This window comes from Lepidochelys olivacea (assembly GCF_965140295.1).
Source record: "Lepidochelys olivacea isolate rLepOli2 genome assembly, chromosome: 19".
Classification (NCBI taxonomy): Eukaryota; Metazoa; Chordata; order Testudines; family Cheloniidae; genus Lepidochelys; species Lepidochelys olivacea.
The window spans coordinates 18,648,286-18,709,233 of record NC_140429.1 but is presented as its reverse complement, the minus strand read 5'-3'; the positions used below and the strand labels follow the sequence as shown (position 1 = coordinate 18,709,233).

General features: G+C 49.9%; 1 protein-coding gene and 1 long non-coding RNA gene across 4 annotated transcripts; one reads left to right on the top strand and one right to left on the bottom strand.

Annotated features, from left to right (window-relative positions):
- Positions 1 to 11,449: 11,449 nt before the first annotated feature.
- CITED4 (Cbp/p300 interacting transactivator with Glu/Asp rich carboxy-terminal domain 4) lies at positions 11,450 to 13,815 on the bottom strand. Its single transcript, XM_084652322.1, has 2 exons — positions 13,685 to 13,815; positions 11,450 to 13,383 (listed from the first exon to the last, which is right to left on the bottom strand). The coding sequence occupies exon 2, from the start codon at positions 13,370 to 13,372 to the stop codon at positions 12,770 to 12,772; it is 603 nt and encodes a 200-aa protein (XP_084508448.1). The 5' UTR covers positions 13,373 to 13,383; positions 13,685 to 13,815; the 3' UTR covers positions 11,450 to 12,769.
- Positions 13,816 to 14,073: 258 nt separating this feature from the next.
- On the top strand, positions 14,074 to 29,977 carry LOC311533139. 3 transcript variants are annotated; one of them, XR_014714511.1, is made up of 4 exons: positions 14,074 to 14,779; positions 22,163 to 22,236; positions 28,503 to 28,654; positions 29,345 to 29,977. It is a non-coding gene; the product is annotated as an uncharacterized lncRNA (long non-coding RNA). The 3 variants fall into 3 exon arrangements; XR_014714510.1 differs by having other exon boundaries at positions 22,163 to 22,229; positions 28,503 to 29,977; XR_014714512.1 differs by having other exon boundaries at positions 28,503 to 29,977.
- The last annotated feature ends 30,971 nt before the right edge of the window (positions 29,978 to 60,948 follow it).

Here is a 60,948-nt window from a genome sequence, read left to right as displayed (position 1 = left end):
AGATCATATCTTTTACTGGACCAACTGCTGTCGGTGAGAGAGACATGCTTTCAAGCCACACAGAGATTCAGTCTTAAATAGAGAGTTGGAGTTAAACCCCTTTCTTCCCTTTCATTGCTTGGGCTGTGACATCTTTTGTATTGCTCTTGCATCTGTGTCAGACAGACAGAGTTTATACATTTCCCCTTCTACTCTGGGCAAGTTATCTGGATCCTATGGCAGGTGACTCATGAGTCAGCCTATCTGAACTCAGGCAGATATCTCTGCCATCCCATCTCCTGTGAAGTGACGGGGCTCCAGGAGTGAAAAGTGAAGGAAGCATAGAACCCATTCCAGCAAAGAGGAGAGACCCAGTCGGCTAAGTGGGGTTGCTGTGATATGGCTGAGAAGCGCAGGTTGGGGAGAGCAGGACAGAAGCTTGTTGGTGAGAGCAGGATAGAAGCTTGTTACTGGGTCTGACAAAAAGAAGACTGAATAAAGTGGAGCAGATGGCTGTTGAGTTTGGGTAACTTTCACCACATCCCTGCACTTCTGCATGTTCCTGTTTTCAGCTGGTAGGGAAGATATCAGTCTGTGGGTGAAACTCTGCTGTTATAGCACGCTCAACCTGCCCAAACCTGGGGTCTCATTCTGTTCCCACTGAAGTGAATGGGAGTCTTGCCTTTGACTTCATCTGGCCTCTAGGAAATAATGGGAATGTCACACGAGTGCCTGATCTATGAGATTTCCAGCCCAAGTTCTGCAGGTGGTCAGAGATGTGATTGGACTCAGGCTATGCAGATCATTCACTGCTGAATTGTTGGAGGTTCCGTGTCTCTTGGTTTTACGCTCCTGGGGCTGTTTCCTACTTGACTATGTAGAAATTTTCTGCCACATTTATAAACATGATCTCTGGGAATTCATTACACCACACAGCTGGGCCAAATGCTTTTTGAGGCTATTATCTAAGCAAAAGGAGTTTCTGGAAACTCAAAAAAGGACTCATCATTGCACTTGGCCCCCTGAAGCTGCTGGTGATGGGCCGAGGACACGGCCTTCAGAGCAGTAGCCAGCTCTGTTCTCCAGTGCACTGGGGAAATCCCAGCTGAATTCTCTGGGCTGTGGTAACCTAGCACAGGATTTGGCCCAAGATGTTGAAACATTTCTCAACTTGATTTAACAACCTGCAACTAACTGTCCTTTGAATTTACCGTTGAAACAGGAAGAGCTGAACTTGGTCCATCCCTTGATATAGCCACTGTGAGGCAACCCAGCAGTGGGCTACAACCAACCAATGAATTTCACAAACCACATCTTCCTCTCTATTGTAACGCATCATAAACAAACACCAGCACTGAACTTGTGAGACCCTGAAGAAGGATCTGTCAGTGCAAGACGCATCCCAGAAACACTGCTGGAAGGGAAGCCCTGCAGTAATGAATATGGGGTTCTAATTACCAGTGTCTCATTGTGTAGTCTGTATGTGGAATCCTCCCAAAAGAGAGGTCTTGGCAAGAACACAAATTAATAATTAGCAATGAAACATGAGCTTCCATCTTAACACCTTGGGGATGCAGAGTAGGGCTTCGACAACACAACTGGGGCTTAGATGCATGTAACAGCAGGTCCTAGAAGGTAACATCTATTCATGGTTCATGCACTGTGCTCCAGGATTTCATTTGAGTCAGCCAGATTGCTTAAAAATAGAATTTACCTTTACAAGTACTTGGCCTCTCTCCTTCAGTCAAATAGCAGCCACATTCCCTGAGTCCCACTCAATTGAAGTTGGGGTAGGGCACATGGAAGCCGGTGGGAACAGTGATCAGTGGGACTGGGTATCATCAGAGTGGGCTTCTCCTGGGAATTACCCGCCCAGTGGCAGCTCCCACTGAGAGAGACCCCACCCCACTTCCCAGCTGTGGGGGTGTGAAGTGGGGGTGGGGACTGTGAACATTCATTGTAGGTTTCTCTTCCTGATTCTCGCTGCCCTTTCCTGCGTTCCCACCTCCTGCTGAGTCTTTGGCGCCATTATCCAAGGAAAGGATGGAGAGAAATAAAACATTGAAACAGAATGCAAGTGACCGGAGCGTTCAGAGTCTGGCCTGTGTGTGATCAGCACTGAGCCCAAAGGGACGAACCCACAACACATGCATGCAGGGCTGGAGTGTGACTTTCACCCCATCAGCCACAGTCACCCTCCGCATTAGCACTAACTAGAGGCCATTTTAGGAATAGAGCTCTCTGCTCCACCCATGTCATCCTGGGCAGGTAGGGGGCTGCATTCCTCTGGAAATTACATGGCTATGTTAGAGTCACATTTCCTGGGATTAGAGAAATGCTGTTCTCGAGGGCCAGCACAAACGTTCATCAGCCCCGACTGTCCTGACCAGGTGCATCCTTTTGCTCAGACCCAGCTCCTGTATCTGTGGGTGCTGCATTCTGCTCCCCTGGCATAGCCGCATTGATTCCTGGTTTACACCAGCATGAGAGGAGTCTCGGCCTTTGTGTCATAAATCAAGAGGAAATATGAACCAGGTAAACTCCTTCTCTGTGTGTGTTTCCAGCAGGGAGCTGCTGACTCATGCTGGGCACTGCTGGTGGGAGATGGAGCGTTATCTTCCAGCCTTCACTTCAGATCATTTAAGCAGGCAGCACATCATTACTAGGGAAGGAAATGGAACAGGTTACTTCTTTACACCCTGTGTATAAAAACTATTTGGGTTTGATCAAATACAGTGAATCTGCCTGCCATGTGGGGCCCAAGGATGCTGCCCCTGCCTGCCGGGCTGAGACCGCTGACCCAGGTAGAACTACTGAGCCCTTACCACATCTCCCCGGCCCTGTAACTTTGGGTCATGAATCAGACTCAGCTGTCGAGTGGCTGCCCAAGTCCAGACCAATTTTCCATTATCCTTGTTCTCTGCATAGCCCGTCCAAGCGCTATTGCGGTTGAAATCACCAGTGAAGATGCATGATACACTTTGTCATTGTATGGGCTGGTCAACAAAATTGAAAAGTATTTCTGGCAGTTGTAGATAGGCATTATGGAGATCTTGTTGAGCTCAACAATGAGAAGCTCAATATTATTCTCTTCCATTTTATAGGTGGATGCAGTCCTGATGCCTGGCTTAACAAATACAGCGCTGCCATATTGGCTTTGTGGTCTCTCAACTGCCACCAGAATTCCTGGGATCCTAGATTGTTTGTCCTGTAATTCTCAGTCAGTGTACTGTAGGCTGAGAACATGGCACTGGTGTTTTGCACAAACATTTCCTGTTTTGGAACTGATAGTCCTTCAGCATTTATGGAGAGAATACTTAGCGCTGGTCCCAAGCAGGACCCTTAGTGTCCAGACTTGGACACAAGTTCTTGTCTTTATTGTCTTCCTTTGTTTTGTAGGTTCACAGTAATAGGAAGAGGGAAAGCAGCAGTACAAAGTGTTTAGCAGGATTCACAATCTTTAAGGCTGACAGGGACAGCCAAGTGAAAGCTCCTGCTATGGCCCCTTGCCAAGGTACTAATGGTAACAAAAAACCACCACTTCATGAAGCTAATACAGACCGTATTGGAGAATAAAAGATTCTTTGTGAACTTTTGTGGCAAATGGAGCTGACAGCGATGACAGAAAAATGATCTCCCACAAGGTACTGTCTTAGCACCTACTTTATTTAACAGCTACACAAACAAACAGCCAAGCTGCTCTGGCACAAGATGTTTTATCTACGCAGATGATCTGTGTGTCACCACACAGCACAAGAAGTTTGGCACATTAGAAAGTACTCTGGTGAATGAACGTAACGCCCCAAAGAAGTACTATGCTGCCAACGAACTGCATGAACACCCAGCGAAGATGCAAGTCAGTGCATTCTACGTCAAAACTGAGACGCCAAACACGAACTCGACATCAGCTGGCTTGGGATGAAATTTACTCATTCTATAAATCCTGTATACCTTGGTGTTACTCTTGACTCCTTTAGATCCTGCCATAAACATACAGCTAAGGGTAGCATAAAACCCCTCCTTTACCTGTAAAGGGTTAAGAAGCTCAAATAACCTGGTTGGCACCTGACCAAAAGGACCAATAAGGGAAGAAGATCCTTTCAAATCTGTGGGGGGACATTTTTGTTTGTGCTCTCTTTATTGTTCTCTCCGGGACAGAGAGAGACTAGGGCAGGAAAAAAACATCTCCTAAAACTATACCTGAAATAAGCATCTAAGATTACAAATTGTAAGTAATAGCAAGGAAATGCATTAGATTATCTTTTGTTTTAGCTTGTGAATTTTCCCTTTGCTAAGAGGGAGGTTTATTCCTGTTTTTTGTAACTTTAAAGTTTTTGCCTAGAGGGGAATCCTCTGTGTTTTAAATCTTATTACTCTGTAAAATTACCTTCCATCCTGATTTTATAGAGGTGCTTCTTTTACTTTTTTCTTTATAATAAAGTTCTGTTTTTTAAGACCTTGATTGGTTTTTAGTATCCTAAAAACCCACGGGTCTGGTCTGTGCTCACCTTGTTTACCTATTTGGTTGGTATATTATTCTCAAGCCTCCCCAGGAAAGGGGGTGAAGGAGCTTGAGGGGATATTTTGGGGAAACAGGAATGCCAAGTGGTCCTTTTCCTGAATCTTTGTCTAACTCACTTGGTGGTGGCAGCAATACCATCCAAGGACAAGGAAGAATTTGTGCCTTGGGGAAGTTTTGAACCTAAGCTGGTAGAAATAAGCTTAGGGGGTCTTTCATGCAGGTCCCCACATGTGTACCCTAGAGCTCAGAGTGGGGAGGGAACCCTGACAGATCCACATTGAGAAAACTAAAGCCAAGGTTAGCATATGAAACAACATTCTCAGCAAGCTGGTTACATCAAAATGCTGTGCAGACCCATCCACTCTCCGATCAACAGCATTGGCACTTTGCTACTCCTCTGCTGAATACTCCTATGTAGTGTGGGCATGATCCCCTCATTCAAAGAAGTTAGACCCTGTTCTTAACACCGCCTGCTACTATATTAAAGGGTGCTTTAAGCCTACCCACGTCAACCGCCTCTACATCCTTGCAGGCATTGCTCCTTTTGATATACGCTGGGAAGTTGCAATAGAGTCGAGCACACAAGGCGATGCACAGATCCAAGGCATCAACTATATGTTATAACGCTGAAGCTGAGCTGACTGAAGTCACAGCAAAGGTTTCTTGCCACCATTAAGCCCCTAACATTGACACCCAAACAGAACAGGGTTCAGTGATGGCATATAAGAGTGCAGAACAACCCTGTAGCCTGCGTGCTCTAGCTCTGACTAGTTGAGCACCTACCACTTGGTGCACATCAGCCCTGGACTATATGGCATAGCCTTAATTGACTCCACACTGGAGTTGGCCAGTCTAGGGCCAAGATGACCAAATGGGGTTACCTCACTGGCCCCAATACCTGTGACTGCACCAGAGAGCCTCACAATATGAAGCAGCTCCTGTGATGCCAGCTGCTTGAGCGTGAATGTTCTTCCAGTGATCTGGCAGAGTGCAATGCTCAGGCAGTTGCACGTGCACCAATGTGGTGGGTAGCAGTATGAGGACACACAACAAGAAGAAGCAATGAGAGAGCAGAGATAGGAAAAGAGCTCAGGAGTCCCTACTCCTCATGCCTTGCTCTAACATTAGACAATGGATGCTTTCTGTGTAAGCACAATGGTGGCATTGCCAAAGCTTGGAGTCTGTGAGGTAGAGAACATCGATCCTTTTGGATCTGGAACCAGGAGAAGGCGCTTACAGAATTTCACGGCATCTTCATAAAGTATCTCAAGAATATGGATGTATATGGAAACAAACTTTTATTACCATCCAACCTAGCTCTTTGCATCAAGCAGTCTCTTACATCGCTGCTTGCATCCATGTGATGGCTAGAGCGGGAGATTTGAAATCAGGACTCCTGGATTCTGTAACTGACTTAGTGACTACCTCAGGCTATGACCTTGGGAAAGTCACTGAACATAAGGTGCTTTGAGATCCTGAGATAAAAGGTGCAAGAGAAGAGGAAGGGATATAAACTTCTCCAATCTTTGCACATGGCTTTTCACTGCTTTGGAGCTAAGGAGTTGGCAGTTCTGGGGACATAAATACAGTGATGCTTCCCTGCTAGTGCAGAGAGAGCTGGGAATTTTACACTACATGAAATACAGACCAATGCAGCAGGTTGCTGGCCTGCAACTTAGCTGAGGCACAGTTTGCCTTTATCTGCTTTCTGACTACTTAGTCTTTTCCCTTGATAAAGTGAGGAGAAAATGCTGCCAACAGGGACTCCTGTTCTATTTGCTTTCATGTGTAACAGGAAATATTAAAGCTCCTTTCACTGGCACGGGGAGCTTGGCAACTGATGCAGTCACAGGCCTGTCTCTTCTGACTTTGTTTGAATAATCTTCAAACATAGTAAGTAAATAAATAGGAGGCTGCAGGGCCTGCCCCATTGGTGAAAGGTGGTAGGAGGACACTGGGCTCACCTCCTCAGTCCAAGGTGGGAGGAGGTGTGACGTTCTGGACCTTGGGGAAACACCCAGCACCCCCATGTTCATCCTTATAATATGATTGTGTGGTATCCAATGCAAAGTTGTCATGTGGGGTGTCTTTGGAAGGCTCATGATGCACTGAGCATTGTTGTTACAGTAATGTTATAGGTTGTAATTTCATGTATTTAGTTATGAGGCTGAGAATGTGTCCTCATGGCTTAAAGCAAAGCCAGGCAAAAACTCTCCAGGAGCAGAGGCAGTTCATACCTCATCAGGGCATGTATGGGAAAAACCCAGCCCAGCCTCACAGGAACAAAGGACACTGATCTAGGCAACAACAAAGGATCTGTTGGACTCTCGAGTGAGTCACTCCCCTTCCTTTGGTCAGTTTGGGACTACGATGAGGTAACGCTCACCTGACTCTGAAGGGTGGAGGGTGCAAAGCCAACAGGGAAGAAAGAACATAATAAAAGGGAGAGATATTTGCCATGCTCTTCCTCTCTCTTCTATCTCCACCAACGGACATCACCACCAAGTGACTGAAGCACTGATCAAAGGGGAGAGCCTGGCTGAAGGGCAACCAACCGGACTGTGGTGAGAAGCATCTAAGTTTGTAGGGCACTGAAAGTGTTAAGATCAGCATAGAATGCGTTTTGCTTTTATTTCATTTGACCAAAGCCGACTTATTGTGCTTTGACTTATAATCACTTAAAATCTCTTTGTAGTTAATAAATGTTTGATTTTTCTACCTGAAGCAGTGTGTTTGGTTTGAAGCATGTCAGAGACTCCGCTTGGGATAACAAGCCTGGTATATATCAATTTCTTTGTTAAATTGGCGAACTCATATAAGCTTGCCATGTCCAGCTGGCATAACTGGACACTGCAAGACAGAGGTTCCTAGGGTTGTGTCTGGGACTGGAGATATTGTCTAGTGTCATTCGGTTGCACAATCCAAGGAGCAGCTTACATACCAGAGGCTATGCATGAGCAGCCCAGGAGTGGGGGTTCTCACAGCAGAGCAGGGTAAGGCTGGCTCCCAGAGTCAAGGATTAGAGTGACCTTCCCTGATGGCCATGGCAAGGGAAAGCAGCAACCACCATGCGTTTTCCCTTTAAAACCTAGTTTTTGGGACTTCGTTTTCACAGGCATTGGGAGATAGGGCTGCAGGTGGGTTGAGAGCCTGGGTGAGTGCGGTAGAGGAGAGCACCACGGTGGGTAGTAGCCTGCAGTTGTGATTTCTATCTTCCTCCCTACATAGGGCTGTGCTTTGAAAAGTGAGCGGTGAGGTAGGGAAAGCCTTATCTGCAAAGCAAGTCCACAGCAACTACAGCTCAAGAGACATCTGTGCTAGATGCATGACATGGCTCTGTGCTAGGCATGCCTCCCAAGCACCTGGACCAGAAGTTAGAGTCTGAAGTTCTCCCCTGGGGGAGGATAGCTTTGTGACAGTGTAAAGGGCCATAAAGAGGGCTCCTGTAAGAAGCTGTAGTCACTTCCTGGCCCTCTGGGTCTAAACCCTGTGATGGTGGCACAGCGAAAGAGAGATGGGTCTGTGTACGTCGCTTTTGGGACAAGGGGTAACATTCTCAAAACTGATTTAGGAGTCTGAATCAAATTTTCAAAAGTGACTGACATCTAGAAGCCTAAATCCCACTGACTTTCCATGAGACATGGGCTCTTACGGCACCTAGGCGCTTTTGGGAATATTATGCTGTGCCCATCTCCAGCTTCCAGGTGTGGGCTAGCAAGCGCCAGTGAGCACATAGGGAAGGGGAGCTATTGTGCACCTCCAAACTATAGGCAATGAAACCTAGGGAGCCATTGTGTCTCCAGCCTTCCTGGCACATTCACACTGTCTGTTTGCCAAGGCAGATCCTGAGGACTAGTTTTTAGGAGGAAAACGTCTAAAGATACTTAGCGAGTGGCCAAGTAGGGTCTAGTGCAGCTGGGGAGACCCATGTTGTTACTGCTACTCTATCATGGCCCAGCAGACATACACCCAGACACCGCTTCTCCTAGCGACCGTGGTGACTAGAGCGTACGTTCCCCTGGCAGCAGTGCTTTGAAATTGTTCCAGCGCTCCCTAGATATGGAAATCAAGGACCAGAGATACCTCACAGGGGAGACGCTTTGCATTAGAACCTGTCCAGAGGAGATTTTTCAAGCAAACAAAACTAACATATTCTTAGAATTTGCTCTTGTCCCAAATCAGGTCTGAGTCTCCATTGCTGAAGCCAAAGCAAGAACTCCACTTCACTGAGATATGCCTTTGTCATCAAAGCCACCAAGCCAATTTGAGATGATGTGGGCACTGTTTGGACAGAGGAAATTCTGCAAGTGAACAAATTCTTGAGCAGAGACCGCTTCCTAGGGTGAATTGGCCCCAGCAGACTGCAATGCCCACACAGGGCCTCCTTCCCCCATCTTAATTTACGCTACCATTCCTCTTCGCAGAAAGAAAATCTGTCTGTTTCCAGGCCTGTATTATTCCCCTTCATCTGATGCTTTGCAGAACCCCAGGCATTAGGAACTCTGGGGATCCCGGCCTTGAGATGTTTTCAAGATCAGGGTCATCCCATGGAGAGTTTTCAAGCCCCAAATAGACTACAGCATGTGGGAAGAAGCATGCATGTTGGTCTTCATTTTCCATTAGCTGGGAAGGTCTGTGCCATCTGGCATCAAGGGGGCACCAAGCACAGTTTAGGTCATGAGACTTTTGGCACATAAGCCATTAGGCAGAAAGCACTTAAAGAAAATATTTTGTGAGCTGCATAGTGTTGGGTCTTTCCTCCTCTGCTATCACTCCCCCTGCTCCTGCCAGGGTGAGGTGCTGAGGCTGCATGTTAGGGGCACCAGCTACTGAAAGTCAATATAGAGAAGAGGCCTCTAAATTATTTTCCTGTGGCAAGAAGAATGGGAGCCTGGGGCTAAGGGCTGCAGCCTTGCATTGCAGGCGTTTCTATGGAGCTGGTGAGATCTGCAGGAGTCTGGGTTAAAGAAACACCAATGCATAAAGAGGACCATCCCAAAGAACTTCACAAACTCCAAGATGAACATTAAAAAGAGAGACCAAAAGTGTTACCTTTACAGTAATTCAGCCAGCCATTGTGGGCTCCATTGTGGGCTCGTCAGACTGGTCCCTTCTGGCCCTTAAATTTAAGGCATTAAAAGCTTGTGAATATACCCTTCAGATGTAGATGTTCACCGTGAGATTTAGACTTGTGTGAAAATTGTTTCTGAAACAATCTTAACTTCAGCTACTAGGACTTGCTCCCGAGAGCTAGAACTCATTTTAATGGCTGATTTATGCGATATCAGCAGTAACACCAGCTGTCTTGAATCAAACCAAAACCAGTACCTGTCACAGTGCATTGCATATCCCTCTAATGCATATTCATGTTTTATCAAATGAAGCCCTTCTATTACAGCGGTATCCAGTATTGATACATACATAACCAGGCCCTCACTTCCCCCAGACACGTACCATGAGATGGCATGCTGTAACTGCATTATCAATCAACCTCATACATCAAGGTCACTCTGCTGGACCTACAAAAGAGCCCTAGTATTCCCCCCACAGGTAGCAGAGGGGGAGGGAGTTGGGTTGTTTTTGGAATATTTAGTGAGTGTCCATGGGGAGAAGAGAATGTATGAATAGTAAATAAAGACAACGCTTTGGTTTGTAACTAGCGTTCATGGCATTTATTCTCTCACCAGCCCCTGTGCTTCTTCTAGGGGAAGATCGGCTCTGTGTCTGGGAAACTGCCAGTTTCATTTATTTGTTAACTTCTTACTACCTGGGGAGTCTCATGCTGAGGAGTCCCCCAAGTGTGGCTGTCATAGAACAGGGAGCAGTTATTCACCCCCAGTCTCTCTACCCAAGGGCAGCAATGGATGCTCCTGAAGCCCAGGGTTTTGCAGGATGTGTAGAGAGCTTTATTCCTCCCTAGGCAGCACATTAAGTGCATGTCAGTTCAGTCAATAGTCATCTCTCCTGCTCTGATTAGACAGAATGGCAGAGGTTTCAGTCAGCAACTGAACCAAAGTGCTTCATTTTGGTCATCTGCTTTTCCAGAGGCTCTGTACCATGCAGACACCTTCAGTCCAGGCACCTACAACTCATAAGGGCTTTCCCATCAACATTCAGCACAAGCCTGGAAGGAGAAAATTTCTTTTCTATCACTGAGCATTCTGGGAAAAATTGATAAATCACTACACGATTTAGTGTATGAAGTGGCAGGCCAGGAGGGGGGAGTGGGTTATAGAATGAAGCACTGTCAGACCAGCACGGGGGTGGGGGAAATCTGTAACAGCAGGATAGCTTCACACGGCTTCTGGAAATTGAGCCACTTCTAAAGTGCTCAGCAGCCACAGCTCCTAGCCAGGAGGGAGGAGGGGATGTGGATTCTTCTTTGTTCTCAACAGGAGATGCTGGGTGGTGAATCCTGAAAGTCTAGCCCAGGGAGGGCAAGCAATTACAGAAGAGCCCAACCAATGTGTAAGAACAAGGCACCAGCAACTCATCCCAGACCCTTCCAGCTTGTCTGCACTAGGGTAATTTGCCCTTGTGAGTAATCCACCTTTTAGGAAAAACCAGAGCAGTGTCTAGTAGCAGGGATTGCAGCTTAATGCTGTTAGAGGGGGTGCAGACCCCCCACTTTAGATTAAGCTTTAAGGGCTCACATATAGTCCTGGGAATTTAGGCCATGGGCAGCCCTGTCATTGTAATATTGACATGTCTAGACATGACACTGAGGGGCCCGCTCCAAAGCCCAGACATCAATATGCATCTCTCCTTGTACACAGCTGTTGGACTAGGGTTGCCAACCCTTCACGATTAAGTTCTGGAGACTCCAGGACTTAAAGATTAATCTTAATTGAAGATTGTGTCATCTGATGAAACCTCCAAGAATACGTCCAACCAAAATTGGCAACCCCTAGCTCTGGCACATCTGATTAAACAAGCCACCAAGCAAGCTTGTCACTTAAGAGTTTTAGCTTTTATTTGAAAACGCATCTGTACATTCTCACTTCATCGATCAACAATGATGTGCTGCTCTGTGCTCTCAGCAGCAGGGGGCAGTAGCAACTAAAAGTTGACACAATGAGCTTTCCACTTTCCACAGCGCTTGGAAACAAGAGACAGAAGAGGAAACAAAAACCCACTAGCTTTTACATTTAACCTTTTCTGAGCAACGTAATTAAGAGTCAAGTCATCCTTTAATCACATGGGGTGGAAGGGAAGGGGGCTGGTTTACAAGGTCCTACATATTGATCACAAAATTATGCTGCTGAAATAACCTTGTGCATGGCTGTTTGGAAGAAACATGTAGCTGTTCCAGTCCTTTTTAAAAAGCCAGCGTCTTAAAACTGCAGTAAGCCCTTTCGTCATTCCCAACAGTCTCAAAGCCAAATAACGAAGGGAGCCCTTTCTAATAAATAATGATTAGAAAGAATAAATAAGATTAGGCCAAGAATATACAATTACATGGATTTTATTTGGTTTCAGAGGCAGAGAAAGTGGAGCTTGACTGCAGCTTTAAGCCTTACATCTGAATTAGCCTGAACACTTAGTAGTTTTACAGTTGATTGGCTGTACAAGTTAAAAGATCCAAATTCTACAGAGGTTTAGGCACACTTGTATACATCACCCACCCCAGAGACACATTTTGTGCAGCTAAGACAATAGGATAGTAATAACCTGATGGAGGAGGGAAGTGATCCCTTTTCAAGTCAAAGTAGAAAAGTAAGATTCAAGACCTGTTAAACATCGTAGTATTGTGGGGAATGAAGGGATGTGATTTTAAGACAAAAAGCCAGCAACACCACAAAACCCAAACCCAAGCCCCTCTTTGCAAGGTGAGATACTGGAGGTTCAGACACACAAGCCATTAGAGGATTTTATCACAAATAAAGTTTGTGAACTTCACTGGCAACGCCAAACCCTAGAACAAGCCCACGAGTGGCAGCAGCACCGCGCTGTCCTTCTACCCTGGCACTTGGAAGCCTCGACATGGAAATTCACAAGCGTCACTTTAAGCAGTCCTTATTTCTGCCGAAGGCAGAACTTGTTCATACCACTTAGGATGATCCTACAGCGAGATTTCATCTTCACTCTGTCTGGGTCACCAGAACCGTCCTCCCCTCCCATTCCCAAAACAAGAAAAATAACTCCCACACGGAAAAGAGAAAGCAATCAAGTGCAAGCCATCAGCATCCAATGACTGTTTTTTTGGGAGGTGGTGGGAAAGAGGGGGAATCAAACCACCAAAAGGGAAAGACTGACCCCCCAGGCACCTCAGCAGCTGATGGCACTGGGCTGCTGTTTGCTGACAAAGTCTGAGATGAAGTCAAATTCATTCTGTCCCAAGAAGAGCTCGGGCAGCTCCTGAATCCGGTCCAAACCCAGTTCCTGGACCAGAGACGTCAAGACCTCCTCATCTATGAGGTCGGTGTCCATAACATTCAAGGTCAGAGCGGGCGAGGGCATGTGCTGCATGCCAGGGTGCTGGCCGGGCACCACTCTGTACTGCGGCACCCCTGCCGCCATGGGGCCGCTGCTCACGCCCACCAGAGGGTGCCCTTGGTACTGGGTGTTGAGTTTCTGCAGGTGCATGCTGGCCATGAGCTGCTGAGCGCCCACGGGCCCCACGTAGGGCTGCGGCGCGCCCGGGCTGCCGAACATCACAGCGCTGGGGAGCGGGTGGTGGGCCACCTGCCCGCCGACGCTGGGTCTTGGCCGCAGGCTCCCATCCAGGCCGGCCCCGCCGTAGGGCAGCATCTGGCCGGCCGCCGGCAGAGTCCTGAGCCCGTGCGGGGGGGGGCCCTGCAGGCCGCCCAGGCGGTAGCTCTGGAGCCCACTCACGCCGTGGCTCATCGGCAGCATCCGGGGGTCGGCCATGGCGCGGGTCCCTGCAAGGCAACGGGGCGGTGAGGCGCTGCTCGGGGGCCCGCCCGCCCCGGAGCCCCCCCGCGGGACCGGCCCCCGCCCGCCCCGGGACCGGCCGCCCAGGAGCCCCCCCGCGGGACCGGCCCCCGCCCGCCCCGGGACCGGCCGCCCAGGAGCCCCCCCCCGGGACCGGCCCTTCTCCCGCGGGGCGCCCAGGAGACCCGGGACCGGCCCCGGCGCCCCCCCGCCCCCTTCTCCCGCGGGGCGCCCAGGAGCCCCCCCTCCCGGGGAACCCGGGCAGAAGGTCCCCCGCCGGCCACGTACCCGAGCCCAGGGGCGCAGACTCCCCGGCCGGCAGCGACACCCACCCGCGGCTCCTCGCGATCGCCGTCCCCAGCACCCGGCCTGCCGAGGCAGCCTTATATCCGCCGCGGGGGGGGCGTGGCCCGGAGCCCCGCCTCGCGCCTGCCATTGGTGCGCAGCTGCCGCGTCAGGTGGGCCCGCGGCCCCGCCCCTGCCGTGTGTGGGCGCGGGGCGGGGCGGAGCGCAGGGGGCGGAGTTCGCCGAGGCCACGCCCCGCCCGCGCGGGGCCGTGTCCCGCTGGCCCGGCTGAGGCGCTGCGCGGGCCCAGCCCCCGCTGCCGAGCCCGGCCGCCCCGGGGCTGCTGAGGCCGCCGCCGGCTCCGCGAGGCCCCGCTCCCCGGTAGGGCTCGGGCCGCGCTGGCTCCTGCCCCGAGGCGGGGCGGCCCGGAGTCCACCGGCCTCCCCTGAGCGCGGCCGCCTGGGAGGCGGCAGTGGACGGAGCCGTCCCCGGGAAGCCTTCCCGCCTTCCCGCCTTCCCGCGGCCAGCACGCGCCAGGGCAGCCCGGCCGGAGCCGCGAAGTCAGTCAAGGGCCCCGGGAATTAGGCCCCTAAATACCGCTGCGGCCCTGGCCTGGCTGCCTCCCGTGCAGTGCGCTGCAGCTCCGGAGAGCTCCTGCTCAAGTAGATGGGTCAGTCTCCAAGGTGCCGCCACAAGTCCTCCTGTCCTGTCCGCGAAGACAGACTCACCCGGCGCTCCTCCGAGACCTGTCATGCTGCACGTGTAGGCTCTGGAAAAGCAGGAGATGGCGAAGCTAAGCGTAACGGCCCCAATTTAACTCTCCCCCTCGTTTGCACAATACGGTCTTTAACCACCCAGTTACATGCTGTTACTCAGATAGTACAATATTAACAGACAGATTTTTCTACAGGCTTCTAAGGTGCTTCTTGGATATGCAGAGGTTACACTGTACATCTTGTGTATTAATGAACCGAAGGAGAAAATGCTAGACGAGTGTATCAAAAGTTGTTCATTTACCTGTGTTATTTGAAAAACTAAACATCGGAAAAGGCTGTGTCACAAAGGGCAGCGGAGCATGTGCTGGCAACCTTAACTCTGGTATTCTTGACTTACAAATGCTTAACCATGCGCTCTCTCTCTCTTACTGTGTTATTTTTTATTGAATATCCAATTATTGTGCTTTCTAACAACAGTTCAGATCAGATAAGGCACATGAGCCAGCAGCCCAAGACTTAAGCATCTGGGGTTGTTTATTTCTTGTGAAAAGCCAATAACTTTTACACCTACCTCCAACTTGTGCAACAGAGCCCAAGGTTATTGACCTTTGGGACATGTTGCAAAGACTTCTTTGTTTAAACGGGCTTTTGCCTTACCAGGTGTTTGGGATGGGTTTCTGGTGGTGTTTGGAGGTGTGTGATTGTCAGTCCTCTAATTGACAATGAGTCCGTTGTTTAATTATATAATGATTGGTTTTTTACCTTAGAGATTTTGACAAGTGCATTTTATAAATTCAATAAATACTCATACCTACACACATACATATATACATACATCTCTGCACAAACACCCACATACATCCACACACCCTAGGGATCAGCCTAGAGTAAAGAACAAAGGTTTGTAGCCTAGTATAAATGTGGGGAGTGTCGAAGCTTGCCTTTATAAACATGTTAAGTATGAGCTAATTGGCAATCAGTTTTTAAGGTAAAAAAAATTTAGTGTTTATACCACCCAGCCGTGCGCAGTGCACACACCCACACACACCCACCATGGCCCTAATCCTGTAACTGGCTCCATGTGGGCAGACCCCTGTGTCCGTACAGAGGGGACTTGAATGGGTCTCCATGCAGAAGCAGGAGTTTGCATATGTGATAAGCTGTAACATTGAGGCTTATGTATGTATTCATGGTCCAAAAATATGGTGAATGCAGAGTTCAGGTTGATCGTCAGTCTTGTGCCCTTCCAGAATGCCCAGTAACACCTATGCTTAAACCTCTGAAAGCTAGGAACTGAAGAGCTATAAAAAGAAAAGGAGTACTTGTGGCACCTTAGAGACTAACCAATTTATTTGAGCGCATCCGATGAAGTGAGCTGTAGCTCACGAAAGCTTATGTTCAAATAAATTGGTTAGTCTCTAAGGTGCCACAAGTACTCCTTTTCTTTTTGCGAATACAGACTAACACGGCTGTTACTCTGAAGAGTTATAGTCGTCCACACTATACCTTCACGTAAGCTTAATTCTACCCCTTTGCAAAAGGCCTAAGAGTTTCTCCCCACACTACTCCTGTGAACTTTCACCACTGTCCTCTACTTGCTCTGGAAGGATACAGTCCTCTGAGAGGAATGTGTTGGGGGATGGCTCAAAAGAGGCGGAGTTAAGGTTATGTGTGGGAGGTTATGTGGGAGAGACATTACCATATTTCTGGTTTCAGAGTAGCAGCCGTGTTAGTCTGTATTCGCAAAAAGAAAAGGAGTACTTGTGGCACCTTAGAGACCAACAAATTTATTTGGGCATAAGCTTTCGTGAGCTACAGCTCACTTCATCGGATGCATTCCATATTTCTGTATTTTCTGGTTTTCAGAGATTTGTGTTTGTTTTACTGTAACTCTTTATTTCCTAGTTTTTAAAGTATTTGATGTTCTGAAAGGGAACAAGACACTGTTGGTTGACCGTAACTCTGTGTTAACAGAGTTTTTGGGAAGTGAATTTCCCTTGTTTTTTGAGGAAATGGAGGTAGTAAGGGAGGCATGGCTGAAAGACACCTGTAAGGGAGGTGGGGGGATGAGGGATCTCTCTGGGAACATCTCACTGACACTCAGCTACCAACTCTGCCCTCCTTCTGGCCTCTCCATGCCTCAGGAGGCAGGAGAGGTCATGGGGAGGCAGGAAGGTGGTGACTGATAGGCTGTGAGGAGCACATCTACCAGCTGGGGACATCAGTGGAGAGTGGAGGAGAGCATGGTGGGGAAGAGGCTCTGCACAAGTCTGTTTAGTATAGGATAATAGGAGAGGGGTGAAGTGGCCCATTCATCTCAATGGGAATTTTCTTGGCTGAGTAAGAACCCCCTGAGAGATGCATACTGCCTGGCACAACATAAGAATATAAGAGCGGCCATACTGGGACAAAGCAAAGGTCCATTTAGCCCAGTATCCTGTCTTCCAGCAGTGGCCAATGCCAGGTGCCACAGAGGGAATGAACAGAACAAGTAATCATCAAGTGATCCATCCCCTGTCGCCCATTCCCAGCTTCTGGCAAACAGAGACTAGGGACACCATCCCTGCCCATCCTGGCTAATAGCCATTGATGGACCTATCCTCCATGAATTTATCTAGTTCTTTTTTGAACCTGTTATAGTCTTGGCCTTCACAACATCCTCTGGCAAGGAGTTCCACAGGTTGACTGTGCATTGTGTGAAGAAATACTTCCTTTTGTTTGTTTTAAACCTGCTGCCTATAAATTTCATTTGGTGACCCCTAGTTCTTGTGTTATGAGAAGGAGTAAATAATACTTCCTTTTTACTTTCTCCACACCAGTCATGATTTTATAGACCTCTATCGTATCACCCCTTAGTCGTCTCTTTTCCAAGCTGAAAAGTCCTGGACTTATTAATCTCTCCTCATATGGAAGCTGTTCCATACTCCTAATAATTTTTGTTGCCCTTTTCTGCACGTGTTCCAATTCCAATAGATCTTTTTTGAGATGGGGCAACTACATCTGCATGCAGTATTCAAGATATGGGTGTATCATGGATTTATATAGAGGCAATATGATATTTTCCGTTTTATCTGTCCCTTTTTTAATTCCAACATTCTGTTGGCTTTTTTGACTGCTGTTGTACATTGAGTGGATATTTTCAGAAAACTATCCACAATAACTCCGAGAACTCTTCTGTGAATGGTAACAGCTAATTTAGACCCCATCATTCTAGGGGTTAACCACACTGTTAACCCCCTTTTCCAGATCATTTATGAATATGTTGAATAGGACTAGTCCCAGTACAGACCCCTGGGGGACACCACTATTTACCTCTCTCCATTTTGCAAACTGAGCATTTATTTCTATCCTTTGTTTCCTATCTTTTAACCAGTTACTGATCCATTAGAGGACCTTCCCTCTTATCCCTCTAAGGCTCCGTGTTTGTCACGGAAGTCATGGATTCCGTGACTTTCTGTGACTTCTGTAGCGGCCGTTTGGCTGGCCCCACAGCTGCTTGAGCAGCTCGGGCAGCCCCTGGGCCAGTCACACCAGCTGCTGCTGGGGCAGTCTCCGGCCCCCCTGACCCCCAGCAGCAGAAGTTTGGGTGTGTGTGTGGCGGGGGACTCAGGGCTAGGGATTAGGGTGCAGGGCAGTGCTTGCCTGGGGGGGGGCTCCCTAGAAGGGTGACAGAAACTCCCCTCCCTCAGCTCCTAGCTCCTTGTGCAGCCTCCACCCACACGCTGCGCCCATAGCTCCCATTAGCCATGGTTCCCAGCTTGGGGCAGAGGCAGCATGTGGAGCTAGGAGCTGGAGGTTGCTGCTTCCCAGGAGCTGGGTAGGGAATCTGCTCCAGCACCACCAAACTTGACCCCCCCCCCAGCACCCACAGCTGCCTGCCCCAAGCACCCCCAGCACCCCCTCCAGCACCTATGATGCCCCCCTGAATACCCATGGTGCCCCTCCTGGCCTTGACCCCCATGGCGCCCCCCTGGGCCGTGCCCCCCCTGAACACCCACATCCCCGCCCCCCCCTGGGTCACAACCCCCCAGCACCTGCGGCATCCCCCCAGGTGGTGCCGTCCAAAGTACCCGTGGCGCCCCCCCAAGCTCTCTCCCAAGTTTTAGAGGTATGTAGTAAAAGTCATGGACAGGTCACAGGGCCATGAATTTTTTTTACTGCCCGTGACCTATCCATGACTTTTACTAAAAATAGCCATGACTAAAACATAGCCTTACCCATGACAGCTTACTTTCCTCAAGAGCCATTGGTGAGGGATCTTGTGAAAGGCTTTCTGAAAATCTAAGTACACTATGTCCACTGGATCCCCCTTGTCCACATGCTTGTTGACCCCCTCAAAGAATTCTAGTAGATTGGTGAGGCAGGATTTCCCTTTACAAAAACCATGTTGACTCTTCCCCAACAAATTATGTTCATCTACGTGTCTGACAATTTTGTTCTTTACCATAGTTTCAACCAGTTCGCCCGGTACTGAAGTCAGGCTTATTGACCTGTAATTGCCGGGATCACCTCTGGAGCCCTTTTTAAAAATTGGCGTCACATTAGCTATCGTCCAGTCATTTGGTACAGAAGCGGATTTAAATGATAGGTTACAAACTACAGTTCTGCAATTTCACATTTCAGTTCCTTTAGAACACTTGGGTGAATACCATCTGGTCCTGGTGACTTATTACTGTTTAGTTTATGAATTTGCTCCAAAACCTCCTCTAATGACACCTCAATCTGGGACAGTTCCTCAGATTTGTCACCTAAAAAGAGTGGCTTGGGTTTGGGAATCTCCCTCACATCCTCAGCTGTGAAGACCGATGTGAAGAATTCATTTATTTTCTCCACAATGGCCTTGTCGTCCTTGAGTGCTCCTTTAGGCTCTTGATCATCCAGTGGCCCTACTGCTTTAGCAGGCTTCCTGCTTCCGATGTACTTAAAAAAATTTTGCCATTACTTTTTGAGTCTGTGGCTAGCCATTCTTCAAATTCTTTTTTGGCCTTCCTAATTGTATTTTTACACTTCACTTGGCAAAGTTTATGCTCCTTTCTATTTTCCTCACCAGGATTTACCTTCCACTTTTTAAAGGGCACCTTTTTGCCTCTCGCTGCTTCATTTACTTTGTTGGTTAGCCATGGTGGCACTTTTTTGATTCCCTTCCTATGTTTTTTAATTTGGGGTATACATTTAAGTTGAGCCTCTATTATGGTGTCTTTAAAAAGTTTCCATGCAACTTGCAGGGATTTTACTTTTGGCACTGTACCTTTTAATTTCTGTTTAACTAACTTCCTCATTTTTGTGTAGTTCCCCTTTCTGAAATTAAATGCTATCATGGTGCGCTGCTGTGGTGTTTTCCCCGCCACAGGGATGTTAAATTTAATTATATTATTTCACTATTACCAAGCCGTCCGGCTATATTCACCTCTTGGACCAGATCCTGTGCTCCACTTAGGACTAAATCAAGAATTGCCTGTCCTCTTGTAGGACTAGCTGCTCCAAGAAGCAATCATTTAAGGTGTTAAGAAACTTTATCTCTGCTTCCAGTCCTGAGGTGACATGTGCCCAGTCAATATGGGGATAGTTGAAATCCCCCATTATTATTAAGTTTTGTATTTTTATTGTCTCTCTAATCTCCCTGAGCATTTCACAAAAGTTCTAAGAGGTGTTCACTGACCCTTTCATCTCAAGGGGTGTTCTTCTCCTTCTCCCAAAGCCTGCCCCAGCCTCTGGTGCAGAATACCTATTTTCAAGACAATCTCCCTCTGCATATAGACTTTAGAGCAATTTGAATATTGAAATCAGTTTCTTACTGGGGGCAGAGGGAGCCTGTATCTGAGGAACCCCTTGACCCAATGTCCCCGTATTTGTGGAACCCCTTGATCCAATGTCCCCCCTTTTGTGGCATAGCAGTAGTTAAGATAGTTTCACTATGGACCATGGATGTTAGAGCATTTTGAAAACTAAATGAAATATTGTGCGGAGGCTGTGTGTCGGAGAACCCTTGGTCAAATGACCTCAAATTTGCACCACAAACTCTACCCCAGCACCTGTTGTACACCTGTGCTCACCTCTCCGTCAGTCAGCCGCTAGGTCCCACTCCTTCTGGCCCCTCCATGTCCCCGGTAATCTTGAAGGGAAGAGGAGGGAAGTTAGTGGGTCAGTGAGGAGTGCATGAACCAGCTGGAAAAAGGGAGGGGCAGGAGAGTGGAGATGCAGAGTCCCCCTTCCAGATCTGGACCTAGCGGATGAGAAATTGGCTTGGCAGCACAGGAGGCTCAGAGAGGCTTGATGTGTCCCATTCATCTCCATGAGAGGTTCTCAGGCGAAAGAGAACAAACACCAGTTGGTGATGAAAGAAGCCTGAAACAATAGCTCTCAGATGTGTGAGCTGCTCTGTTCATCTCAGTGAGTGTTCTCATCCCCCTCCCATTGGCTTTTTGTGCCTGTCCTGTACACCAAGCATGTCTATTCTCAGTTCACCAACCCTATTTCAGTGCTTTGTGCCCAATGGAGACACCAAACATGTCTATTCCCAGTGCCTGACATAGATCTGGTCTGTCATGCCTGGTGCTGCCCAGCAGGAGTTCAGCAAGCCTCTCTGAGCAGAGAAGTGATTTATCCTGGCGGTGACGCTTGCACTGGCCTCTCTGGTGCTATTTTCAGTTTGCCAGCGAGAGCCTGGCCCCACACCATCATACTGGGCTTCAATTCCTGGCCAGATTACTGCCCACCAAACTGTCCCAGGGAGAGACTCTGGCCAATGGGTAGATGGCATTGGGGTACACTTGCAGGGTGTTGAACTTCCTTAAAAGTGCACATGCCACTCACGCTTCCAACAGGAGCCCCATCATGGCACCACAGACAAAGCAAAGGCAGGCTTGCCTCCTAAAGAAACAATTCCAACTCTTGGTCTTTGCTTGGCCCCGGAGCCACTGCACACACGCCCCTCTCTCTCTGGGTAGAGCTACACTGGCAGCGAAGGTGTCATTGCGGCACGACTAGGCATACCAGCACTAACTTGAATCTAGCTGGCAGAGGTGACGATAACAGGGTTGAGGTGGCAGCACAAGCTAGTCATGTGGGTATGTACTTGGTCTGGTAACTCCTGCTACTACATCTACACTAGTATTGTTATCTACGCTAGGTAGGTTACAGCTAGCACGGATATGCCGACCTACCCGCACGACAATCACACCTTCACCTGCCGTGTAGATTTAACCTGTTTGTGTCACCCAGTAATTGTCTGTGTGGGTAATTTTTCCATTATAGTTATAACCATAGTGGTATAATTTTGTTAGTAAAATTCCCCATATAAATAAGCCCTCACAAAGGAGTTTCAGAGGAAACAATAGCTTGTAGAAATGTGAACTCTGTAAGCAGAGGTGCTAAAACTTTTATACTGCAATCATTTTAAAAGTATGTCCTGGGCATTGGTAACATTCAGTAGCTGAGCAAAGGGGCAGTCCAATGATGTACATTTATGAGGGTCAGTGTAGAGTTATGTTTGCAGAAGAATATAATTTAGAGATGCTCCCTCATAAGGGACAGTATTATGAACATAGGAATTTGGAGATGTGCCCTGGAGGCAGGGGTTGAGAACACCACATGGCTGTGTGCAGCAGTTCACCAGAGAGGTTCTCCAGTTTGTTTTAGTAAAGTTGTATTCCTTTTTCATTCACTGCTTTGTTATTTAATGAACCCCAGGATTGTTACATGGTGTCAGAAATGCTGAATGAGAAGGAAACTACAGTCATTCTGAAATTAACTTCTGTATTTTCAGCTGAAAACAGAGACAAAGGGAGGCACCAGAGAAGCACATGGAGCACCAGGCACAAAGGCTTTTGCATGTATGTGGTGAGTACAATAGTAGCTTGACTAGCTTAAGGGGGAAAAAGCCAAAAATGGATGTGTTGCAACCTCCGTCCAGTCTGCAATTGTCAGGCAATGTTGCAGAGAACTGGAAAAAAATCAGAGATTTGAATTGTATTTAGCAGCCATAGGGGCAGAGGAGAAAAATGATAAAGTGAAATCATCAATCTTTTTGCATGTTGTTGGGGAGGAAGCTTTGGATCATATTTATAACAAGTTTGAAGAAGGTGAAAGAGTGAAGTTAAGTAAAATACTGACTAAATTTGAGGAACATTCATGCTAAAAAGGAATGAAACCTTTGAGACACACTCATTTTTTACCTGCATGCAAAAAACTGATGACACCATAGAGCAAGAATTAAGGAAACTCAGTAAAACCTGTGACTTTGGTGAGCTGACAGAGTCTCTGGTCAGAGATAGACTCATTTGTGGCATTAAAGACAAGGTGTTAAGAGAGAGAGAGATATGATAGAGGTCTATAAAATCATGAGTGGTGTGGAGAAAGTGAATAAGGAAAAGTTATTTACTTGTTCCCATAATATAAGAACTAGGGTCCACCAAATGAAATTAATGGGCAGCAGGTTTAAAACAAATAAAAGGAAGTTCTTCTTCACTCAGTGCACAGTCAACGTGTGGAACTCCTTGCCTGAGGAGGTTGTGTAGGCTAGGACTATAACAGGGTTTAAAAGAGAACTAGATAAATTCATGGAGGTTAAGTCCATTAATGGCTATTAGCCAGGATGGGTAGGGAATGGTGTCTGTAGCCTCTGTTTGTCAGAGGTGGAGATGGATGGCAGCAGAGAGATCACTTGATCATTACCTGTTAGTTTCACTCCCTCTGGGGCACCTGGCATAAGCCACTGTTGGCAGACAAGATACTGGGCTGGATGGACCTTTGGTCTGACCCAGTATGGCCGTTCCTACGTTCTAGACTGCTCCATGAAGGAGACTCAACTTTAGAAAAAGTTCACCAAATAAGCAGGGCAGTAGAAACAGTGAAAGCACAAGCCAAAGAGCTGAATTCACCCAAAGAGGTTATCTACATACTAAGTACTAAAGAACATAGCCAGAATAGGTCAAATCAAAGAGTGGAACCACTTGTTATGAAAACCACTGCTAGGGGAAGACTGGGTACAGATGATCATGTAGAAGTTGTGTATCACAGCATTGCCCCAAACAGTGTGTTGCCTTTGGGAAAACAATCATTTTCCAAAATGCTTTGTAGATCCCAAATGCAGAAAAGTCAAGTGTATTCAGTTAAAGACAATCTGGTTGAGGTGTTCTTCATAGACATCCTGGGGTCTAGCAAGCCTGATGGGAAGGACTGGATACTGCCTATGACTGTGAATGGAACAATTATTCCACTGCAATTGGACACAGGAGCTCAGGTTAATATTCTGTCTGAACAAGATTATGAGAGACTGGAAATAAAACCAAAACGGGGACTAACAAAAATAAAAGTCACTGGATATTCTGTAAGAAGTGTATCAGTGAAGGGGGAGGTGCATTGCTAGCATCAACCATAAAAACACCATGTACAGGCTCCCGTTCATTGTAGTGCCAAAAGAGGTTACACGAGTTTTAGGGCTGACTGCATGTGAGAAACTCAATCTGGTAAAATGGGTGCTTTCACTACAAGACCATATTGAACCTGGCTATGAAGCACTCATTCAAGAATATGATGATCTGTTTCAAGGATTGGGCTGCTTGCAGGATGAACATACAATCCGGATCAACAAGCAGGTCTCTCCAGTTATCCATCCCTGTAGAAAGATGCCATTTGTACTCTGTGATAAACTCAAGGCTGAGCTTGCAAGGATGGAAGCAATGCAAGTAATAAAAAAATTGAAGAGCCAACGGAATGGGTGAGCTCCCTACTCATTGTGGAGAAAAGTAAGGACCAGCTACGCATATGCTTAGATCCGAGAGACTCAACCAGGCTATACAAAGAGAACATTTCAAATTACCAACCAGAGAAGAGATTATGGCTCAGTTTACAAATGCTCAATATTTCACTAAATTGGATGCCTCTTCAGGTTTTTGGCAGCTAAAATTAACTGAAGAAAGTTCAAAACTATGGACATTTAATACCCTATTTGGGAGATACAGATTCTTCCACTTACCCTTCGGCATAGCTTCAGTACCAGAAGTGTACCATAAAACCGTACATATGATCTATGATCATATTAATGGTGTTGATACCTCAATGGATGACATAATCATCTGAGGGTCAACAAAAGAGGGACATGACTATAGACTTCGGGAAGTCTTGGATGCAAACTTGAATAGGGTTGCCAAATTTGGCTGGGTGTATTCCTGGAGGTTTCATCACATGACATAATCCTGGAGGGGTGGCAACCCTAAACTTGAAATTAAATTGCGAGAAATGTGTTTTAGGGGTTACAGAACTGACTTTTTTGGGGAGGACATTCTTTCCAACGAAGGTTGGAAATTTCCAAGGAAGATTTCAGCCATTGAAATGACGCCACTTCCCCAGTCAAAGAAAGATGTTCAGTGTTTTCCTGGGAATGGTTAATTATCTTGGAAACTGAACCAAGAGCCAGTGTTGAAGGTCTATGCACCAGGAAGGCCTATTAAAAATCTTCAAAGATGCTTCACAGTCTGGGTTAGGTGCAGTGATTTTACAGAAGCATGAAGATTGTTGGCAGTCAGTGGCATATGCATTCAAATCACTGACTGAGGCAGAAACCAGATACTCACGGATTGAAAAGGAGCTTTTAAGAATATTGTTTGCCTGTGAGAGATTTAATCAGTATATTTATGGAGAGACAGTCGAAGTTGAAATGGATGCAAGCCCCTGATATTGTTATTTAGCAAACTGCTAAATGTCTGTTCCTTAAGGATTCAAAGAATGATGATAAAGCTGCAAAAGTATGATTTGGTTGTGACCTACACACCCAGTAAATTCATGTTCACTGCAGATGCACTTTCCAGAGCACTTTCATGGTCTGTGTGTATAAAAACATCTGTATTTTCCACAGTATGCATCCGATAAAGTGAGCTGTAGCTCACGAAAGCTTATGGTCAAATAAATTGGTTAGTCTCTAAGGTGCCACAAGTCCTCCTTTTCTTTTTTCCAGAGCAGTGGCTCCCATGGAACCAGAAAAGACTTTAAAGACAGAGATGCAAGCCTATGTAGAACTGATTGTAAAGTCAATTTCCATAGCTAACAGGAAACTGCAACAAATAAGAGAGGAAATGGAGAAAGATGAATCGTTGGGAATCCTTAAAGAAGTGATAATTAAAGGGTGGCCTGAAGAAATAAGCAGTTGCTGTCCAAATATAAGAGACTATTGGAACTGCAGACATGAACTTACTGTGATAGATAGGGTGATTTTCAAGGGCAGTAAGGTTGTATTTCCAATGAGCCTCTGAAAAGAAATGCTACAGAAGATCAACGAGGGTCGTTTAGGAATTGAGAACTGCAAACAAGGAGCAAAAGAGGTTCTGTGTTGGTCGTGGATCAATCACAACATTACTAGCATGGTAGGAAACTGCTTTTCATCCTTGAAATACAAGCCATGCCAACAGGCAGAGCCGCTGAGACTTCATCCAGTTCCACAAAGATGTTATAAGAAGGTAGGCACTGACCTACTTACCTGGCAATTAAAGGATTATTTAATAGTCACAGATTATTATTCTCTGTATTCAGAAATCTGCACACTGCACAGCACTAAAGTAAGTCAGTGACAGCCGGCACAAAGTGAATCTTCTCCAGATGTGGAATTCCAGATGAAATCTTTAGTGACAATGGGCTGCAATTTTCCAGTGCAGATTTGCGATTTGCCCTAGATTGGGGTTTTTATCACAAAACATCAAGTCCAAATCACCCCCAGTCAAATGGACTTGTGGAAAGGTCTATATGGACAGTCTTCTTCTTCTTAGTGTGTGTGCAATGTGTCTCAAGTGGCATGTGACCATCAACAAATTTGGTCCACTGGTTGGATCATTAGCTTCCCCGGCCAGGGCTGGGTACTGACACAGAGCAAGACATGAATGCTGATCCATGACCTCCTATACGGAGAGTAAAAAACCGTACGAAAAAGACTTTTGACAGTGGTGATGATTTGTATAAAGCTTTATTGGTTTACTGAAGTACATCTCTGGAGAATGGCTTTTCTCCAGCTGAGCTGTTAATGGGAAGAAAGATCAAATCTAATTTACCAATTAGTGATAACTTGCTGAAATCTCATAATAATGAAACCATATGGAAGATGAAAGAAAATCAGAAGTGGAAGCAGAAATATTGTTTTGACAGAAGGGCCCGTGATCTCCCATCTCTTAGCTCAGGTGATGGAGTGTGCCTGAGGACTCACACCTCTAGTACTTGGGGCCAAAAGGATACCATTAAGGAGCAGCTGCATCCAAGGTCCTATGTAGTCCGGACAGACCAAGAGGACACATTTGGACATAATCAAAGGGATTTATGAGTAATCCCATAAAATTCCAGCACATTGACAGTTGAGGTGGACTCTGGCATTTCCCATCTGACTGATCCTTTATCATCAGTGCACAAAGGAGAAACCATCAAGGAACAAGGGAACAACTCAGACGCTAATGAGAGGCTGATACTGAGAAGATCAGAGCGGGAGATTAAACATCCTGAAAGACTCATAGAGACTTGCTAATGTGCCTGGAGAAGAGGTATTTGAGGAAAGTGAGTGATAAAGACTCACTTGAGAGTAATGTGTCGGTAACCTCTCCTCTCTGGTAGTTGACATATTTGGTTTAAGGAAATGTACTATATGGGTTGAGAATTTAATGCATGTGTTATTAGATAGTTGTTAGCTGTTTATGTGTATGTATATAAGGGTGACTTTTTTTTTCCTGAAGAGGGAAGCTGTAGAGATATGTTTGTAGAAGATTATAATTTAGAGACACTCCCTCATAAGGGACTGTATTATGAACATAAGAATTTGGAGATGTGGAGGCGGGGGTTGGGAACACCACATGGCTGTGTGCAGTAGCTCACTACAGAAGCTCTCCAGTTTGTTTTATTAAAGTTTTATTCCTTTCTCAGTCACTGGTTTGTTATTTCATGAACCCTAAGATCATTACAGTCAGAGCCTTAGAACTGTATTTTGGGAACCCCTTGACCAAATGACTCCCAATTTATCCCAAAATATCTGCCCCAGCTCCCATTGTGATACAGTTTTCAAGACAAATCTCCCTGTGCATGTGGATTTGAGAGCAAACTGAATATTTAAATCAGATACTTATTGTGGGGAGGGCTGTATCTGAGGAATCCCTTGACCAAATGACTCCAGATTTGCACTAACTTGCCCCTTGATGCTGATGAGGCACAGATATTTTAAAAACAAGCTGAGCATCTGGATTTTAGAAGTCTTTGGAATATCTATATTGAACGAAAAAGCTCTGTTCTTGGGGCCGAACTTCCCAGAGAAGCCCCTTTGTCGTCTCCCACCCAAAGAAGCACGAGGCCTTGTCTACACTGGCAAGTTTCTGTGCAGTAAAGCAGCTTTCTTAGCGGTAACTCCCGAGGAGTCACGCTGCCAAGCCATGTAGTACACAGAAACTGCACAGCAGCAGCACTGTAAAAAACTACCCCGACGAGAGGCGTACAGGTTTCTGTACCAGGGCTACAGGGCCGTGGTCCCATGTAGACACCGTGGTGATCACAGCACTGCGACTGGCCTCCGGGAGGTGTCCCACAATGCCTGTTCTTGCCTCTCTGGTCATGGGTTTGAACTCTGCTGCCCTGCCCTCAGGTGACCAACCGTCATCCCCACCCCGTATATTCCTTTGGAATTTTGAAAGTCCCCTTCCTGTTAGCTCGGTGACGCATGCAATGGTCTCAGCACATCCTTCCAGGTGGCCAGGCCTGCTCCACACACCAGGCGATCCCCCGCTTGGAGCAATGCCGAGCTGCTGGACTTCATCGGCATTTGGGGAGAGGAGGCTGTCCAGTCCCAGTTGCGCTCCAGCCATAGGAATTATGATACCTACAGACAGATTTCACAGTGCAGGAGAGAAAGGGGCCATGACCAGGACACATTGCAGTGCAGAGTCAAAGTGAAGGAGCTGCAGAAAGCCTATCACAAGGCGCAGGAGGCAAACCGCTGCTCCAGCACTGTGCCCACGAGCTGCTGGTTCTACAAAGAGCTGGACGCAATACTCGGTGGCGACCCCACCTCCACTGTAAAGGCCACTGTTGCATCCGATGAAGTGAGCTGTAGCTCACGAAAGCTTATGCTCAAATAAATTTGTTAGTTTCTAAGGTGCCACCCAGGGAAACCCATAGGCAGAGGATGACTCTGAGGTCAGAGATGCATGCAGCCAGGAGCTCTTTTCTACCCCGGAGGAGGCTAGCCGGTCACAGCTGTCAGATCTTGGCGAAGCGCAAACAGGAGAGGAGGCCCCTGGTAAGTGGATTTGATTTTGGGAATTGCTGAAGCGAGTTGTTGGGGCAGGAGGGTTGCAGACAGCATGCTTGTGTCTGTATGATGCGCGTACCACTTCATGCCTAGACTGAGCGGTGGAACAGGGAGTTGATTGACTCCCTCACTTCACTTCATGGGAATCTGCCTCAGAGATCTCCAGGAAACTCTCATGGAGATACTGTGCAATCCGCTGCTGCAGGTTCTTCGGCAGAGCTGCTTTGTTTCTTGCCCCATTAACGTCTGCGCCACTCTGCCATCACTGGCGGGGGACCATTGCTGCACGCAGGGGAGCTGCATAAGGGCCAGGCAGAAACCGCAGACTTGGAGAAGACCCTTCCTTGATTCCCTGCTCACCCTCAGCAGCGGGGTATCTTCCGTAATGAACACAGCCTGTGGAAAATGTGGGGACAGGAATGATTATCAGGCCCCCACTACGGTGCTGGCTCTCCCCAACAGCCACAAGCCCAGTGTACAGCAGGGTCCAGGAACACTGACTTACCCTGCCCCGCGGCTACTCACCATTTTGGGGGTCTTGTGGCTCATGTGTGTGTGCCTGGGGTCAGCCAGTTAGTGACAGGTATGTGAATAGTGGCTGTGTTTTATCACTGAATCAGTGTTCTCTGTATTGCAAACAATACTTCTCTTGTAAAATGTTGCATTTTGGCTTCACAGAAATGACCTTGGGAACCCAGCCTCCCTCTTTATTATTGCTAGCTGAATGGCTGTGCAGAATTACAAAGAGGCCACGAAGAACTAAGGAGGACTTTCTGTGTGAGGTTATGATGCACTCCACCACCGAGAAACAGGAATTGAAGGAGTGGCAGGACAACGAGAAGAGGGACCGAAAGGAGAATGCGGCGTGCCAGAATGAAGCCATGGAGCAGCTCTTAAACGTTATGGAGTGCCAAGTGGTCACACTCCAGGTGATCCTAGCACTGTAAACCAAGCAGCTCTGTGCACACTCTCCCCTGCAGCCACTGTCACAAAACTCTTTCCCACATGCCCCCCAGACACCGCTAACACACTCTTATCAACCTCCTGCTTCCAGTCTGTATCCACGGCATTCCACTCCTGCCCCATCACAGTCCAGCCCTGCGGACTCCCAGTACCCACTGCACTCAACACCTGTCCCTCTGCAGTTTAGCCCTGTTGAAGTACGGCACCGCTGCATTGTACTCCAAAGGAGAAGGTTGGATATGATCCCTGGACATACACAAATCGTTAGCCGTCCCGGGACCCCACCTCCTCCTGGGACTTTCCCTTCCCCCTCAGTGCTGATGTGTTTTTTTGTTTGTCTCTCTCCTCTGGTGGTTGTTTTTTAATAAAATAATTGTGTTGGTTTGAAAGCAATCTTTATTCTATTAATTGAAAGCAAACAGAGCCCTGCAAAGCAACAGACAATTATCTTAAACCTTCATATTGCATTGTCTGCACCAATCACAATCACCTCCTAGAATTACAAGCACTGCACTCCCTAGCATAGCAACAATATTAGTGGCTTTCCGCTTCAAATTGCTGCCTCAAGGCATCCCTGATCCTTATGGCCCTGCGCTGCGCCCCTCTAATAGCCCTGGTCTCTGGCTTTTCCAATTCAGCCTCCAGGCACTGAGCTTCAGCGGTCCAGCCCTGAGTGAAGCTTTCATGCTTCCCTTCACAAATATTATGGAGTGTACAGCACGCAGCTATAAGCATAGGAATATTGTAATCAGCCAGGTCCAGCTGCCCATAGAGGCAGCACCAGTGGGCCTTTAAGCGGCCAAAAGCACACTGAACAGTCATTTTGCACTTGCTCAGTGTTAGGATATAGATATTCAGGCCTGTCTGTAAAGGCCTATACTCTAAGAATTTAGGTGTATTCTTATCACTTAGAATAAAAGAAAGAATCAAAATCACTGTCTGCCGGTGTAAGGGCCTTCTCTTACTGTGACAGTCTGAGGCCCTGCTCTTAGGCTAAGGCCTTTGGCTAAGCAGCCATAAGCTGGGAAGCGAATGGTCACATTCCAAACTAGTCACATTGAAATAAGGCAATCTGGGGCTGTTAGAAAGGTGATCTGGCCTATCACCTCCAGAGAAAGGGAAGTGCCTAGAAGATGTAAAAGGAAACTTAGTTTGTTAGCATCCTGTCTGGCAAGAACTCACTTATCAATATCTTGGATTTGAAATCCTCATTTCTGTGTTGTTCTATCACTGTAGTCCCCACTTCCCTATTCGCAAAAAGAAAAGGAGTACTTGTGGCACCTTAGAGACTAACCAATTTATTTGAGCATAAGCTTTCGTGAGCTACAGCTCACTTCATCGGATGCATACCGTGGAAACTGCAGCAGACTTTATATATACACAGAGAATATGAAACAATACCTCCTCCCACCCCACTGTCCTGCTGGTAATAGCTTATCTAAAGTGATCATCAGGTGGGCCATTTCCAGCACAAATCCAGGTTTTCTCACCCTCCACCCCCCACACAAATTCACTGTCCTGCTGGTGATAGCCCATCCTGCAGGAGAGTGAATTTGTGTGGGGGGGTGGAGGGTGAGAAAACCTGGATTTGTGCTGGAAATGGCCCACCTGATGATCACTTTAGATAAGCTATTACCAGCAGGACAGTGGGGTGGGAGGAGGTATTGTTTCATATTCTCTGTGTATATATAAAGTCTGCTGCAGTTTCCACGGTATGCATCCGATGAAGTGAGCTGTAGCTCACGAAAGCTTATGCTCAAATAAATTGGTTAGTCTCTAAGGTGCCACAAGTACTCCTTTTCTTTTTGCGAATACAGACTAACACGGCTGTTACTCTGAAACCTGTCACTTCCCTATTGTTTGTCTGTATAATCTCTGTCTGGTTCTGTGATTGTTTCTGTCTGCTGTATAATTAAGTTTGCTGGGTGTAAACTAATTAAGGTGGTGGGATATAATTGGTTAAATCATGTTACAATATGTTAGGGTTGCTTAGTTAAATTTCAGTAAAATGATTGGTTAAGGTATAGCTAAGCAGAACTCAAGTTTTACTATATAGTCTGCAGTCAATCAGGAAGTAAGGTGTGGGGAATGGGAGTGGGGAAATTGGAATCATGTTTTGCTAAGGGGGGGAATGGGAACAGGGACACAGATAAGGCTCTGTGGTGTCAGAGCTGGGAAGGGGGACACTGAGGAAGGAAACTGGAATCATGCTTGCTGGAAGTTCACCCCAGTAAACATGGGATTGTTTGCACCTTTGGACTTCGGGTATTGTTGCTCTCTGTTCATGCAAGAAGAACCAGGGAAGTAAGCGGGTGAAGGAATAGGCCCCCTAACACTCAGCCTGTTGTTGAACCGCTCCTTGCTGCTGTCAAGGTGTGCCCCATTTATGGCTTCATAAGGCACGGCATTAAGGCGTAGGTGGGGTCTACCAGGATCACAATGGGCATTTCGACTTCCCCTGCGGTGATCTTCTGGTCTGGGAAGAAAGTCCCTGATTGCAGCTTCCTGAACAGGCAAGTGTTCTGAAAGATGCGTGCGTCATGCACCTTTCTGGACCAGCCTGCGTTAATGTCCATGAAATGCCCACCATGATCCACAAGTGCCTGGAGAACCATAGAGAAATATCCCTTCCAATTAATGTACTTGGTGGCTAGGTGGTCTGATGCCAGAATTGGAATATGCGTGCCATCTATCACCCCTCCGCAGTTAGGAAAGCCCATTTGTGCAAAGCCATCCACAATGTCACGCATGTTGCCCAGAGTCATGGTCTTTTGGAGCAGGATGTGATGAATGGCCCTGCACACATCGGTCGACACGAGTCAAACGGTCGACTTTCCCACTCTGAACTGGTTAGCGGCCAATCGGTAGCAGTCTGGAGTAGCCAGCTTGCACAGTGCAATCGCCATGTGCTTCTCCAGTGGCAGGGCAGCTCTCATTCTTGTGTCCTTGCGCCGCAGGGCTGGGGCGAGCTCATCACACAGTCCCATGCGTGTGGCTTTCCTCATTCGAAAGTTCTGCAGCCACTGCTTGTCATCGCAGACGTACATGACAATGTGATCCCACCACTCAGTGCTTGTTTCCCGAGCCCCAGTGTGGTGTTCCACAAGCAATGAATGCCACAAGCAATCTCGTGTCAGTAGCTAGTACGCGTGGCGAGATCAGTGTCGCACTCCTCTCGCCTTTGTAGTTTAAGGAATAACTCCACTGCCACTCATGATGTGTTAGAGCAAGCAGCATCCTGGTCAGCAGTGCGGGATCCATTTCTGCAGACCGAAGAGGCAGAGCGTGCTGTACACAAACCGTTGAAAGATGGCACCAAATGTGGACGGAAGCCCAGGGATTGCTGGGATGCGAAGCAATGCATCACGGGGCATTGGGACAGGACCCAGGATGCCCCGCGACCCCCTCCGCCTTCCCACAGCTCTTAGCAGCAGAGGAGGAAGAGATGCTCTGTGGGACAGCTGCCCAGACTGCACCGCTCCGAATACAGCTGCCAAGTGCTGCAAGTGTGAACATGCTATTGTGCAGGAAGCTGACAGTGTGAACACACAACAGCGGTTTCCCTTCAGCGCTCTCTGAGCCGCGCTGTCACTCTGCCAGTGTAGACTCTCTGCCTGAGATAGCGAGCAGGACTACGCACTGGGACTGTTCTCAGAAATCTGCTGAGGGCAGCACTTGCAGTCAACACATATGGCTCATGTTCAATGACTCCAGCATGTTGCCCTGAGTTTCAGAGCAGCAACAGGCGTACAGCGTATACACAGATCACTCTCACCTAAGTTTGAACCGCCTCACAGATCTAATTTTATCTCTAAATAAATCTTGAACTATTGCTTCCTCTAAAGGGCAGTGGGTGCGGGTCATTTGTTGAGTTGAAACCTGAGCAGGTGAAATCAGCTTGGGATGGATCAATGCAATAGGCCAAGGTTCAAGTGTTTGCAAAAAAAACTTTATAATAATCATACAGTTCTGATGGCATGTGACTTTATTTAGTGGCCCTGTATCTTGAGAACCTCTTACTAAAGCAACCACAGAGCTGAATGACTAAGCCTACCCTGTGTCCCAATGAGGCACAGCAAATTTCCAGGCAATCTCAGTATGCTGGTGGATTTCAGAGACCTTGAAAAATCAGATTTAAAACATTAAGGTAGTTTCAACCTTACCTATAGAGGAGCTACTGCCCCACTGTAATACAGCAATGAACTAGCCAGTGTGCATATGTGTTTGTGCATGTATGTGTGTGCACGTGTGTTTGTGTGTGCATGTATTCACACAATTTACCTTTACTGTATGGAATCAGATCTACTCAGCTGGGAGTCATGGGCTCTGCACTGCTAACAGTCGATGGAGCAGGAGTATCTGTGGGGCTGAGCATGTGTTACTGATGATCTAGGTGTAAGTCAGTCACTCTTTGTATATCTGTGGCTCCTTTCCCTTATACAGCTGCTATATTTGTCTGGTGACAAACTCCTTTCTCCTTTCACTTCATATGCAGAAGCCCTTGCTCCACGGGTCCCCTGGGGGTAGATTGTAGCTCTCCCTCTGCTGGAATGGTGGAATTCTCAGCAATGAGTTTTCTTCCTTATTTGATCGGATGTATTCTTATGCAAATAAATTTGTTAGACTCTAAGGTGCCACAAGTACTCCTTTTCTTTTTGCGAATACAGACGAACACGGCTGCTACTCTGAAACCTTCCTTATTTGTTTATACCAGGCAGAATATTTGTTTCAAGGGAGTTTACACTGCAAGACTTTCCCTGTACTGCTTTTATTGAAAGTTTTTATACCTGATATCTCACTATGGTAGCATATCAAATGTTCATTGTTAGTTATTAGAATTCTCTATGTTGTCCTTTGAAAGGAGCTGTAATGAAAATCTGATACACGCTGCATGTTGTGTGTATAACACTTTCCAAGCTGATTAGTTTATTGACAATCAGGAGAAAAGAATGGAATGTAATTCAGGCTTATTTTGATTTTGGACAATCACAATGATTTAAAAACAACATTTCAGTTGAATGTAAGTGGTTCAGTGCAGGTTATGAGGCTATAAAAACAGCTGGGAGAAAACATAGGCAAAGTTTCTTGAGTTTGGCTTTAAGTCAATATGTCAACAAGCCAAGCTTTGGAAGTTATAATAAATATGAAGCAAGTTCTAATGTAATGTTGTGTCTCACGTTAGCATAGGCCAATGGGGACTGGTGCTGTTTCTGAGTGGGACACTGACTAACTATGGAGAATAGTTCAGACCATGGCTGGGACCAGTTCTGTGCCCTTTTCCTTGGGTTCAAGTTACCAGAGTATGGCCCTGCATTTCTTACTCAGGCATATCTCCCATTGGAGTCAATAGGCCCAATTCTGCTCTCATATTGATGTAAATCAGAAGTAACTCCATTGAAGTCAATGCGTAAGTGAGAGCTGAATCAGGCCCATGGTTTAATCACGTGTAGGGCTTGATGCTGAAAGGGGGCGAGAACCATTCTCAGTGCTGGACAGACATGGCCCTTGTGCACTGGGAATGCCAGGGCTGAGAACGTGGCTTCCTGTGGCCAGTTGTCTTGGGAGGAGGGGCCCATGCAGCACTGGGCACCATCTAGCCATTACCATTTAAAGGGGTTTCACTCTGACTCTCCTGTTGTCCTCCCAGTGACTGACTGCAGCTTGAGATGCTGCTTGGGGTTCTTCCTGAAATGCAGCGTCTGCAGGCAGGAGCGTGTATGTGGAATACAGAGCGAGCTGACTGCACCCAGCTGGAGCTGACTGCTTTGCTGATGACTCTCCTCCCGGCAGGTTATGACCCTAACATTTCCTTTCTCCTCTTTGAAAATGAGGTCTTGTGGCACCTTAGAGACTAACAAATTTATTTGAGCATAAGCTTTCGTGAGCTACAGCTCACTTCATCGGATGCATTCAGTGGAAAATACAGTGGGCAGATTTATATACATAGAGAACATGAAACAATGGGTGTTACCATACACACTGTAACAAGAGTGATAAGGTAAGGTGGGGGGGAGGGAGGGACTTTTTGTAAGTGATAATCAAGGTGGGCCATTTCCAGCAGTTGACAAGAACGTCTGAGGAACAGTGGGGGGTCGGGTGGGGTAATAAACGAGGGGAAATAGTTTTACTTTATGTAATGACCCATCCACTCCCAGTCTCTATTCAAGCCTAAGTTAATTGTATCCAGTTTGCAAATTAATTCCAATTCAGCAGTCTCTCGTTGGAATCTGTTTTTGAAGTTTTTTTGTTGAAGAATTGCAACTTTTAGGTCTGTAATTGAGTGACCAAAGAGATTGAAGCGTTCTCCAACTGGTTTTTGAATGATATAATTCTTGACATCTGATTTGTGTCCATTTATTCTTTTACGTAGAGACTGTCCAGTTTGGCCAATGTACATGGCAGAGGGGCATTGCTGGCACATGATGGCATATATCACATTGGTAGATGTGCAGGTGAACGAGCCTCTGATAGTGTGGCTGATGTGATTAGGCCCTGTGATGGTGTCCCCTGAATAGATATGTGGACACAGTTGGCAACGGGCTTTGTTGCAAGGATAGGTTCCTGGGTTAGTGGTTCTGTTGTGTGGTGTGTGGTTGCTGGTGAGTATTTGCTTCAGGCTCGGGGGGCTGTCTGTAAGCAAGGACTGGCCTGTTTCCCAAGATCTGTGAGACTGATGGGTCATCCTTCAGGATAGGTTGTAGATCCTTGATGATGCGTTGGAGAGGTTTTAGTTGGGGGCTGAAGGTGATGGCTAGTGGCGTTCTGTTATTTTCTTCGTTGGGCCTGTCCTGTAGTAGGTGACTTCTGGGTACTTTTCTGGCTCTGTCAATCTGTTTCTTCACTTCAGCAGGTGGGTATTGTAGTTGTAAGAATGCTTGATAGAGATCTTGTAGGTGTTTGTCTCTGTCTGAGAGGTTGGAGCAAATGCGGTTGTATCGTAGAGCTTGGCTGTAGACAATGGATCGTGTGGTGTGGTCTGGATGAAAGCTGGAGGCATGTAGATAGGCATAGAGGTCAGTAGGTTTCTGGTATAGGGTGGTGTTTATGTGACCATCGTTTATTAGCACCGTAGTGTCCAGGAAGTGGATCTCTTGTGTGGACTGGTCCAGGCTGAGGTTGATGGTGGGATGGAAATTGTTGAAATCATGGTGGAATTCCTCAAGGGCTTCTTTTCCATGCGTCCAGATGATGAAGATGTCGTCAATGTAGCGCAAGTAGAGTAGGGGCGTTAGGGGATGAGAGCTGAGGAAGTGTTGTTCTAAGTCAGCCACAGAAAGGTTGGCATACTGTGGGGCCATGCGGGTACCCATAGCAATGCCGCTGATTTGAAGGCATACATTGTCTCCAAATGTGCAATAGTTATGGGTGAGGACAAAGTCACAAAGTTCAGCCACCAGGTTTGCCGTGACATTATCGGGGATACTGTTCCTGGTGATGAAACCTCCAGGAATACATCCAACCACAATTGGCAGCCCTAGTTGGTGACCATTTCCCTGGTGAGGAGGCCACAGCTGCCATAGTGTTTAAAATGGAAAGACACATTTCCCACCATTCCCTCGCCTCCCTCCATCGCAATCCAGCCCAAACAAGACTTGCCTTGTCCCTAAAATACCCAGAAAACTGCATCCTGATAACACCCAGGCAGGTGGCCAGTTGGGATCCCTCCTCCTAATAGGAGGATACTCACCTACATCCTATTAATTCGGTCACCCTGCCTCTTGTGCCCTGCCTCCTGATCTCATCCCCCAGGTACATATGGTCATTTAGTGTGTAAGCTCTTTGGGATAGTGACCATTATTTTCTGTGTTTGTACAGCTCCCAGCACAATGGATGTCAAACTGACTGGCCTGTAGGTGCTACCCACTACAAATCGAATCCTTATCATCAGCAGTAGCAACAGCCTGCTCCTGGCTGTCTGGCGAGGTGTCTATCGCCTGATTTCTTGCAGTATGAAGAGAAAGGCTTGGGTCATGTTCTATGGGAGTACCAAAAATCTTGTCATTTTGGGTAACGCAGCTTGGGTGTGTAGCCAGAACTGATGGTTCTGAACGGAGCCAGCGGAATTCTTACACACAAGTCACTACACTCATCTGGCTTCTTTTCAGCTGCAAATAGTTCAGGACCCAACTCCGACCCTGTGGTTCTTCGCGCTCACTGGACTGCATTTGGCTGTGAACTTGTGGCACTGGAGTGGTGGGGATGTGATCGGTCACCCTAGTCACCTGGCAGTGAGGCATGCCCTGGTTTGTGTGTGAATCCCCTTGTTCTCTGGGGAAGACGTGGAGCAGCCACTCCCCAAACATTCCTGCACACACCCCGCCCCCATCTGCACTAACAGCCAGTGATCAAAGGAATGAACTAGGGTGTGTGTGGGGGGGGAGACGCCCCCACCACCCCCAGCAGAAGCAAGGCCCGGAAGCTGCTCTGAGGGCTGCTGGTGCCTGCATGAGGGGCTTGGCCAGGTGATCCACATGCTCCTTCCTTCCACCCTGGAAGCTGGGCACTGTGACGAGGCAGAGGCATGTCCTCCCTCAAATGGGCTCCCCACGTTCTGCTCCTTCCCCCTGGGGGCTGGGCCCTCCACAGCTGTGGGCAGGGGGCAGGATAACAGAATATCTCCCCCTCCTCGCAGAGGCCTGGCTGAATATTGTGGCACAAGTGGTAGCCAAAGGGAACTTGGGGGCAGGAGGTTTGTGAGACGTGTCCCAACATGGCTGGGAGTACCCTGGCCAATGACCTCTGCTGCACGTGGCCGGTCCAGTTCCAGTCACTGCCACTGATTTCAGTTACAGCAGGTCAGGGCCCGATGGGGAGCCCCCCAGCACCAGGCCTAGCACCCCCCTAATCCCACTCGCCATTTGGGGTTGAATTTATGACTGATAAGGGATTTTGGTTTCCACAGGATGAAAAATGGAAGCATCAAAAGCCCCTGATTGCAGCTCCTGCATCCTAACCGCAGGACACTAAAACGTAATAAAACGCAAGGGCGCTGGTTGGAGATTAATGGCGTGAAAGGCCTGGGGGTTGCTCCTCTCACAGAGGGTATATGGAGCCTCAGCCCACACAGAGCCCAACAGGCACTGAGAAGTTATTTACCCTGAGGGCCATTGTGGACATGTCACAAGTGCTCGTCAGCTTCTCTGGAACCAGATTTTTTATGCTTCCGTTTTCCTGTTTTGATTTTGGAGCAAAGATGCCAAGCAATGGTGAGGGCTACACGGGATCTTCAGCTCTGCCGGAGGGTCTCTGCTGCACTGTGTACACGTAGCTAAAGTCTATGCAGGAAGCCCACATGCACATGGATGCACACACACATATGTGCAGACATAGGCAGGCAGAGTCATGGCCCACAGCCTTCCCACTAACGCTGACATAATAACACTTTGCTCTTATACACAGGATTCTGCAGAACTGTAAAAAGATGAATACGTTTACAGACTGGGGAAACTGAGGCACAGAGCAGTCACATGACTTGTCTAAACTCACACAGTAGCAGACTCAGCAATAGACCTGAGATGTCCCTGTTCCCCTGCTCTAACCACTTCACCAGTGCCTGCCTCGGCGGTTTGCTAGGCTTGTAAACAACTTCTTTCCCCCTCTCAGCTAATCTGGTTCTGTGGGGGCAGATAACATCACTGGAGTTCTTCCAGTGTCCTTTGCAAGCCCCTCCCCCTTTGGACTTTGGCAGAGACACACGCGAACGAGGTGCAGACTTCCTCAGTCGCTCCCCTTGTTTACTCGCCTGTGGACCAATAGCGTACCTCCTGCCCTGGCCACTTCCTGCTCTGCTCCCCGCAGCAGCGCTCGCTCAGGTTGTTTTTCATGAAGGGCGAGGTGGCAGCGAGGGGAGCCTCTTAAGGCAGGAATTTGTCTCCATGGACTTTGGCTTAGCTGCTTTCCCTCTGCCCCTTGTTTGCTCCCTTTGCAAAAGGGAGGGTTCCCCACGCACAGCCTTTCCGAACGAGCCCAGCTGTGCTTTCTTCATTCTCCCCCAAGAAATACTCCTGCGAGTTCTCACCTGGCCTCACTGAGCTCCTCTCTCCCTGGACGGGCAGAAACAGAGGGGAGCGGGGAGGCGCAGCCAGGCTGTGCAATGTGATGGGGCCTGCTCCAGTCAGGGGGACGTTCACCATTGACCTCAGCAGGGCCAGGTCTGGGCTCACACTTCCTGGCAGCCCCTATCTGCTTCACAGAGAAACCATGACCGAGGGAGAGGGAAGCACAGGGCTGGGGGAAGGACTGAGGGGATCTGAAATGCCATGGGCAGCTGAAGAGCTGAGGCCTCAATAAACCCCTTTAGTTTGGCCTTTGATTTACACCGGTGTCTTTTGTGCACCTTTTCTGCCTCTGGGAGCCAGTTACAGGCCTGAGATGAAGCAAGATTCAATTGAAAGGAAATCCATGAGCTGAAACACCAGCACGAGGCCAGGATGTGAGGCATAAACGAGACATTAAAAATGTCTGTGACCAATGTAAACACAAGCACTGATGAACCCAAATGCAATGGCCACGCCCTCCTGGAGCCAGGGAGCAGGAGCTGCAAGGACAGCTCTGAGACCAAGCCTGGCCAGATCCCGGTAAGGGGCAGACAGTTCCTGTGGCAGAGGCGAGGAGGGCTCAAGGGGGAAGGATGGGGGAAACAAGGAGCTGGGGCAAGTGTTTTATCAATGTGGGAGGCGCGTGATGCATGGGGAAGCTGTGGGCATGTCTGAGGAGAGGCACTGTGCCTGTCCTTGGCTGTCCCCTGAGAAGCGGGGAGCTGAGGGTGCTGCTGCCACCATGGCAGAGGTCGGCAGAGGGAGGCAGACGAGCTCATGGGTGTCTCAGCCCCATCCTCTGGATGGATGCACCAGGGAGACAGGACTGACAGCTGCAGTGTCCAGGGGTGAAGTGGCTCCAGAGTGGGTCTCAGCTGCTGACTGTCACCGGCCAGTGGCCATTCCCAGCCTTGTGTAAATATTGCAGAGGGGAACAATCAGCAGCCAAACTGCGAGCAGTTCCCAGGGAAGGACCCACAGCACCTTGGCCCCTTTGCAGACCTGCCCTATTTTACATCAGTTCCTTGAACTGGTACAAACCCCTGTGTGAACCCCTGAGGGACTTATAAGTTAAATGGATAAAGACTGTTCGTAAAGTGATGGCAGTGCCTCCATCCCAGGGCTTGGACTGGTTAAATTAAATACATTTAAATACCAACGTTTGTTAAACTCAGCAACTTCTGTGCAAAGAAGGCTTTAGCGCTGCCGTGTAGACACTCCCTACGCCAACAGGGGTTCTCCTGTCAGCGCAGGTAACCCACCTCCCCGAGAGAGGTGGACGGAAGAATTCTCCCATCACCCTAGCGCTGTCTACACTGGGGTGAGGTCGGTTTAATTGTGTTGCTCAGGGGTGTGGACTTTCCACATCCCCGAGCGACACAGCCAGCTAGACCTAACTTTTTAGTGTAGACCAGGCTCCAGACACTGACACACCAGCTGTACCCTGCCACGGACCCTGCACTCAAGGGCCTGGCCTACACTAGGAGAGTAGGTCGGTATAACTATGCTGCTCAGGGGTGTAAAAACCTCACACCCCTGAGTGATGCAGTCACACCAAGCTAACCCCCAGTGTAGGCAGAGCAGTGTCAATGGGAGAAGCCTCAGGAGGTGGATCGCCTACACCCATGGAGAACCCCTCCTGTTGGCGGAGTTAGTGTCTTCCCTGAAGCACTCCAGCGGCCGTGTTCAGTGTAGACGAGCCCTAACGCTGGGCGGGAAGGTGAAGTTCACTGCTGCAGAAAATGTTGAGGTCTTGGAAAACAAATTAATCCACAATGGCCAAACTGGGGCCATTTCCATATTTTGTTTTGGGAACTCGAACAACCCCGCAGCGGGAACTTTTCAGTGCCATTGAAACGCACCCTGCTCTGCAAGCTCCCAGGCAAGCTCTGGGGAGCTCCCCCACAGCACCAGGCAGGTTGTGGAGGAGGTGGGTGGGCAAGCTGGCAGGAAACCCACTGGGTGTCCTTGGAAATATTTGTCAGAATCGAAACATTCCTGCAGAATGTCTCACTTCCAATGACAGCATTTTCCAATGGAAACTGATCCCATCGAAAATCCCCCCAGCTCTGTCCCGCTGCTCTCGTGCGCGGGGATGGGCCTGGGGCACGGGGAGTGGATGGACGAGGATGCAGGGGAGCTGTTGCGGTTCCCAGCTCCCACACAGGGTGGGGGCCGTGGAAGAGGTTTACAATAGATACAGGTAACCCAGCAGTGTCTGGTGGGGAGATGAAACTGCCTGAAAGACCCCCACTGCCCAAGGACAAGCTGGGCAGGAGGTGGCTCTGCAGGGTTGCCAACTTTCTATTTGCACAAAACCAAACACCCTTGCCCCGCCCCCTGCCTTGCCCCTCCTCTGAGGCCCTGCCCCTTCTCCAAGGCCCTGCCCCCACTCACTCCGTCCTTCCCCCCTCTCTGTCGCTCACTCTCCCCACCGTCACTCACTTGCTCATTTTCTCCAGGATGGCTCAGGGGGTTGGGATGCGGGGAGGGGGTGAGGGCTCCGGCTGGGGGTGCAGACTCTAGGGTGGGGCCAGAAATGAGGGGTTCAGGGTGTGGGAGGGGGCTCTGGGCTGGGGCAGGGGGTTGGGGCACAGGGGGGTGAGGATGGGGGGTGCGGGCTCTGGGGAGAGGTTCAGAGGGTGGGAGGGGGATTAGGGCTGAGGCAGGAGATTAGGGTGTGGGAGAGGGTCAGGGGTGCAGGTTCTGGGCAGCACTTACCTCAGGCAGCTCCCAGAAGCAGCGGCATATCCTCTCTCCGGCTCCTACACGGAGGCGCAGCCAGGCGGCTCTGCATGCTGTTCCATCCACAGGTGCCACCCCTGCAGCTCCCCTTGGCCATAGCTTGGGGTGGGAGCAGCGTGCAGAACCCCCTGGCTGCCCCTATGCCTAGGAGCTGGAGAAGGGATATGCTGCTGCTTCCAGGAGTCATGTGGAGTCACGGCAGGCAAGGAGCCTGCCTTAGCCCCGCTGTGCTGCCAGACAGACTTTAATGGGTGTTCGGGTCAAAAATGGGACACTTGGCAACCTTATGGCTCTGCAGCAAGCACAGCCTCCCACTTCTGTCTGCGACAGCCTGCGTGGACGGAGTTGGCAGTACCATAGAGACTAGGCCCAGTTCCCTCAGGGTTAATGCTCTGCCCAGCCACAGCAGGAGCCAAGTGGGGTTCCTAGTCCTGGCCCCAGTTTCCTCCTTGGTGCATTGGCCCAACATTAACCCCGCCAAGGCAATGGAGAGGGCTGATGGGTTACCCCGCTCCGCCCTCCTCAGCTGCAGTATGGAGTGGGGGGAGGAGTCTGAGAGAGACACAGACAGCCCCCTGTGGGGGAGGAAGCACTGGGATAGCAACACCCAACATGCATCCTTTCTCCAGGTGATTTGTATAAATCTTTCCTTATCTGCATATTTGCAGCAGAACCTGCCAGTAGTTACTTGGGCCTTGCTACTACGAATCCTGGGGCCTGTTAGCCCTAGAAGCCCCCCACTGGCGGTGATCACTGTTCAGAGTGGGGCAATGTGATCAGGGTCCTTTTCCTCCCTTGGGAGTAGGGTGACCAGATGTCCTGATTTTATAGGGACAGTCCCAATTTTGGTTTTTTTTTTTATATAAGCTCCTTTTACCCCCCACCCCTGTCCCGATTTTTCACACTTGCTGTCTGGTCACCCTACTTGGAAGCCTGACAAGGCACTGGGGTAACAGTCAGGGCAGCCAGTGGGTGGGGAGAGCCAGCAGCCAGCACTCTGCCAATGCAGGGCTTAGCCCTGGCCTATGGGACTGCTGATCGTGTTCTGTCTCTTCGCCCTGCCCTTGCCCAGGTGTCACTGTGCCGCCCTGGGTAGCTGTGTGTCTGCTCTCCGGGGACCTGGGGCACACTTGGCTAAGGTGCAGCAAGGCCTATGGGCTGAGGGAGTGGGGCTGGCACTCCCAAGGGGGGTGGAAGGGGGGAAACACAAGAAGTTTTCCTGCTTCATATGAACCCTCCTGACCCTGAGCGGGTATTTGATTCCGTTTCCAAAGCTGCCCCCCACCCCAAAAGCTGCCTGTTCCCTCCTTCCCAGATGCCCACCTCCCGCAGAGCAGCTCCCTAGCCAACAGCCAATGTGACAGAGAGCATGTTTTGGCTCACTCTGCCACTAGCTCAGCAATGTGCTGGGGGGGCAGACGGGACTCCGGCTCGCTTGGTCCTGTCCCGGCAGCTGGGCCCAGGCTGCCACCACCTCCCCAGCCAGGCTCTCTCAGGCAGCCGCTGCGCTGCACAGAGTAGGAACTCCAGAGCAACCCCAGAGTAGCAACCCCTTCCACTCCCCAGCCGGGCCCAGCCGCCAGGGACAGGGGCCGAGCATGCTGGGAGGGGCAAGTGCAGCAGGAGAAGGACAGAGCTCCTCTCCCTTCCCCCCGCCCCCTGGCAGGCCAAGCAGAAATCGTGTGTGTGTGTGTGTGTGTGAAGGCCTGCATGCCCGCTATGCATCATCTATGCATGCTGAGTAGCACCCTACTCCTTGAGTAACCCCATTGATTTCAATGGGACTCAGGTACGACTCAGTAGGAGTGAGGGTGGCGGCATCTGGCCCTCAAAGATGAATACGGGTGGCCCTGACCTGGCTGAGGGGGCTGTTCCTGGGGGGCTGTTCCTATGAGCTCTCAGAGACTCCCCGTAAGCTGTTGACCTGACAGACTGGTCGATGCCTCCTCTGCTGTCACACAGGTCTGCTGATTACACACAACACCCGCTCCCTGCATCATCGCTGCACAGATCCTTACCTGCATCTTCTCCACTTAGGCAACTCCCCCACCCCCACTACCATCAGGGCTCTGACCTCTGGAGCGAAGGAGTCAGGCTTCATTCACACCCTGCCCTCTCCTCTGTGCAATTGGGATGAGGAGAGAGCTCCTGCAGTATGAACTACCAGGAAACCTGCCGGAATTTGCCCCAGTGCTCCCTGGAGCAGGGAGATTCGAGCAGTTCCAAAGACTTATTTTTGCCATGAAAATTTCAAATGAAATATTTTTTATTTGAAAATTTTCACGGGAAAATGTCTCACCTGAGCAAAACAAGTAAACTGAAGGGCATTTTAACTTCATTCTGCTTCACATGGAAACATTTGTTTTGCCTGGCTCAAAGCTGTTTTAATTTGAATTGAAATTTTCCTTTGAATTTGATCTTTGAAATCTGAAAAATGTTCAGAATTTCCAGTTTTAGTTTTTTCCCCGTTGCCCCTGAGCGCAGTAGAACGAGTTCATGACGTGTTGCTATGTTTGAGGGTTTTCACTTTTCCTATTTCTTTTTTTTTGCCTTTTTCTGCTCTATGACTTTTCAGAACGTCCTGAACTTTGGCAAAGTTACCGCATGGCAGAGTGACAGGGTTTCATTTCTCCTTTTGCCCCTCAGTAACTTCTCCAAAGTTGGAGGAAGTTTTCAAAGGTTACAGAGTGGAAAAAGGGAAAAGGAAAAACAGAAAAAGGAAAACACGAAAAAATCAGCCTCCTGCAGCCTGTAGTGAAGCTGGCCTAAGCCCTGGGATAGACATCACTCGGTTGGTGGAAGAATTCCTGTCGACCTAGCTACCGCTCCTGAGCGGGTGGATTAATTACAGCGACGGAACCCCCCCCCCCCCCGTCACTGTAGCAAGTGTCTACACGATGGTGTGACAACAGCCCGGCTGCAGCGCCGTAGCTGTCCCGTTGTCGCACCTGAAGTGCAGACAAGCCAAGAGTGGAGTTTGACTTCTATATTTGTGGGCGGGGGGCAGCTCCAGCCAGGCCAATGGGGCTGTGTGGAGGGGGGGGGGGGTGATGTCACATGCACAGGTGCCAAGGAGCTCACCCACTGCAGGCCCAGACAAGGCTTCCTGGTGGCAAGGGCAGGTGGTGGGGAGGTGCCTCAGCCCTGGGTCACGGTCATGTTGAACTGAGGCCAGCCATCATCACGTGACCAGTCAGGTCTCCGCAGGCCCCCGCTACACCTACCGCGGGGTCACAGCACACACTGCATGTCTCTCCAGGGAGCGGGCGTTCGTGCTGCAGGCCTGCCCTGGGCAGAACTCCTCCGTCGCCTCAGCCTCTCTGCAGGCCAGAGGGGCCACCCCACGCAGGGGGATGAGGGGACAGTCCTGTCACTATTCCATGGTCATCTCTGCCACACAGCAGCAGGTCTCATGCACCAGCAGGCAGGGGTCTCTCAAGTGTTTTCTGGGGTGGCCCCTGGGCTGCACAGACCAGCAGCCGGGGGTGATAGCAGTGCAGGTTCAGCTGGTAACCCCTGTGCCAGGGACGCCCGCCCACTAAGGACAAGGCAGGATGTTGCCCAGAGCAATAGGATGCTGAGCACATCCAGCTGCAGACCATCCGCACAGCGACTGTGACGTGTCTCTGACAGGGTAGCACAGCCAGGGGCTCACGTTGCAGGGCCGCGCTTGGATGAGAGATACAAGGCCCACTAGGAATGGCCGGGGGAGAATACTGAGGCAAGAAGCTGCAAGAGCGATTAAGGGGAACTTGACTACAGGGTTGCATGGCCATAGGTTGGGGAGGCGGGGGGCATTGCCCCCCCAAACAGGGCCAGTCTTATGGATATGTGCCATGGTCAGGGGAGCGAGGCTTGGTGCATTTAACTTAATGCACCAGGACAGGCCCCTGCCAGCAGCTCTCCTGACCCCAACTTCCTCCTCCTCCTCGCCCCCCCAGTGCCGGCTGATTGGCAGTGCTGGTGGAGCTGGCTCTGCTGCACGTCTCTGTGGGGTGCAGCGGGGAAGTGGGAGCCTGGCATGCAGCGTCCCCTCACCCCATGAAATACAGCGGGGACAGCAGCCCCAGCCCCAGCCCCAGCAGGAAGGTGGCCACAGCAGCACCAGGAGGCACCAGAAAAGCAGCGGCATCAGGCCCAGCTGCAGCAGCTGGGGCTCCCCCGCTAAGCCAAAGCCCAGGCAGTGCACAGCCCAGGAGCATTTGCCAGTCCAGGTGGGGAGAGGGAGCCAGCAAGCCAGGGGAACTGGCTTCCGTGTGGGTGGGTGGGTATGTGTGTGCGGGGCGCTGCAACAACTTGTATAGCGTGGGTGCCGAGTTCCACTGCCCCAACTGTAAACCCCGTATGTAACGGAAACCATTTCAAGACGAGGGGTGCGGCAGCCCCCCCACAGGAACTCTAGTTCTAGGACCTGTGTGTGTGTGTCCTCTCACACTCTGCATTTCTCGTGCCCTCACAGGCAGGGACACACGCAAACACAGGCTCATGCATGTAGATACACACGTTTACACAAATCCAGATACACACGCACAGTTCCGTTCACTCATCCTCTCTTGCCATGACAAGCTACACCAACATAACCAAAGGGGAATGGACACTGAACACAGGCTGCCAGGCCTCGCTCTTTCTGTACAGGTCAGCGATAGGCACTCACCCCCCCACCCCAGCCCCTCGGAGCATTCTTGTCAGAGCCACTGAACGCTCACTGAATTACCAGGGCGGCTGTCCCCACGGGAACAGTGCACACCAACCTGCAAGATTCAGCTCAGGATCCCACTCTGCTCCGAGAGAAATGCAGCCCCAGTGCTGGCTATAGTGAAAGCAAGAATGTGTTTATCATCCCAGATCAGAGATTCAAGTGATAGTGAGTAAGAACATTGGAAACAAATGGTTACAGATAAAACAAAATCTTAACAGTCTTTCCAGACACTAAACTTTAACTAACCAGTTACCCTCCTGTCTAAAGACACTTCTCTCACCCAAAGGTCTGGCCAGTATTTTCAGCCAAGCTTGGCTGAGGGCCTCCCTTTCATTAAGCAAATGCACTGTCTGTTTACTTCCTAGGTGAAGGGCACCAGACTGGCTCCTTCGTCCCCCAGATACACTAGAGCAAACCTAAGATGATGAGCACCTCAAGATAGGCCTCTTCTCTTTCCTTGTCACTGTTCTCTCTGAAATGTTCACATTATTAGCATTCCGTTGACTGGTGAGAAGAGGCCCTTGTGAGCTACACATGCAAACAGCCGGATAGAGAAGCCTTTCTTGTCGGACAGAAAACCTGGTTCTCCCCTTTGCTGGTGACTAGTCCTGAACACAGACCTTGAGATAATTGTCAGTGGATATCCATAACTCCTTACATACGCGCCAGACATGTGTTTCCCAATGGTATTGATGACCAGTGTGACACCGGCTTTTATTTGAGACCTCAAATGACATTCTTCAGTGAACTAGAATGTGCATACCAGACGCGGATGAGCCCTGTGGCCCCCTGGCTCCCGCTCTATGCCCCTTGTTTGGCTCGTGCCCACAGGCTTCTCCTCTGCCCTCCTTTCCTCCGTCACTGTGGACGCCATCATCCTCCCATATGTTGGTGCCATCTTCCTGCAGCCCCTTTCCTCTGCACACCCCCCAAGCTGGGTCAAGTCTAGCTGCTTCTGCCCACCCACCAGCGCACAGACTGGGCCTTTCTGGCTGCCTAGCCCCTTGTTCAGGCCTGGGATCCTGTGGTCTCCTCCTCTCTGGCCCTGACACCAGCCATGTCACCCCCTCAAGCCCACTCAAACCTCTGCTGCTGGGATCATCGCCCCGGCTCACTGCTCCAGATACGTTCCCCAGCTTTGTGACCCCTCACGGCCTCTCTCGCCCCACTGCACGGAGCACTAGCGTCTTGTCTTCGCCTTTGTGCCCTTCATTATTTCGCCCTGGCCTCTTTCTCAGCCCTCCTAGCCACCGAGCCATGGAGCGGAGCTGGCTGGAGCTGGAATTCTCAGCCCCTGAGAAATGCCAACACTGAGAGATTTTTTTCATTCCAAATTGGAACAAAAAGTTAAAATTTTGAAATTGTCACAGGCCAGGAATTCTGAATGTTTGTTTTGGAAAAATCAAAAGCATATGGGGCCTGGTAACCATGAATGGGGGAGTGATGCGTGGGGGGAAGTGGAGCTGAGGAATCGTGAGTGGGAGAGGTGGGGCCAAGTGGGCATGAATGGGGGGGCCGTTTTTCCCCATCACAGGGCGTGGGGAGGAGTCCCCATGGCAGCCGCCTGCACAATGGCGATATCTGAAACCCCTGCAGTGGAGGATTCAGTGTCTCAATCTAGGCTCTTCTGGCAGCAGTAAACTGCCTTCAGTGATGTGAGAAGGCTGATCCTGCCAAAGAGTGACACAGAATGAGCAGGGGCTGGGCCCAGCAGAGAAACCCCCCCTCTCCGGCCACCCGTTTTGGCTATGTCACGCTAGTGAGTCTCCCACGTAGCTGCTCTGTGCCGACGGGAGAGCGCTCTCCTGCCGGCACCATTAACCCACCCGCGGCAGCAGGGGGGCCGTGTCCGTGGGAGAAGCTCTGCCACCGACACAACCTGTGCACACCAGCGCTTGTGCTGGCGAAACGTACGTCGCTCGGTGGAGCGTGTTTTCATCACCCTCGAGCGACGGGAGTTTTGCCGACCCCAGCGGTAGTGTAGACATGGCCTTAGGCACACAGACTGTGCAGCCAGAAGGGCCCATCATGGTCATCTAGCCGACCCAGAGCACATCACAGGCCACAGAGCCGCACCCACCTGCCCTGTAATAGACCCCAACCTCTGGCTGAGTTACTGACGTCCTTAAATCATGATTTAAAGACTTGAAGGAACAGAGAACCCGCCATTCACACTTGTTTAAACCTGCATGTGACCCAGAGGAAAGTGCAACCTCCCCAGGGTCTCTGCCATCTGAACAGGGAGGAAATTTCTTCCCCACCCCCAGGCCCACTGACAGCGGGGGGCAAAGGGGGCAATTGCCCAGGGGCCCGGGCGATTTAAAGGGCCTGGGGGTTCCCAGGCCCCTTTTAAATTGCCCAGGTGGGCCGCAGGGCTCCAAGGCATGCGTGACTGCTCCGGGTCCCACGCTTTGGGGGGCCCTATGGGCCAGCGTGATTGGCCAGCGCGGTCGGTCCCAAAAGTGACGTATTCGTCACTTCTGCCCTGGGCCCCACACTCCCCAGGGACGGCCCTGGCCCTGGGGCCCAGAATTGCTGTTGCCGAGCCTGCCCACCCCAAATATGGAGATCAGTTCGACCCTGAGCACATGAGCAAGACCCACCAGCTAGACACATGGGAAAGAATTCTCTGTAATAACTTAGAGCCCTCCCCAGCTGGTGTCCCATCCCTGGCCGTAGAAGATATTTGCTGCTGGCAGTTGCAGATCAGCTCCACACCATTGTAGTTAGTCTCATCACACCAGCCCCTCCGAAACTTATCAAGCTCATCTTGAAGCCAGTTAGGTTTTTGCCCCCGCTGCTGCCTTTGGAAGGCCATGGCAGAGCGGTGTTTGCTTGGTAAACCCAAATGGTCACAGTCTGAATCAGGGAGAAGCATTTTCTTATGGACTGAAAGGGCAGCCCAGGTGTCCTGAGAGTGAGACATCCCATCCCATCCCTGGGCGTGACGGGCAGCAAAACCCGCCTCCCACACAAGGAACAGCCTGTCCTGCGCTGGTTTGAGTGAGCAGCTTTGCCCAGAGCCCAGCACCCACACTTGCTTTCCACTCACAGATACTTTTTAATGCTCTTTATTGGTATATGTCCCGCTGACCCTACTAGTATCTGCTCCCTGCTGCTCCCAGACTGGCTGCAGAGTGTAGGGAGGATACTCTTGCTCATCCTTTTGTTCTGGCCAGTGTTCAGATGCTGGAGGTCTGGGACAGGAGCATCTCACCCATCAGTGACCCCCTCTCTCTGCTTCCTGGACCACTCTGATCCAGCACCTCAGCCAAAGGGACCTTTTCCAACCTTCAGGAAGAAGAGCTACAGTTTTCTCCAGCCATGAGCCACCACAGATGCTCCCAGGGTGAAGTAGCAGCATTTGAGGGGCATTTGTTCTAAATGGCTGCAGCCATGTTTGATAAAGGGGTGTGCGGGCCGCGTGAGCACAGAGGATCCTTGGCAAACAGTTCCAGGCTCCAGAGAGCACCCGGGCTGGTTTGCTGTACAGAGGCGATTTTCCCTCAGTCAGAGCTGAGTCAGGGGCTTGACCATGCATTAGATATCAGATCTTGTGCTCCTGTCTGTCCCCATGTCCCGTCAAGCCTTGTCTCTGCCCAATGGGAACTCATCCCACCTGGAAATGGAAACACCTGGGAAGAAGGATAAAGGAGTTTGAGGTGCAAGTGGTGTTCTCGTCCATCCTCCTCGTGGAAGGAAAAGGCTGGGGTAGGGATCGTCAAATCGTGGAAGTCAACGAATGGCTACGCAGGTGGTGTCGGAGAGAAGGCTTTGGATTCTTCGACCATGGGATGGTGTTCCAAGAAGGAGGAGAGCTAGGCAGAGACGGGCTCCACTTAACGAAGAGAGGGAAGAGCATCTTCACAAGCAGGCTGGCTAACCTAGTGAGGAGGGCTTTAAACTAGGTTCACCGGGGGAAGGAGACCAAAGCCCTGAGGTAAGTGGGGAAGTGGGATACCGGGAGGAAGCACGAGCAGGAGCGTGTGACAGGGGAGGGCTCCTGCCTTGTACTGAGAAAGAGGGGCGATCAGCAGGTTATCTCAAGTGCCTATACACAAATGCACAAAGCCTGGGAACCAAGCAGGGAGAACTGGAAATCCTGGCAAAGTCAAGGAATTATGATGTGATTGGAATAACAGAGACTTGGTGGGATAACTCACATGACTGGAGTACTGTCAGGGACAGATATAAGCTGTTCAGGAAGGACAGGCAGGGCAGAAAAGGTGGGGGAGTTGCACTGTATGTAAGGGAGCAGTATGACTGCTCAGAGCTCAAGTATGAAACTGCAGAAAAACCTGAGAGTCTCTGGATTAAGTTTAGAAGTGTGAGCAACAAGGGTGATGTCGTGGTGGGAGTCTGCTATAGACCACCGGACCGGGGGGATGAGGTGGACGAGGCTTTCTTCCAGTAACTCGCAGAAGCTACTAGATCGCACACCCTGGTTCTCATGGAAGACTTCAATCACCCAGATATCTGCTGGGAGAGCAATACAGCGGTGCATAGACAATCCAGGAAGTTTTTGGAAAGTGTAGGGGACAAGTCCCTGGTGCAAGTGCTGGAGGAACCAACTAGGGGCAGAGCTCTTCTTGACCTGCTGCTCACAAAGCGGGAAGAATTAGTAGGGGAAGCAAAAGTGGATGGGAACCTGGGAGACAGTGACCATGAGATGGTCGAGTTCAGGATCCTGACACCAGGAGGAAAGGAAAGCAGCAGAATATGGACCCTGGACTTCAGAAAAGCAGACTTTGACTCCCTCAGGGAACTGATGGGCAAGATCCCCTGGGAGAATAACATGAGGGGGAAAGGAGTCCAGGAGAGCTGGCTTTATTCTAAAGAATCCTTATTGAGGTTACAGGGACAAACCATCCCGATGTGTAGAAAGAATAGTAAATAGGGCAGGCGACCAGCTTGGCTTAACAGTGAAATCCTTGCTGATCTTAAACACAAAAAAGAAGCTTACAAGAAGTGGAAGATTGGACAAATGACCAGGGAGGAGTATAAAAATATTGCTCAGGCATGCAGGAGTGAAATCAGGAAGGCCAAATTACACCTGGAGTTGCAGCTAGCAAGAGATGTTAATAGTAACAAGAAGGGTTTCTTCAGGTATGTTGGCAACAAGAAGAAAATCAAGGAAAGTGTGGGCCCCTTACTGAATGAGGGAGGCAACCTAGTGACAGAGGATGTGGAAAAAGCTAATGTACTCAATGCTTTTTTTGCCTCTGTCTTCACGAACAAGGTCAACTTCCAGACTACTGCACTGGGCAGCACAGCATGGGGAGGAGGTGACCAGCCCTCTGTGGAGAAAGAAGTGGTTCGGGACTATTTAGAAAAGCTGGACGTGCACAAGTCCATGGGGCCGGACGCGTTACATCCGAGAGTGCTAAAGGAGTTGGCGGATGTGATTGCAGAGCCATTGGCCATTATCTTTGAAAACTCATGGCGATCCGGGGAAGTCATGGACGACTGGAAAAAGGCTAATGTAGTGCCCATCTTTAAAAAAGGGAAGAAGGAGGATCCCAGGAACTATAGGCCAGTCAGCCTCACCTCAGTCCCTGGAAAAATCATGGAGCAGGTCCTCAAGGAATCTCTTCTGAAGAACTTAGATGAGAGGAAAGTGATCAGGAACAGTCAGCATAGATTCACCAAGGGCAAGTCATGCCTGAGTAATCTAATTGTCTTCTATGATGAGATAACTGGCTCTGTGGATGAAGGGAAAGCAGTGGACGTGTTGTTCCTTGACTTTAGCAAAGCTTTTGACACGGTCTCCCACAGTATTCTTGTCAGCTAGTTAAAGAAGTATGGGCTGGATGAATGCACTATAAGGTGGGTAGAAAGTTTGCTAGATTGTCGGGCTCAACGGGTAGTGATCAATGGCTCCATGTCTAGTTGGCAGCCAGTATCAAGCGGAGTACCCCAAGGGTTGGTTCTGGAGCCGGTTTTGTTCAATATCTTCATAAATGATTTGGAGGATGGTGTGGATTGCACCCTCAGCAAGTTTGCAGACGACACTAAACTGGGAGGAGTGGTAGATATGCTGGAGGGTACGGATAGGATACAGAGGGACCTAGACAAATTAGAGGATTGGGCCAAAAGAAATCTGATGAGGTTCAACAAGGACAAGTGCAGAGTCCTGCACTTAGGACGGAAGAATCCAATGCACCGCTACAGACTAGGGACCGAATGGCTAGGCAGCAGTTCTGCAGAAAAGGACTTAGGGGTTACAGTGGACGAGAAGCTGGATATGAGTCAACAGTGTGCCCTTGTTGCCAAGAAGGCCAATGGCATTTTGGGCTGTATAAGTAGGGGCATTGCCAGCAGATCGAGGGACATTATTGTTCCCCTCTATTCAACATTGGTGAGGCCTCATCTGGAGTACTGTGTCCAGTTTTGGGCCCCACACTACAAGAAGGATGTGGAAAAATTGGAGAGAGTCCAGTGGAGGGCAACAAAAATGATTAGGGGACTGGAACACATGACTTATGAGGAGAGGCTGAGGGAACTGGGATTGTTTAGTCTGAGGAAGAGAAGAATGAGGGGGGATTTGATAGCTGCTTTCAACTACCTGAAAGGGGGTTCCAAAAAGGATGGATCTAGACTATTCTCAGTGGTAGCGGATGACAGGGCAAGGAGTAATGGTCTCAAGTTGCAGTGGGGGAGATTTAGGTTGGATATTAGGAAAAACTTTTTCACTAGGAGGGTGGTGAAGCACTGGAATGCGTTACCTAGGGAGGTGGTGGAATCTCCTTCCTTAGGAGTTTTTAAGATCAGGCTTGACAAAGCCCTGGCTGGGATGATTTAAATTGGAGATCGGTCCTGCTTTGAACAGGGGGTTTGACTAGATGATGTGCTCAGGACCTATGGCCCACAGTGGGAATTGCAGGGCCATGTGACTTCAGGATTTGGCTAGGGTGACCATATTTTCCCAAAGGGAAAACAGGACTCCCCACAGGGTTGGCCTGAGGTTCCCTTCTCCCTCCGGCATGCAGGGCTGGCCTGAGGGCCTCATGCTGCCTGCCTGTGTGGGGCCTGCCCGAGCCACTCTCTTGAGCTCTCCCTCCTGCGCAGGGCGGCGTTGCCGCTCGCCCCCTGCACATTCCCCACTTCCTGTTTGCTCTTGCCAACTGATCATCAGTTGGCAAGAGTAAATGGGACAAATACCCAGTTTTGCCAAAAAAGACATGACGGATGGGGCAGGGCTTAAAAAGGGACTGTCCCGGCTCAAACGGGACATATGGTTACCCTAGATTTGGCCAATAACTGTTGCCCTTTGACCTTGTCTATGCTAATTATTTCTGTGATGTCTCCTGCATTGAATTAGCAGGACTGCACCCCCAGGGGAGGGGCTAGTGTACATAAGGTGTTCGTGGCCACTGGCTGTTTAGTGTTGCCCTGGTCTGAGCAGGGTTCGATGACATCGTAACAGAAACGCTAGTGTCTGGCGGACCCGGGTGCCTGCCCCATTGCAATCTCTGGGGCAGCAGCAGTTCCAGTGCCTTGGGGGGAGCGGGTCAGAGAAAGGCTGGGGTCAGCATAGCCGGCGGGGGGCAGTCTTGCTCCCCTTGAAGCCAAAGTTTGGCCACTAACCCTACTAGTAACAGGATTGAGCCCCAGAATCAGACCCCCTCTTTCGAGGGACGTCTCTCCTTTCAGCTCTAGAAATCCTTCCAGGTGCCTACACCCGATGGCCCCTCACTCCTTGTTTCTTTGTTATTTACAGGGTCGGTCTGCTCAGCAAGGGCCGTTGTTGCACTGCGGGCCCGGTGCCTCACACACGCACAGGAGGGTGCTGCAGAAAGTTTAGGGTTCCTGCCTGAAGAATTTATTTGATGCCACACATTTGGTCCTCGGCTGGCTGGAGCCAGCATGCCTGGCCTGCCTTGTTTCATTTGCTCCCCGACAGGGCCTGGGCCTCAGTGCACAGAAGCAGAGAAATATCAAGGTGCTCGTGGGGAGAGCGGGAAAGACGCTGGCAGCCTGTTAGCTGAGGAAGCCCCCGGGCCTGGGGCTGGGAAGAGATCACTGCTGCTCTCCCCGAATGACACTGGGGGAGGAATAGGCTGCATGACTCAGAGCCAGCGCCAGAGCTGGGCGTGTGGGGCTGGAATTGAGGTCGCTGGGACCTGTTTGTCAGGTTCCTATTTTTGTTATTCATCAGCTCAGTATTCCTGAAAACAAGCCGGGCTGCCCCGCTGTGCGCCTGAGCGATGGGGCTGGGGCAGCTGCCATGCTGGGCTAACACTAGGCTGCTCCACGCCTGTACGGAGACCCCGTTGTGCCCCTTGGTATCCGCCATCAATTCGGTTCCTGCTCTCTACAGTGTCCCCACAGCGTGTCACCCAGCGTGACGTCGTGTCCTTCCACCCGCTGGTACTGGCCAAAAAGCTGCTTTCTGGTGCCTCATTTGAGGCTGGGGAAGAACAGTGGCCAGGAACAGCGCTGAAGAATTCCCCATGATCTAATCTGGGCAGAAGCTCATCGCCCTCCCGGCGGAGTGCTTCTCTGTCCTGCTGTGGCATGTTCCTGCTCTGTCCTGCCCCTGCCGGACTGGGCGTCTTCTGTGCGCTCAGCGTGACCACGCCCAGGGGCTCCGGTTTTGGGGCTAGGCCTGGTTTACCCTGGGGCCCCTGTAATAGATGGGGACTAGGCCTCGATGAGGCTGAGGCCCCACTGGTTTCAATACGAGTTAGGTGACCTGTGAGGATCTGGGCCAAAGCTCCCTGGTTGGGGGTGTAGCTGGAGGACACCCGCAGGCTCTAGTATGGCTGGGGACTGAGACAGGGCTGTCACCATGGTGCAGTCAGTGATGAGGGAGACCCCCAAGACTCTGCTGGTGCCAATGAAGATGAGGGAGAGGATGAGACATTAGGCCTTGGAGAGGCCCCTTCAGGACTTCACTCACCCTCTTCCTGGTGCTGCTGGAGTGCTTGGGCCCAGGGAGGCTGCAGTTACTGGGGGGAAGAGACACAGGGATCGCCCCCTCCGGCCCCGTTTTAGACCCCTGGGAGAGCCACAAAATCCTTTCAGGGAGCCAGGCTGACATTTCCAGCCAACCCACTTTCACCAAAAGATGCCTTTTGGACCAAAATAAACATTTGTGATCAAAATTTGTCATTTTTAAATGAAACATTTTAAAGTGAAAAATGTCATTTAATTTTGGTGGGAACAAAGAGGCTTTCTCCTACTTTTAAATTTCCTCCTCTTTTTCCCAGTGGGAAAAAAGTTTTAAGGAAAAGCGTTCCTGCCCCGCCCCGCCCCCTCCACTGAAAGAAAACTTTTTCTGGGCAAAAAAAAAATAAATAAAAAAATCAAATGAAATGAAAAAGGCTCCTATCTGTTGCCATTCTTAGTGAACTAGATGTATGTTTTTCTGACCAGCTGGGCTCCTTCCTGGGATTATCGATATGAATTTTTGTGACTTCACAGGGTCTGTGTACACTGCAGCTTTGGGGTGTGCTTCCCAGCCCGGGTAGACAGACATGCACTCGCTCTCCGCAAGCTGGTGAGATAGGAAGAGCCCCGGAGTTGGGGGTAGCGCGGGCAGTGGCTTGGACTTGCTGTTCCAGGCCGTAGCCAGGGGTTCTGGGCGGGTTTGTACTTATGTGGCTTGCCTGAGCGGCCCCTGCTATTTTTAGCACATCTGTCTACCCGCTCTGGGAAGCACACTCCCAGCTGCAGCGTAGACATCCTCATCGTGTCCTCGCGGCTTATGATGTCATACCACAGTGCCAATAACAACACACAACAAACAGGTTTCAGGTCACCTGCTGCGACTGGCCCTGCTGTTACAGGAAGCGCAGTTATTGCAAACTGGCTTTTCATGCTGGAGCTAGCAGAGCAGACATTCATGTGTGAGCTGGGCTCTTTGCTTTAAACAGGGCCTGGCTGGGACGGATGTGTCATCTGGAAATGCATGGCTCACTCCAGCTCCTACTGGAGTCCCTGGGAGTCCTTGGCACATATGTTGTGTAGGAAATGCTGCATGCTTATGTTGTTACTGAGGGGATTAAACTGCAATCTCCATTCGAGGGCTTGTTGTTGGCTGTTTACATCATCCTCTGTGTCACAGAAAGTCCGTGGAAGTGGAACAAAACTGGCTGAGAGACAAACCTGCCTCCTATCTGCCACTATCCAATTCAGAGCGTTCACTGAGAAGAGTTTTCACTGTGTTTCTTCCTCTGGCATCCCATCCCCCCACGACAGAACCCCTGGGCTCCAGGAACGGCAGCATGGACAACTAAGGGGGGACCTGGTGGAGCTGCGCTAACAGCTGATAAATAGTGGTAGTCAGCTCGAGACAAGGCGAAGACTCCCGTAGCATGGCCCATGGAGGCAGGAGCAGTGGGATGGAATTAAGTAAAGGAAATAGTAGCCCAGATATCACGGAGTTCATCCAGCCCAGGAGAGCGGTTTGGCTGCAGATCAGTCTCCGTAGGGAAGTGAAGAGACCCTCCTGGCTTGGGCCATTTGAAACTGGACTTGAGAAAGCCCTAGGGAGTCCTGCAGAAGGGGTGTGTGCGTTCTCTGGGCTGTGCAATGGCTGCTGGAGTCCTGCCTTTGGGGGCTTTGATCAGGAGTGAGCTCTAGCATCTGGAGTTGTTGTTTTAGAGTCGCAAAATGTGTTTGTGCACCTCTCGGTTTGTTTGACTCCCCTCAAGCATACGCTGCCACCGTTCCCAAGTCTCCCTGGTGCTGGGCTGGGCAGTCTGGATCAGTCAGGAAAATGGGTCTTCCCTGCTCCTTTTCTTTTGCTGTCTTATCATGCTGCATCTCTCCGCAGATGTAAAAGGGATGTTCCTGAAGGATACCCCCGCTGAGGTCACTGACAGACAGCGCCACTGTCAGGGGTAAAGGGGTGTGGGTGTTACCAGAAAGCGGAAGATAACTGCTGCAGCTCCCGACATTTTGCCCGCTCAGGGAGTATAAAAATATGAACAGTCTCCCAATTCCCCAACGCTTCCCGAGCACGTAGCAGCCTCCTGCATGAAGAGTATATCAACGGTTCCGGGAATGCCGCATCTGTGCTGCACACTTCCCTCCCCCACTGGTCAAGGAAATCCAGGACCTCTCTCCTAGCCCGTGCAGCGGCATGAGGGCGAACTGGGACCATACCTGTCCAGGTGTGCTTGCAAATACCAGGACGAGAGGTATTTCCAAACACATTGGGGGCAGGCTTCTGATCATGGTGATCCCTGCATAGCAGAGTTCAAACGACCAACCAGCGAGATCAGTGCTGCTGAGACAGGTCCATTGTGGGCCTGTTGCTGGGGGACTGGTTGTACTGGTGCCTGTGTCCCCACGGGCTTGGTGCTTACATCACTTGGGGAACTGGTTTAACTTTTCCGGGAGAGGGGAGGTTTTGTTAGCAGGACTCCAGCTGGGCAGGGAGACCTGCAAGGCTGTGCCAACAGAAGACAAGTTTGGGCAGTAAAACTTTTCAGTGTAGACGAGGCCTGAATCGTTCTGACCCTGTCACTCCCGGAGAACGTGTATTGTACTGAGCTGTACAGCACAGGTCCCAGCCCACTCTAGATCCTTGAGGGCTGTGTGTAAGCAGGGCTGGAAAGAGCCAGCTATGGGTGTGTCATGTATACCCATCAGCTTTCAAATTAAAATGTGCATTAGGGAGCATAAGAGGAACCTGCCTGGGCAGCTGGTCTCTACAGCAGTCTCCTGCCTTATCACCTGCAGATCTGCCACAAACTCACAGGACAGCCCAGCCCACATCCATCTGTCCATCTATCTCCCCAGGACAGGGGCCCGGCAGCGATGTGGTACTAGTGACAGAAGCTGTGAGCAGGTCTGGAGTGACTCATGTGCATGAGGACTGTGAGCAGCAAAGCTTCTCAAGCTCCGATTGATTTGTCATCCGTTGGACAGGCCCCATAGCAGGCAGACAGCAGTGCCCTGGGATCTCTTCATGCAGGGCCTGGGCCTGCAAATTGCCAAGTGCCTCCTAGAGTCCTCAGTGATGCTGCCTGTTGGTTCCCACTGGGCTCGGTGCTGCAGAGACCTGAGTGCATCTGGAGGGACACACTGTCTTGAGAGGAAATTGAGGGCGTGGAGTCTGGTGGTGGGCTCACTGGATGAGGTCCTACAGGGAATTGAAGGTGTTCAGCAGCTCCAGAGATGAGGCTTTTAGGAACTAGGCTTTGTGGGGCAAGGCTTAGCATAGTTTACTGGTCCATAAAGCACCAGGGCCAATATTTTCAAAAGTGGCTAATGACTTTGGGTGCCTCTGTGTCTGAATGCGCAGTTCGGCTTGTCTCACATCAGGTGTGTTTTAGAATCATAGACTTATAGAACCACAGGGTTAGAAGGGACCCCAAGGATCATCTAGTCTAACCCTTGGCCAAGATGCAGGATTTGTTGTGTCTAAACCATCCACACCAGATGGCTTCAGCCTCCTTTTGAAAACCTCCAGTGAAGGAGCTTCCACAACCTCCCGAGGCGTCTGTTCCATTGTCCTACTGTTCTTACAGTTAGGAAGTTTATCCTGAGATTTAATCTGCTCTGCTGTAGTTTGAACCCACTGCCTCTTGTCCCGCCCTCTGTGGCAAGAGAGAACAACTGTTCTCCATTTTTTTTACAGATGGCTTTCAAGTATTTGGAGACTGTTATCATGTCTCCCCTTAATCTCCACTTTTCCAAACATACCCAGATGTGTCAGGGTGGATGCACTGATTGGGTTGTCTGACATCGAGTGTGCCAGGCTGGGGCTACTGGTTAGGTTGTTGCATGTTGGGTGTGCCAGGCTGGGGGTACTGGTTAGGTTGTTGCACATTGGGTGTGCCAGGCTGGGGGTACTGGTTAGGTTGTTGCATGTTGGGTGTGCCAGGCTGGGGGTACTGGTTAGGTTGTTGCACGTTGGGTGTGCCAGGCTGGGGGTACTGGTTAGGTTGTTGCATGTTGGGTGTGCCAGGCTGGGGGTACTGGTTAGGTTGTTGCACACTGGGTGTTCCAGGCTGGGGGTACTGGTTAGGTTGTCTCACATCAGATGTGTCAGGCTGGATGTACAGGTTGGGTTGTCTGACATCGGGTGTGTCAGGCTGGGGATATTGGTTAAGTTGTCTCACATTGGGTGTTCCAGGCTGGGTGTACAAGTTGGGTTGTCTCACATCGGGCGTGCCAGGCTGGGTGTACTGGTTGGGTTGTCTGACATCAGGTGTGCTAGTCTGGGTGCCCAAAAATGAAGGCAGCCAAGACCAGTCACTGCTTTGGGAACCATTGGTCTGTGCATTTTGCTGGTGCTGTAGAAATGCTCTGTGACAATTGCAATGTGTGGGACTCCAAGTTCTAAGCATCTCTCTTGGTGCAGGATTTCACAGCATGTTTCCTTGGGACAGTGACATTCTCACTCAGGAGCTTTTGCAATCTCTTTCGTTCAGCTGGTCCTAGCTTGGGGGCCCTGATTCTGTGTGTGCTGCACACCCAGATGGGTGGGCTGGCAGCCAGCACCAGGGCACATAGACGTCTGACTACCTGCCACCGACGGCTGCTGCTTTGGTTTGGGCTCTACACTGTGTCTGGAGACACTGGGCATGTGGCGGTGGCTCCGCATGGCCACAGGGTCTCTCAGCCCCTGGGAATGCTGGCAGACAATGCACGCAGTCTCTGGGAGAAGGAGCCCCTTGCTGTGCTCTGCAGTGAGCCCACTTGCCAAGCCAAGAGTGATGTTAATGGGCTAGAAAAGCTGATGGCCCAGCTCTGTGACTAGAACGGTCACCCCCTGTGGGGTTTGAGTGTGACTGGGAAGGTGTGAAGAGAGGGGGTGCTCAGGAAGATGGGCCCATGAAGCATCAGCCATCCCAACGGGTTGGGCACCCTGCGGGGGAAAC

Coding starts and splice junctions, on each gene's coding strand:
- CITED4 (XM_084652322.1), bottom strand. CDS start 13,372: ATGGCCGACCCCCGGATGCTGCCGATGAGCCACGGCGTGAGTGGGCTC.